At 43.0% G+C, this 72089-nt stretch overlaps 1 protein-coding gene and 1 pseudogene across 1 annotated transcript; one reads left to right on the top strand and one right to left on the bottom strand.

Annotated features, from left to right (window-relative positions):
- Positions 1–15262: 15262 nt before the first annotated feature.
- Positions 15263–16225, top strand: LOC141082519 (olfactory receptor 5V1-like; annotated as a pseudogene).
- A 2005-nt stretch (positions 16226–18230) lies between these two features.
- LOC141082600 (olfactory receptor 5V1-like) lies at positions 18231–49886 on the bottom strand. The gene is made up of 3 exons (XM_073566581.1): positions 48993–49886; positions 45049–45115; positions 18231–18289 (listed from the first exon to the last, which is right to left on the bottom strand). The coding sequence occupies exons 1-3, from the start codon at positions 49884–49886 to the stop codon at positions 18231–18233; spliced, it is 1020 nt and encodes a 339-aa protein (XP_073422682.1).
- Between the last annotated feature and the right edge of the window lie 22203 nt (positions 49887–72089).

Genomic DNA, 72089 nt, shown 5'->3' with positions numbered 1-72089 from the left:
TGAGCACACTGCTATTATTTTGAACACTATTGCATGTGGCATACATAAAATGGGTATATACATATTCAGGATATTAATATGAGGTAAGTGTATATGTGTGTATATACAGTTGAAACCACAAGTTTACGTACACTATATAAAACAATTATGCGTGTTTTTCTCAATATCTGACATGCAACCAGAATAAACCATTCCAGTTTTAGGTAAATTAGGATTGCCATAATTATTATTTGCCAAATGCCAGCATAATGAGAGAATGTTTTAAGGCATTTTTATTACTGAAAAATCAAAAGTTTACATATATTTCATTAGTATTTGGTACCTTTGCACTTAAACTGAATGACTTGGGTCAAACGTTTGGGATATCCTTCCACAAACTTCTCACAATAATTGGTTGGAATTTGAGCCCATTCCTCCTGACAAAACTGGTGTAACTGATCCAGGTTTGTATGTTGCCTTGCTCGCACCGGCCTTTTCAGCTTTGCCCATAAATTTTCAATACGATAGAGATCAGGGCTTTGTGATGGCCACTCCAAACCATTGACATTGTTATCCTTAAGCCATTTTGTTACCATTTTGGCAATATGCTGTGGGTCATTGTCCATTTGGAACACCCATTTCCGCCCAAGCTTTAACTTCCTGCCAGATGCCTTGAGAAAGGTCAGGAATCTGTTAATAACACACTACGCCATCATGGAATAAAATCCTGCAGGGCACGCAAGGTCCCCCTGCTCAAACCAGCACATGTCCAGGTCATTTTAAGTTCACCAGTAACCATCTGGATGATCCAGAGGAGGCATGGGAGAAGGTCGGATGAGACAGACAAAATATAACTTTTTGGTATCAACTCCACTTTCTGTGTTTGGAGGAAGAAGGATGACAACCCTAAAAACACCGTCCCAACCATGAAGTATGGTGGTTACAGCATCATACTTTGGGGATGCTTTTCTGCAAAGGGAACTGAACCACTGAACCGTATTAAAGGGAAGATGGATAAGGTCATGTATAGCTAGATTTTGACCTTCCCTCAGTAAGAGCATTAAATATGGGTCGTGGCTGGGTCTTCAAGCAATGACAGTCACCCTAAACACACAGGGCAACTAAGGTGTGGCTTCATAAGAAGCATTGCAAGGTCCTGCAGTAGCCTAACCAGTCTCCAGACCTGAACCCAGTAGAAAATCTTTGGAGGGAGATGAAACTCAATATTGCCCAGCGCAAGCCCCGAAACCTGAAAGATGTGGAGAAGATCTCTATGGAGGAGTGGGCCAAAATCCTTGTTGCAGTGTGTGCAAACTTGGTCAAGAACTGCAGGAAATGTCTGACCCTGTATTTCCAAACAAAGGTTTCTGTACCAAATATTAACTCTTAATGACCGGCAATATGCCTTTTAAAGGCGGCAGATAAGGGTACTTAAACCACAGCGCTGATAGCTGAGGAAAAAATGTATAGCGCCCCCCCAGAGAACATGATTTGAGTTGGTTTTTACCGACCCCGGTGTTGCGATCGCCGTTATAAACGGTATAACGGCGACCACAAAAATAGTCCGATTTTGCATTTAATTTCTCTGTCTTCTGATGTGATTGCACATCAGAGGAAAGAGAAATAAGGTTCCCTAATCCCCCCCGGTACCTCCTGATGTCCCTGGACCCTCCTGCTTCCCCCCCACGGCCGCCGACATTTTCTTCTGGGAAAAAAATGGCAGTGTGCCCACCGAGATCTGCTGGCCGGCACCCGCCAACAATAGTTTCCTATTGGTTTATTCTGGTCACTGTGATAGACCCTATCACAGTGATCAAAATAAAAAATAGTAAATCAACCCCCCTTTTATCACGCCCTTAGGAGAAAAAAAATTAAAGTATTTATTTCCATTTTCCCAGTAGGGTTAGAGTTGGGGTAAAGTTAGGGTTAGGTTTGTGGTTAGGGTTAAGGTTAGGGGTGTGTTAGGGTTAGGGTTGTGGTGAGGATTAGGGTTGGGATTAGGGTTAGGGGTGTTTTAGGGTTAGGGTTGAAGTTAGAATTGGGGAGTTTTCACTATTTAGGCACATCAGGGACTCTCCAAATGCGACATGGTGTCTGATATCAATTCCAGCCAATTCTGCATTGAAAAAGTCAAACAGGGCTCCATCCCTTCCAAGCTCTGTCATGCACCCAACCAGTGGTTTACCCCCACATATGGAGTATAGGTCTACTCAGGACAAATTGCACAGCAACTTTGAGGGTCTAATTTCTCCTGTTACCCTTGGTAAAATAAAAATTTGGGGGTGAAAAAATCATTTTTATGGAAAAAATGATTTTTTATTTTTATGGATCTACGTTATAAACTTCTGTGCAGCACTTGGGGGTTGAAAGTGCTCACCAGACCAAGGTAAATTCCTTGGGGGGTCTAGTTTCCAAAATGGTGTCACTTGTGGGGGTTTCCATCATTTAGGCACATCAGGGGCTCTCCAAACTCAACAATTCGTCCGATCTCAATTCCAACCAATCCTGCATTAAAAAGTCAAACGGCGCTCCTTCTCTTCCGAGCTTTGCTGTGCACCCAAACAGTAGTTTACCCACACATATGGGATATTGGCGTATTCAGGAGAAGCTGCACAACAAATTTTGTCATTCATTTTGTCTTAATCAAAATTTTATTGTTTTATATTACACAGCAAAAACAAACATATCAACAGATTCAAAAGAACACACCATATGGAATAGTAACTGCAGAAATTGAGAATTGTGTAGTAACATGAAAACAAACAACTATATGGTATCAACAGTAGTTTGCAAAAGACAATTGACAACCTGTTAAACTAAATAACAAGAAGGAGAAGATAAAAGAGAAGAAATGTTTATAGGGACCATGAGGACAAATCACTAAGGCAGACGGAGCATGAACTATGATACTGGCATATTAAATATCATAAAAGGATAATAAGCAATTATCTTAGCATATTTTTGTGCATCAATGAGGATAAGGATTCCCAATGAAACCATTTTGCAGCCACTTTGTTAGCTGCCTCTTGTGTATGGGCTATCAGGGATTCCATCCGGTGAACTCTAGCCACCTCCCCAAACCATTTCTCTAGCAAAGGTGGGTCTAAGGACTTCCAGTGTCATGGAATTACCACCTTAGCAGCCTAAAGAAGGTGCTTCAATAATGATTTCTTAAAAGCATTCTTAGGCATGGGAAACATAAATAGTAGAATTGAGGAAAAAATGCCCTAGTTGAATATATTCAAAAGAATATCTCGCTTTCTGTAGACGATCACCTAAAATAGCTGAAAGGGGAAGCAATACACCCTCAGGGGCCACATGATAAAGACGCAAGGGGTTTTTCTTGGAGCTACCCAGAAAAAGGCTTGAGGAGACATCGGATGGAAATTTTGGGTTATCTGTTATTGGGGATAACGGTCCTAATGGGTCAATCAGAATTCCCTTTATACTGGGAACGTGGACAGTTTTGAGTGTTTGCCTGAGACTAAATGGAATAGGGATGTTGTTTCGGGCCAAAATAGGCCAAGTCCATGGTAGAGTGGAAATTGATGTATGACAAGACTCATAGGCCATACGTACCCACAGTTTAGATTTTCTACAGTGCAGAATATCTAAATTCATTTTGTCTTTTTACACTTGTGAAAATGAAAAAAAAATTGGTTCTGAAGTAAAATGTGAAAAAAAAGTTAAATGTTCATTTTTTCCTTCCACATTGCTTCAGTTCCCGTGAAGCACGTAAAGGGTTTATAAACTTCTTGAATGTGGTTTTGAGCACCTTGAGGGGTGCAATTTTTAGAATGGTGTCACTTTTAGGTATTTTCTGTCATGTACACCCCTCAAAGTGACTTCAAATGTGATGTGGTCCCTAAATGGTTTTGTAAATTTTGTTGTAAAAATGAGAAAATGCTGGTCAACTTTTAACCCTTATAACTTCTTAAAAAAAAATTGTTTCCAAAATTGTGCTGATGTAAAGAAGACATGTAGGAAATGTTATTTATTAAGTATTTTTTGTCACATATCTCTCTGATTTAAGGGCATAAAAATTAAAATGTTTAAAATTGCTAAATTTTAAACATTTTTGCCATATTGCCATTTTTTTCATAAATAAACGCCATAGCGAAGAAATTTTACCACTAACATGAAGTACAATATGTCACGAAAAAACATTCATAGAATCAGCGGGATCCGTTAAAGCGTTCCAGACAGTGACAGTGATCAGAATTGTAAAAATTAAAATTGGCTTGGTCATTAAGAAGCAAATTGGCTCTGTCACTAAGGGGTTAAGCACTGTTTTTCTATTGTATCAAATACTTATTTCATGCAGTAAAAAGCACATTAGTTATGTAAATATCATGGAATATGATTTTCTGGATTTTTTAAGAGTGTCTCTCACAGTTGAAGTGCACCTACAATCAAAATTACAGACCTCTCCATTCGTTGTAGGTGGGAAAACTTCCAAAATCAGAAAGCATTCAGACCTGTTTACATTTTTCACTCTTCATTTCATTACTGCTATTTGGTAGATTCAAAGTTCATTTTTTTTCTCATTAATTTACACTCTGCACCCCATCTTCATTGAAAAAACAGAAATGTAGGATATTTTGCAAATGTATTAAAAAAGAAAAACTGAAAAATCACAGTCATAAGTATTCAGACCCTTTGCTCAGGCACTCATATTTAAGTCACAATGTTGCCCATTTCCTTGTGATCCTCCTTGAGATTATTCTACTTCATTGGAGTCCAGCTGTGTTTAATTAAACTGATAGGACTTGATTTGTAAAGGCACACACCTGTCTATATAACACCTCTCATCTCGCAGTGCATGTCAGACCAGATGAGAATCATGAGGTCAAAGGAACTGGCCAAGGAGCTCAGAGACAGAATTGTGGCAAGGCACAGATCTGGCCAAGGTTACAAGAGAATTTCTGCAGTACTCAATGTTCCTAAGAGCACAGTGGCCTCCATATTCCATAAATGAAAGAAGTTTGTGACCACCAGAAGTCTTCCTAGACCTTGCTGTCCAGCCCAAACTGAGCAATCGTGGGAGAAGAGCCTTGGTGAGAGAGGTAAAGAAGAACCCCAAGATCACTGTGGCTGAGCTCCACAGATACAGTAGGGAGATGGGAGAAAGTTCCACAAAGTCAACTATCACTGCAGCTGTCCACCAGTCAGGACTATATGGCAGAGTGGCCCTACGGAATCCTCTCCTCAGTGCAAGACATATGAAAGCTCGCTTAGTTTGCTAAAAACCACATGAAGGACTCCTAGACTATGAGAAATAAGATTCTCAGGTGTGATGAGACAAAGATAGAAGTGCTATGTGTGGAGAAAACCAGGCACTGCTCATCACCTGCCAAATACAATCCAAACAGTCAAACATGGTGGTGGCAGCATCATGCTATGGGGGTGTTTTTCAGCTGCAGGGACAGGACAACTGGTTGCAATTGAAGGAAACATGATTGCGGTCAAGTACAAAGATATCCTGGATGAAAACCTCTTCCAGAGTGCTCTGGACCTCAGACTTGTCTGAAGGTTCACCTTCCAACAAGATAATGACCCTAAGCACACAGCTAAAATAACAAAGGAGTGGCTTCAGAACAACTCTGTGAGTATATTGAGTTGAGACAGGATCCTACATCAGATTTCAATAAAAAAATGAATGTCTTGTTACATGAAGGGCTAGGAACAAGTGCCATTACAAACAAAATTATGAAGTATCTGTATGTAGAGATTCCCATTATTCCAGTTTATCAATCACTTCCTAAGGTTCATAAGGAAATTTTTCCTCCACGAATGAGACCTATAGTCTCTGGTATAGGTTCCTTTAGTGAAAGGCTTGGAGAATGGGTGGATCATTTTTTGAAACCTCTAGTCCCATTGACACCTAGTTTTCTTGGGGATTCCAGGGATGTTGTTGGAGTCTTGGAGAGAATACAGTGGCAGAATAATTGTTTGGTTGTTATGTGATGTGGTGGGACTTTATCCCTCTATTCCACATCATATAGCTCTGAGATGCATTAGGTACTATTTACATCGGTACAGTTCATATGATATAAACATCCAAAATTTTATTATTTCTGCAATAGAGTTTCTCCTTGAACACAACTATTTTTCATTTAATAGATTTTTCTTACAAACACAGGGCGTTAGCATGGGAGCACGTTTTTCCCGTCCCTTGCTAATATAGTCATGGCTACTTGGGAGGAAAATTTCATTTTTTGTGATGATAACCCTTATAAATATGGTATTGTTTGGCTAGGAAGATATATTGATGATTTGGTGTTTATTTTGGATAAAAATGTTTTGGGAGATACTTTTATTAGTGATTTTTTTAACTATCTAGATACCAATGACTACAACCTTAAATTTACCAGCTCAGTACATAATTTTTCGGCCAATTTTCTGGATTTGACTTTAACAGGTGATTTGATCACACATCAGATTAATATTTCACCATACAGAAAAAATGCGTATTGTAACAGTATTCTAACGGCTAAGTCCAATCATCCCAAACATACTATTAAAAACATTCCTCTTGGTGAACTGATTCGGCTAAAAAGAAAGAGGACACAAGAATCCATCTATAAAAAAGAAGCGGACTTAGCCTGCACCAGATTAAGGGAACGAGGTTATCCCAGTTATTTTCTGGAAAGAGCAAAAAAACTGGTAGATAATATGGATAGAGCCCATTGCTGTACTCTAAAAATAAAAAGACAAAATGCAATAATATTGGTAATGGTTCAAATAAAGTTACTTTTACTACATCTTTTAGTCCCCAGTATTATTATATTGTTGCGATCATTAAGAAATATCTGCCCATTCTGTGTCAAGATAAAATCTTAAAAACACTGGTAGCTAGTGAATCTATTTTGTTTGTTGCTAAACTTGCCCCCACTCTAAGTTCACTTTTATCTTCTAGCCTTTTCAGGGATCCCTTGTCTCTTAACTCACAGGATACCAACTGGTTAAAAACCAAAGGTTTCTATGGGTGTGGAGCTAATGTGTGCAAATGTTGCAAGCATGCCAAAAAATCTAAAACATTCATGTCTATGCACAATAATAAGACTTTTGATATTCTTTCATATATTAACCCCTTAACGACCAGGGGTATTTTTGGTTTTACATTTTCATTTTTCCCTCCCCTTCTTTCCAGAGCCATAACTTTTTTAATTTTCATTGGTTTTACCTTATCATGTACTCGAAAACGGGAAAAAAATTCCAAGTGCGGTGAAATTGCAAAAAAAAGTGCAATCCTACACTTGTTTTTTGCTTGGCTTTTTTGTTAGGTTCACTAGATGCTAAATCTGACCTACCTTTATGATTCTCCAGGTCATTACGAGTTCATAGACACCAAATATGTCTATGTCCTCTTTTATCTAAGTGGTGAAAAAAAATTCCAAAGTTTGCTAAAAAAAAAAAAAAAATTTGCGCAATTTTCCGAGACCCGTAGCGTCTCCATTTTTCATGATCTGGGGTCGGGTGAGGGCTTATTTTTTCCGTGCCGGACTGATGTTTTTAATGACACCACTTTTGTGCAGATACAGTGGGGAAAAAAAGTATTTAGTCAGTCAGCAATAGTGCAAGTTCCACCACTTAAAAAGATGAGAGGCGTCTGTAATTTACATCATAGGTAGACCTCAACTATGGGAGACAAACTGAGAAAAAAAAATCCAGAAAATCACATTGTCTGTTTTTTTTTCATTTAATTATACGTTCTTTTGATCGCCCATTATTGCATTTTAATGCAATGTCTTGGTGACCAAAAAAACGTAATTCTGGCGTTTTGAATTTTTTTCTCGCTACGCCGTTTAGCGATCGGGTTAATGCTTTTTTTTAATTGATAGATCGGGCGATTCTGAACGCGGCGATACCTAATGTGTATGTGGGATTTTTTTTTTACTGTTTTATTTTGATTGGGGCGAAAGGGGGGTGATTTGAACTTTTAGGTTTTTTTAATTTTTTTTTATTTTTAAACATTTTTTTTTTTTTACTTTTGGCATGCTTCAATAGCCTCCATAGGAGGCTAGAAGCATGCGCAACCCGATTGGCTCTGCTACATATGGGCGATGAGCAGATCGCCCATATGTAGCAGATTTACTGCTGTGCTTTCAGCGCCAACCACCGCTGAAAGCCTTATGCCTGGAACAACCATAGAGGTCTCATAGAGACCTCTGGTTGTCCAGGCAACGTGACGCCGACCCCCGATCACGTGACGGGGTCGGCGATGACGTCATTTCCGGCCCGGCGGCCGGAAATTCTATTTAAATGCCCGCTGTCAGCTTTGACAGCGGCATTTAACTAGTTAATAGGCGCGGGCGGACGGCGATTCCGCTCGCGCCTATTGCGGGCACATGTCAGCTGTTCATAACAGCTGACATGTCCCGGCTTTGATGCGGGCTCAGCGCCGGAGCCTTCATCAAAGCAGGGGAAATGTCTGATGACGGACTGTGTCCGTCATTGGACATTAAGGGGTTAATTGTAATACCGCCAATGTTATCTATTTAATTAATTGTGAAATTTGCACCAAATAGTATGTAGGTTGCACTATGAATACTTTAAAAAAAAGGATCAGAAAACATCTTTCTGATGCAGTTAATTTGCCACCAGCAGGAGCCTCTGTAGTTTCCCGACATTTTTCACAAATACATGGGGGTGATGTCAAGGGTTTTTCTTTTATAGGCATTGAACAGGTTAAAAAACCAGAAAGGGGGGGGAATTATCACAAAAAAATTCTTGCAAGAGAAAGCAAATGGATGTTTCTTTTAGATACAAGGTTACCGCATAGATTCAATAATAGAATGGATCTAGCAATACATTATAAATAATTTCTGATATTATGGTTTTCCAAGTAGTGCTATTATATCTCAGTCATAATGTTTTCATTATATAACACCGTTGTATTAATGTAATAATGTGTGTTTTTAATTATTTCTTTATCCTGGTCAGATAACTTTGTTAGCGCAGGTACTGTTCATACTGATGCTTTTTTTTTTTTCTCTACTTGTTTCCGGAAGCTATAGAGTTAACATTGAAGGATGTTATCCACACCTGTTACTACTTCTTGATTATGAGGTTAAGAAATATTTTTTCTACTTAAGAATGTTGGAGTATTCCAGAAGCAGTTTGAAGGCTCATTCCCACGTCAGTATTTTGCATCAGTGTTTGTATGCCAAAGCCAGGAATGGAACTTACCAAGAAAAAAATATAATGGAAAGACTGATGTCTGTTTTTTGTTTTGGAGACACTCCTAGTTTTGGCATACAAATACTGATGAAATACTGATCAAAAATACTGATGTGTGAAAGAGGCCTGAGACTGTGAAGAAGGCGGCAGTTGTTACCGCCGAAACGCGTAGTCTGTTCAGCATTACATCTGCATCTTGTTACTGAACTCTGGATTTTTTAAATTATCTGCAATAAAAATTCTTGGATTTTATTATACCACCTGAAGTTTCTGCTTGTTGGACTTTTCTGCCTTGATTTCTACATTGTTGGAGTTGTTCCCAGTCTTGGTCCGTGCAACACAGAGGAAACAGATATTTACCATCCAGAGCTCGGAGGTCAGCTGGTCTTTGTGTTGTTTTGATAGAGATATATATATATATATATATATATATATATATATATATATACACTCACTGGCCACTTTATTAGGTACACCATGCTAGTAAGGGGTTGGACCCCCTTTTGCCTTCAGAACTGCCTCAATTCTTCGTGGCAGAGATTCAACAAGGTGCTGGAAGCATTCCTCAGAGATTTTGGACCATATTGACATGATGGCATCACACAGTTGGCGCAGATTTGTCGGCTGCACATCCCTGATGCGAATCTCCCGTTCCACCACATCCCAAAGATGCTCTATTGGATTGAGATCTGGTGACTGAGGAGGCCATTTGAGTACAGTAAACTCATTGTCATGTTCAAGAAACCAATCTGAGATGATTCGAGCTTTATGACATGGCGCATTATCCTGCTGAAAGTAGCCATCAGATGCCTGTTCTTAGCTGAGAGGAGTGGTACCCAGTGTGGTCTTCTGCTGCTGTAGCCCATCTGCCTCAAAGTTCGACGCACTGTGCGTTCAGAGATGCTCTTCTGCCTACCTTGGTTGTAACGGGTGGCAATTTGAGTCACTGTTGCCTTTCTATCAGCTCGAACCAGTCTGCCCATTCTCCTCTGACCTCTGGCATCAACAAGGCATTTCCGGCCACAGAACTGCCGCTCACTGGATTTTTTTTCTTTTTCGGACCATTCTCTGTAAACCCTAGAGATGGTTGTGCGTGAAAATCCCAGTAGATCAGCAGTTTCTGAAATACTCAGACCAGCCCTTCTGGCACCAACAATCATGCCACGTTCAAAGGCACTCAAATCACCTTTCTTCCCCATACTGATGCTCGGTTTGAACTGCAGGAGATTGTCTTGACCATGTCTACATGCCTAAATGCACTGAGTTGCCGCCATGTGATTGGCTGATTAGAAATTAAGTCTTAACACACAGTTGGACAGGTGTACCTAATAAAGTGGCCAGTGAGTGTATATATATATATTAAAATCTTAGGTTCGGCTTATTATTCCTATTTAATGAAGAATTAGAATAAAGGGAAAAAAAGGAAATCACTCATCTGCCAAAGCTCAGTGGCAGAGTGGGACGGATGATGTGCTCCACACCTGCAATATTGCATACACCTTCAGGACCGTACCACAGGAGGAGCACGCAGCGCTTCTCAGCCATGTGGTATTTGGAGAAGCGCTGTGTGCTCCAGTTTTCTGTCAAGCCGCTTACTTTATTTGTGGGATAAGACTCTATATTGCGCTTTTGTCTCCCTCTTTCCTCACAATACTAGCGGTATGCCCAGGCATACCTGGATGACATTGCTATCTTCAGTCATACCTGGGAAGAGTATCTTCAACCTGTGTCACCAGTGCTGCAGAGGGTAGCAAAAGCCCAGTTCACCATTTGACCTGACAAGTGCCAAATGGGGATGGCCGAGGTACTATACCTTGGACATCAGATAGGAAATGGGTTCATTCATCCCAAACCTGCAAAAGTAGAAGCCATTACCCAGTGGCCTCACCCAGGCAACCAAAAACAGGTTTCCCAGAAACTGTTGGACCAGGAGAAAGCTTACGCCACATTGGAAAACAATGCTTGGCCATAATCTGGGCCTTAAAGAAATTGTAGCCCTACCTCTATGGCAAGGAATTCATGGTCATAACGGATCATAAAATTCATTGGAGGCCTAAAATGGCAGAATTTTGAGCACCCTGATATGTTATCCATGTGATGGAGATACCCCACTTTAAAATAGCTGGCCTGTATTATTTTTGTTTTGCAGCAAACTGGTGTCAATAACTTGACTAAGACACAGAAAAAAACATGCAATTGAGGCCTGAAATGGCACAATTTTGAGCACACTGATATGTGATCCGTGTGACGGAGATACCCCACTTTAAAATATGTGGCCTGTAGTTTTTTTTTGTTTTGCAGCAAACAGGTGTCAAAAACTAGGCTAAGATACAGCAAAAAAATCAATGGAGGCCTGAAATGGCACAATTTTGAGCACATTGATATGTGATCCATGTGACAGAGACACGCCACTTTAAAATATCTGCCCTGTATTTTATTTTGCAGCATATTGGTGTCAATAACTAGGCTAAGACACAGCAAAGAAATGCAGTGGAGGCCTGAAATGACACAATTTTGAGCACACTGATATGCGATCCGTGTGGCGGACAAAACCCAGTGTAAAATATCTGCCCTGTAGGTAACTATATTTTTCAGCAAACTGTTGTCAATAACTTGCCTAAGACACGGCAACAAAATTTAATTGAGGCCTGAAATGGCACAATTTTGACCGCACTGACATGCAATCCATGTGGCGGACAAACCCCAGTGTAAAATTTCAGGCCTGTAGGCAACAATTTTTTTTTCAGCAAACTGGTGTCTTATCTAAGACAATACAACAAAATTTAACACTAGGTCAGAAATTGAAGAGTTTTCAGTGCACTGAGATGTGATCCATGTGACAGCCAAACCCCTGTTTAAAATAGCTGGATTTTTACACTCTAATATAGAACGGATCTGGCTGTATTCTGCAGTGCCAACAAAAAAATACCCTCTTGCTATATGCAATGAAGTCTTCCACATACACTGCCTGCCTGCCTTGCACTCATATCTTTATGCACCTTGATTAGTCCTCAGAAGGACTGTTGGTTTAGATGGATTTGTGTATTACAGATGGCATACCTACACTAACTAATAAAATTGAAAATCTCTCCCTATCTCAACAGCAACTCTCCCTAGACTGCCTGAGTCCGGAGCAGACTGTGACAAGCAGGACGGCATCCAGTCTACTTTAGGCCTAATGATGCTGTGCAGCCAGCCAATCACTGTAATGCCACAAACAACATGGCTGCTGCATTACAGTGTGTGGCAGAAAATCCCTGCATGTTGATTGGCACTCTAAAAAGTGATAAACATGCAGGGTGGGTACCCAAACCCCCGCCGGAAATACTTGGCGAGCTCCGAGCATGTCGAGCGCTGCGATGCTCGGGCGAGCACCAAGTAGTGTTGAGTGTGCTCACTTATCACTAATTATCAGAAATCAGTGTGAACACACCCAAACTTACACTGAGTTTTTGGAGCAGTAATTCAACCAAATCCTCTTCATAATCTAAAAACTCAATTTTGAGGATTTTTTAGTTTTTACATGAAGCACGTTATTGGATTGTTACATGATCAGAGGTAGAGATGCGCGCATCATTGGCTCCTTACTTATCTGGCAAGCGGTTACTTAAAGAAGCTGCATCGGGAACCCAGATGCCTGGAGTGCTCCCGATAATCAGCTGTACGGCGCCGCAGCTATATGTGTCGCGACTGTGACAGTCACAACACATGCTTGAAAAGTCGGCTTCTCCTCACTGTAGTTGAAAGACATCACTACATGTCAAATGCAATTGACTTAGCTACCTAAATAGTCAAATTTTTGTAGACTAGGAGTGGAATTGATTCTCCAAATTATCATTCTCTGCAAACTTTGTTTTCCTCACCATGTGGAAATTTTCTCTTTTATGGAGAAATAGGAGAGGCCTAATCATGTTTTTGTCCCATCTATGAAGCCTATAGGTGCATATTGATTAGTAAAACATGCTTGGGAGAGGTAGTGATCACCTTATAAACAATTCTGAGCCATGGTTCAGCTTCCACATTCTTTCACATTGCACCCACAAACTTAAATGTATTTTATTGTGGTTTTATGTGCTATACCATCACAAAGTAGCACGTATTTGTGAAGTGTTTAAAGTAATATACATCATTTTCTGAATATTTTAAAAATATAAATCTGACAATTGTGATGTGTATTTGTATTCAGCCCACTATAGTCTAATACCCCTAAATAAAATCTTGTGTGAACAATTGCCTCCAGAAGTCACATAATTAGTAAATTGAGTCCACATGTATGTAATTTATTCTCAGTACAACTACAGCTGTTCCGTGAAGGCCTCAGAGGTTTGCTTGAGAATATTAGGGAACAAACAGCATCATGAAAACTGAGGAACACACCAGACAAGTCAGGGATAAAGTTGTGGACAAGAGTAAAGAAGGGTTAGATTATAAAAAATAGCCCAATCTCTGAACATATCACTGACCACTGTTCAATCGATCATCCAAAAATGAAAATAGTATGGCACAACTGCAAACCTACCAAGGTGGGAGAATCTGTCCACAGTACAACTATTTGTCATATACTCTACAAATCTGGACTTTATGGAAAAGTGGTAAGAAGAAAGCCATTTTTGAAAGCAAGCCATAAGTAGTCCCGTTTGCAGTTTGCAAAAAGCCATGTAATGGATACTGCTAGCATGTATGTGGCTCTCACTGAACTGAAACTAGTTTGCAAAGAAGAATGGGCAAAAATTTGAGCTTCTAGATTTGCAGAGCTGGTAGAGACATACCCTAAAGGATTTGGAGCAGTAATTGCAGCCAAAGGTGGTCCTACAAAGTATTGACTCAGGGGGGCTTAATACATATGCACATCACTATTTTCAGATTTATATTTTTAAAATATTTAGTAAACCATGTATCATTTCCTTTACACTTCACAAATACTGGCTTCTTTGTGTTGGCATATCACATAAAATTCCAAAAAATTATATTTGTGGCTATAACATGAAAAAATGTGGAAAGGTTCACAGGATATGAATACTTCTTCAAGGGACTGTATATTGCTGGTCAGGTACCTTCTGGTTGCAGAAACTCACAAAGTAAAGTAACCTAGAAAATTTCTCTACAATTTTCTATTTTTTATTTGAATTGTTATTTTTAAGAAAGTTGAACTCCATAAATTGCATTAATTTCCCATAAGAAAACCTGATGTTATTTGTGTTATCAATGGTCTCTCGGTGGCCTGTTAGAAAGACTATAAAACATTTATATCATAACAATTCTGAGTCAGAGAGAAGATAGTGTAAATGAGCAGATACTGGATGATGTGCTACATTTTTGCTTTCAATTTGGAACTTATTTTTTTAACCTTTTTCTGTAGATGGTTTTCACCTATGTGCTTTATTTGATATAATTTCTTCTCAAATCTGTTCCACAGTTGGGCACTAAATGAATGTTACTATCAGAGGTGGGTAGACAAGTTCAGAAGAAGATTTGTCTAAAGATTATGGTGGGTTCACAAGTTGCCGCCACAGTGCATTTTTTATGTAATTTGCTTAAGTCATGTCAAAATTACTGGGGTTTTAAGTGATGTTATGAAGTCTATGTTCACCCAGGGTGAGCATATTTTATTGATCTAGTAGTAATAATATATTTTCTCTTGGGATGAGATTACAATGTAATAAAAAACCTCTGTGTAAAATCAGTGGCACTTTAAGTTGCATATGTTCTTGAAGGGCTGATCCACAATTCAGAAATTTCATAGTATCAAAATCCAGAAATGTTAAAATGATGCAGTTCTACCGAATTTATCACCTACTCACCTACCCTCCATGCATTGTAAAGGATGAAATCTGTTCAGAAAACCTACAAAATAAGTATTTCTTAAAATTTCATCCACAGCAATGATATTGTAATATGCAATGGATTTTCATTTTCCGTCTTAAAAATCCAGATGAAAAATCTTCTTTGTCCGTCTGCAGGAATTGTAAGATACATTTTTCTCCAGTCTTAACATATATTATTTTATTATCACATTTAATTATTTATTTATATCCTTATTCAATGATATGAATTATATTTTAGTAATTTTACATTATCGTCTTCTTACTAGGTGAAGTAAATGATAGTTGGTAACAGTACAGTAACAGAATTCATTCTTCTTGGGTTTCCTGCTCTCATTTCTGTGCAAACTCTATTATTTTATGTATTTCTTGTGTTTTATATGTTAACTCTTCTGGAAATTTCCTTATCCTCATAACTTTGGCCAGTAAGGCTCTTCACACCCCAATTTATTTTTTCCTCTCGAATTTGTCTCTTCTTGAGATTTTCTACACATCCGTCACCATTCCAAAAATGCTTCTTAACTTCATTCTGAAGACCACCTCAATTACATTCAGTGCTTGTGTGGCTCAAGTGTATTTTTTCATTGCACTCGGCAGTATTGAGTGCACACTACTCGCTGTAATGGCTTACGACCGATATGTGGCAATATGTGATCCATTACAATATACCCTGGTCATGAATTCTACAACATGTATAGCATTAGTCTGTGGCTCCTGGATCAGTGGCTTCCTCAATTCCATGGTCCACACTGTCTCTACCTTTCACTTACCCTTCTGCTCTTCCAACAGGATAAACCAGTTCTTCTGTGACATCCCACCATTACTGAAAGTGGCTTGTGGTAATACGTTGCCCAGTGAGGTTGTTCTCTTTACAGTTGGAGGAGCTTATGGTTTTGGCTCATTCCTATCAACCGCGATATCTTATATCCATATTATTTCCACAATTTTAAAAATCAAATCTACAGAAGGTCGGAAGAAGGCATTCTCCACATGTACATCCCATCTTACTGTTGTAACCTTATTCTTCGGGACATCTTTTTCTGCGTATCTGAAGCCTACATCCAAGTATTCTTCGGAAGAAGGGAAGCTGGTTCCTGTGTTTTATGCTGTTATTACTCCCACACTCAATCCCATAATATATACATTAAGGAATAAGGAATTTAAAAAAGCATTTAGAAAAATAATGGGGTTGAAATTGTAGTAAATGTTGTGTGGCTTGGGTTCAAGAGCATTGACAATCTGATATATAAATCATGTTAAACCGTGACATGAATCACTTAATTGACAACACTTTCAATCTTAAAGAGATTGTCTTGTGATTAAAAATTATAAGTGTAAAATAGGTTGGGTTTATATATTTTTGCATCTAAAATATGGTAGTCATACATGTCTAATCTTTAACTCCAGGGGCAGACCACACAGTCGCTATGGGGCCCATGAGTCAGGGGGACATGGTCCTTTTTGGCACCATCCCATTTAACCCCACTTGGTTTCCCAATTTCAATGTTATTTGCATATTTTAGATGCAAGTACTATAAAATTTAATGATGTAACAAAACCGTTCGCTCGCTGCTCTACCATTCATCCTACAAGCCTCAGATTCAGTGCTGGAGGCTCAATTACATCACTACATTGTGCCTGCTGCATGGAGCCACAGTTCACAAAGAACACTGATCAGAGCTGTGCATCATGAGGAATGGGACGAAGTCAGTAGTTATATTTATTTTGTTCTTTATTAGTCAGTACTTGTAAGTCACAGTGGGCTTCCTAATATGTTCACAATATGATGCCCCTACAGTTGCTAAGACAAAGTACTGTGGGAACATCATACAGTGTGTGGAGGGACTGTAGGGACACAATACTGCAGAAAAGTTCACTGTTGGCCCTTCATAAAATGTTGAAGTTCACTAGGAGCCTCGTACTGTGTGTGGGGTAACATCATACTATATTCTGGGTAATGATGGGGCATTACTCTGTGCGGTCATAAAATTGTAGATTTAGGGGGTATGGTGAGGGAATTTACAGTGGGGGAATTATACTGTAGGGTGCATTTTTGAGAGCATTATACTTTATGTGGGCCATGAAATAGGTATAATGGGTAAGAACACTAAGAGGCTTCAAAAGGTGCAAAAATCACGGTGTATGTGTAACAATACATGTCCCTCTCCTACACCTATGCACTACACCCTACCTTTTCTGCCAAGTATTTTTAATTTTTGTTGTAGGAACGGGTGGAGCCTATTTGGAACTTTTACAATGAGGTCCCATAGTTTGTATGTACACTCCTGGGTTGCTTAGTTTTGAAAAGTTGGCAAGTATTTTATTGCCAAGTGACATTGATTAGATTAATAGGCTCCAAAAAATAGATGGGTATAAGCTACAGTCTTGGCCGAAAGTGTTGGCACACTTGAAATTGTTCCAGAAAATGAAGTATTTCTCCCAGAAAATTATTGCAATTACACATGTTTTGTTACACACATATTTATATCCTTTGTGTGTATTGGAACACCCCAAAAAAAAACGAAGAAAAAAATACAAATTGGATATAATTTCACACAAAACTCCAAAAATGGGCTGGACAAAATTGTTGGCACCTTTCAAAAATTGGGTAAACAACTTTGTTTCAAGCATGTGATGTTTGTTTAAACTCACCTGTGGCAAGTAACAGGTTTGGGCATTATGAAAATCACACCTGAAACCAGATAAAAAGCGGAGACATTGACTCAATCTTTGCATTGTGTGTCTGTGTGTGCCACACTAAGCATGAACAAAATAAAGAGGTGAAAAGAACTGTGTGATGACTTTAAAGCCAAAATTATTGAAAAATATCAACAATCTCAAGGTTACAAGTCCATATCCAGAGATTTTGAAGATGTTCCTTTGTCCATGGTGTGCAAAATAATCCAGAAGTTTACAACCCATGTCACTAAAGCTAAATTCCCTGGCTGTGAACAGCACTGAAAAATTGATAAAAGGTTGCAACGCTTGATAAGCAGCCCTAATTGAGTTTCAAATAAATTCAAGCTGTCCTAAAAGCTTAGTGTGCATCAGTGTGAAATATCCATCGAAATTTGAATGCGAGAGATGTGAACAATCTTAATTAAAATGCATGAAGTCCTCTTTATGCCCAGGTGACTGAACGAAGATGTGTATTGTGCATAGACAAAGAGTACAGATTGGACATTAGTTTAGACAGAAAAAGGCTCTTTAAGTTTTGAGAGGATTAAGAGGAATATCTCACACCCTTTAGAAATAGCCATAGTCACCCAACATACGCATAAACAGGACATTGGAAACCCTTTTGTCTACAAGAATATTAAGGATGTCAATAATTCACCCCCTTACCCCAAGGGTGGTTTGCACGTTAATGACCGGGCCAATTTTTACAATTTTGACCACTGTCCCTTTATGAGGTAATATAACTCTGGAACGCTTCCATGGATCCTGGTGATTCTGACATTGTTTTTCTTGTGACATATTGTACTTCATGTTAGTGGTAAAATTTAATTCATATAACTTGTGAAAAAAATGGAAATTTGGCGAAAATTTTGCAATTTTCCAACTTTGAATTTTTATGCCCTTAAATCACAGATATATGGCACACAAAAAACTTAATAAGTAACATTTCCCACATGTTTACTTTACATCAACACATTTATTCCATGGTGCTTTACATGTGAGGAGGGATATACATAATAAAAACAAGTACAGTAATCTTAAACAATACAAGTCGCAATTGGTACAGGAGAGAGGACCCTGCCCGCGAGGACTCACAATCTACAAGGGATGAGTGAGGATGCAGTAGGTGAGGCTAGAGCTGGTCATGCAATGGCTTGGTCAATCGGTGGTTACTGCAGGTTGTATTCTTAAATCACAAATATGCCCCAAATATTGATAACCCCATCAATCTTGAGGATGCTATATACCACAGAATAAACTGATCACTGTTATGATAACCATGTAGTGAAGAAACAAGGTACCACAGAATGGTATATAAAATAAAAATGTACTTTATTGACAATCATTAAAAACACTTGACAAGATAATGTGCTGAATAAATGAAGAAGGACAAACCAGCCATAGGAAATCCACTTAAACAATAAAAACAGACCACAATGGTAGCTGATTTTACATACCAAGCTGATCAACAATATAAATGCTAATGAGTAACAGGTGACCACAACATCCTATAACATAGTTTAATCATGAGCCAAAATGGCATGCAAATGTAAAGGACTAAGCAGCAACTTATCCCCAAATCCACAATGGCCCGTGCACATATAATACTGCAAAAATGGATAATGTGACGATGCCTATAAACATACCAGTGGTAGGTAAGTGTAGATCCCCAGAAATCCCTCTGCCCCGATGCACGTTTTGTTGTATTCTTGTTGGAAGAGATAGGTCTTCAGGTTCTTTTTGAAGGTTTCCATGGTAGGCGAGAGTCTGATATGTTGTGGTAGAGAGTTCCAGAATGCGATTGTGGGAAGAGGAGATAAGAGTGGAGTAAAAAAGGTGATATTGTGAGGATCGGAGGTTGCGTGCAGGTAAGTACCGGGAGGCGAAGTCATAGATGTATGGAGGGCAAAGGTTGTGGATGGCTTTGTATGCCATGGTTAGGGTTTTGAACAGGAGTCTTTGGGTAATGGGAGACAGTGCAGGGATTGACAGAGGGTAGAAGCCAGGGAATAGCGGGGGGGACAGGTGGATTAGTCAGGCAGCAAAGTTTAGACTAGATTGGAGGGGTGCGAGAGTGTTAGAGGGGAGGCCGCAGAGCAGGAGGTTGCAGTAGTAGTTAAGGCGGGAGATGATGAGGGCATGGACTAGGGTTTTTGCAGATTCTTGGTTGAGGAATGTACGGATCTGTAAAATATTTTTGAGTTTTAGTCGGCAGGAAGTGGAAATGGCTTGGATATGTGGATTGAAGGAGAGATGAGTGTCAAGGATTATCAGCGAGCTTGTAGGACTGGGGAGAGTGGGCAGCCATTTACTTTAATGGATAGGTCCATTGGAGGGGTCAAGTGAGATGGGGGAAAGATGATAAATTCTGTTTTGTCCTTATTAAGTTTTAGAAATCTAGTGAAGAAGGATGAAATAGCAGGCAGACATTGTAGGATTCTGGTTAGTAGGGAGGTGATATCTGGTCCAGAGTTGTAGATCTGTGTGAAATCAGCATAGAGGTGATACTGAAAGCCGTGAGATTCTATGAGCTGTCCGAGGACGAAGGTGTAAATGGAGAAGAGCAGGGGACCTAGGACTGAACCTTGCGGGACTCTGACAGATAGGGGGCGAGGTGAGGAGGTGGTGTGCGAGTGGGAGATGCTGAGTGTCGGGTCTGTCAGGAGGCTAAGAAAACCTCCTGCACTGCCTCTCAGATCACTGATCTGACAAAGTGCAGTGCAAAGTGTCATAATAGCGATCTGACACTATATAGTAATGTCCACACTGGGACAATGTAAAAAAGTAGAAAAAAAAAAATAACTTGTAAAAATAATTTTTTAAAAATTCCTAAATAAAGAAAAAAATATTCCCCAATAAATTCATTTATTTATGTAAATAAATAAAAAAAATAAAAGTACACATATTTAGTATCGTCGCATCCGTAATGACCCGCCCTATAAACCTGTCCCACTAGTTAACACCTTTAGTGAACCCCTTAAAAAAAAGCCAAAAAATAATGCTTTATCATCATACTGCCGAACAAACAGTGCAATAACACACAATCAAAAAGACGCATATAAATATCCATGGTACCGCTGAAAACGTCATCTTGTCCTGCAAAAAACGAGCTGACACACAGCATCAGCAAAAAAATAAAGTTATAGCTAGCAGAATAAAGCGATACAAAAATAAATATTTGTTATATAAAATTGTTTTTATTGTGTAAAAGCGACAAAACATAAAAAATATAAATAAGGTATTGCTGTAATCGTATTGACCGGAAGAATAAAACCGCTTTATCAATTTTACCACACGCGGAATGGTGTAAACGCCCCCTCCAAAAGAATTTCATGAATTGCTGTTTTTTGTTCATTCTGCATCCTAAAAATCGGAATAAAAAGCGATTAAAAAATGTCATGTGCCCGAAAATGGTACCAATAAAAACGTCAACTCGTCCTGCAAAAAATAAGGCCTAACATGACTCTGTGGCCCAAAATATGAAAAAATGATAGCTCTCAAAACGTGGTGATGCAAAAACTATTTTTTGCAATAAAAAGCATCTTTTAGCGTGTGACAGCTGCCAAACATAAAAACCCGCTATAAATAGTAAATCATACCCCCTTATCACCCCTTTAGTTAGTGAAAAATAATAAAATATAAAAAAAGTATTTATCTCCATTTTCCCGTTAGGGTTAGGGCTAGGATTAGGGTTAGGGTTGGGATTAGGGTTAGAGGTGTGTTGGAGTTAGGGTTGGAGTTAGAATTGGGGGGTTTCCACTGTTCAGACACATTAGGGGCTCTCCAAATGATACATGGCATCTGAGCTCAATTCCAGCCAATTCTGCGTTGAAAAAGTCAAACGGTGCTCCTTCCCTTCCAAGCTCTGCCATACACCAAAACAATGGTTTATCCCCACATATAGGGTATCAGCCTACTCAGGACAAATTGCACAACAAATTTTAGGGTCCAATTTCTCCTGTTACCCTTGGGAAAATGAAAAAACTGGGGACTAAAATATCATTTTTCTGGAAAAAATATGGTTTTTTTATTTTCATGCCCCGGCGCTATAAACTCCTGTGAAGCACTTGGGGGTTCAAAGAGCTCACCGCACATCTAGATAGATTCCTTGGGGGTCTAGTTTCCAAAATAGGGTCATTTGTGGGGGATTTCCACTGTTTAGGCACATCAGGGGCTCTCCAAACGCGACATGACACCCGCAGACCATTCCATCAAAGTCTGCATTCCAAAATGTCACTACTTCCCTTACAAGCCTTGACGTGTGCCCATACAGCAGTTTTCTCCAACATATGGGGTATCAGTACACTCAGGACAAATTGGACAACAACTTTTGGGGTCCAATTTCACCCGTTAGCCTTGGGAAAATAAAAAATTTGGGGACTAAAATATCATGTTTGTGGAAAAAATATGATTTTTTATTTTCACGCCCGGGCGTTATAAACTTCTGTGAAGCACTTGGGGGTTCAAAGTGCTCGCCACACATCTACATAAGTTCCTTGGGGGGTCTAGTTTCCAAAATGGGGTAACTTTTGGGGGGTTTCCACTGTTTAGGCACTTCAGGGGCTCTCCAAATGCATCATGGCGTCCAGTCTCAATTCCAGCCAATTTTGCGTTGAAAAAGTCAAACGGCGCTCCATCCCTTCCGTGCTCTGCCATGCGCCAAAACAGTGGTTCTCCCCCACATATGGGGTATCAGCGTACTCAGGGCAAATTGCACAATAACTTTTGTGGTCCTGTTTTTCCTGTTACCCTTGGTAAAATAAAAAAATTGTACCTGAATAATTTTTTTGTGAAAAACAATCCAAAAATTCCTGTGAAGCATCTGAAGGGTTAATAAACGTCTTGAATGTGGTTTTTAGCACCTTGAGGGGTGCCATTTTTAAAATGGTGTCACTTTGGGGTATTTTCTATCATATAGACCCCTCAAAGTAACTTCAAATGTGATGTGGTCCCTAAAAAAAAATGGTGTTGTAAGAATGAGAAATCGCTGGTCAACTCTTAACCTTTATAACTTCCTAAAAAAAAAGATTTGGTTCCAAAATTGTGCTGCTGTAAAGTAAACATATAGAAAATGTTACTTATCAAGTAGTTTGTGTGCCATATCTCTGTGATTTAAGGTCATGAAAATTCAAAGTTGGAAAATTGCAAAATTTTTGCCAAATTTCCATTTTTTTCACAATAAACGCAAGTTATATCAATTAAATTTTACCACTAACATGAAGTACAATATGTCACAAGAAAACAATGTCAGAATCACCAGGATCCATGGAAGCGTTCCAGAATTATTATCTCATAACGGGACAGTGGTCAGAATTGTAAAAATTGGCCCGGTCATTAACGTGCAAACCACCCTTGGGGGTAAAGGGGTTAAATTCTTGACAGGGGGCATTAGCAATACCATAAGGAGGCAAAGAGGGCATTATTACTATGAGTAAGTACAGTGGACACCTTATTACTGTGTAACAGAACAGAGGGGACACTGTTATTATGTGGGGCACAAAAGAAAGTATTATTACTGTACAGGGGACAGTAGGGGCATTATTACTGTTATTACTTAGATTTTGTTTCCTGTACCATCTCTATGCTGATGACACCCAATTATACACCTCCTCTCCTGAAATCACGCCTGTTTTTAGAAAACACCAGTGATTGTCTTACTGCTGTCTCCAACATCATATCCCTCCCTCTATCTGAAACTGAATCTGTCAAAAACTGAACTCCTTGTGTTTCCTCCCTCTACTAACCTACATATGCCTGACATTTCCATTTCCGTGTGTGGTTCTACCATTACTCCCCAGCAACACAATCACTGTTCCACTGTTCTGTGGTCATACTTGATTCAGAGCTTTCAGTCATCCCCTACATCCGATCACTGGCTCGCTCTTGTCACCTGAACCTCAAAAACATTTCTAGAATTTGACCCTTTCTTACTTTCGACTCTGCAAAAAATCTTACTGTTTCTCTTATTCAATCTCGTCTGGACCATTGTAACTCTCTACTAATCGGTCTCCCTCTTACCAAACTCTCCTCTCTCCAATCTGTCTTGAATGATGCAGCCAGGATCATATTCCTCGCAATCGTTTCATTGATCCCTCTACTTTGTGCCAGTCCTTACACTGGTTACCCATCCACTCCAGAATTCAGTATAAACTTATTACTCTCACCCACAAAGCACTCCACAGCTCAGCATCACACTACATATCCTCCCTCATTTCAGTCTACCACCCTACCCGTGCCATCCATTCCGCTAATGACCAGAGGTTAACATCCTCAATAATCAGAACCTCCCACTCCCGTCTCCAAGACTTTTCATGTGCTGCACCAATTTTTTGGAATGCACTGCCCAGGTTAATTCCATTAATCCTCAATGCCACAGTTTTAAGCGTGCACTAAAAACACATTTCTTCAGACTGGCCTACCGCCTCAACACATTAACTATCCCTGTGTTGCCCATTCAAAATTTTTACTGTAACCTGGTTCCTCGTATCATGTTCTCATACACTTTATGCATTTAATAAACCTCTGTGTCTGTACTATTACATGTTCTGGCTGATAGCCGGTTCATGCAGCATTATATAAGCACCCGATTTCTTACATAATGGCTGGTGCGAACAACAAAGCAATTGTTAACTTCCACCTTTCATGTCTCCCTTATTTCCTCATAGATTGTAAGCTTGCAAGCGGGCCCTCATTCCTCTTGGTATCTGTTGATGTATGTGCTTATTGTTATGCTTAATGTCTATTATGTTATTATTGTTATGCTTAATGTCTATTCCGGTTTCCGCCCCCTACATTCGACAGAAACTGCACTCATCAAAGTGACCAATGACCTTCTGACAGCAAAACGTAACGGTGACCACTCTCTGCTCATTCTTCTCGACCTTTCTGCAGCTTTCGACACTGTTGACCACCCTCTCCTACTCTCTAGGCTCCAGTCACTAGGCATTAAGGACACTGCTCTCTCCTGGTTCTCCTCCTATCTTTCTGACCGCTCCTTCAGTGTTCTGTTCTCTGGCTCCACTTCATCTCCTCTTCCTCTCACTGTCGGGGTACCTCAGGGCTCAGTCCTTGGCCCCCTTCTCTTCTCTCTCTACACAGCCCCAATTGGACAGACCATCAGCAGATTTGGCTTTCAGTACCATCTTTATGCTGATGACACACAACTATACACATCATCCCCTGACCTTACCCCCGCTGTACTACAGAACGCCACTGACTGACTGTCTGCAGTCTCCAACATCATGTCTGCTCTCTATCTGAAACTCAACCTCTCCAAAACTGAACTTCTTCTGCTCCCGCCATCTACTAACCTCCCTAAGGCTAGTTTCACACTTGCTTCTTTTTGCAGCGCGTTTTTCCCGCAAAAAAACGCATTAAAAAAACGCATACAAATGCATACAAACGCTGCGTTTTTTTCAAGCATTTTTATGCGCATGCAGGAAAAAAACGCAGCGTTTTTGTGCGTTTGTATGCGTTTTTTGTGCGTTTGCGTTTTTTTACAGATTTTGGAAAAACCCCACAAAAAAGAAAAAACAACCATTCAACAACACACAAGACCAATGGGACTGCATTGTGGGTGTGGTATGTTAATATATAGACCCTGTCTACAGTTTTCTTCACATTTGCTTGATTCTTCTCGTGACCATGGATCTGCGCTGGAAGAGTTTTCACTTCAACTTGGATTTGGACATCGCGATGGCTCAGGCGTATGCAGTTGCTTGCCATGAACAAAGGAAGAGAGAGAGGCAGCGAAGACGGCGGCGTATGTGGATACATCCGATTGTTGAACTCCGGGATAGCCGTGGGGCATACCACACCCTCTACAGCGAGCTCCAGTGAAACCCGGAGAAATTTACAGATTATATCCGGATGTCCCACGAAAGTTTCATGGATTTGCTTGCTCGTGTCCAACAATCCATCCTGAGACAGGACACACAGCTCCGTGGTGCGATTCCTCCTGAGGAACGGCTACTGGTGACATTACGGTATGTTTTAAAAACCAAGGGGTGCGGTCTGATGTTTTTTTTTTAAATTTAGTATTCAAAACCTTGGGTAATTAGTTTTCGTGAATGTACTAATATTTTATTTTATAGTTTTTTAAAATAATATACATAAATATTAATTTTACTTCTTTGTCTGTTCACAGATTCCTGGCGACTGGAGAAACCCTATCTTCACTACACTTCCAGTACCGTATTGGAATCTCTACCTTGTCTGGAATTGTTGCTGACACCTGCCGGGCTCTCTGGAATGTTCTTTGTCCAGAATTTATGCCCCTGCCCACCGCTGAAAAGTGGATGGAAATTGCTGACAAATTCTGGACAGTATGCAATTTTCCCAACTGTTTGGGAGCTGTTGATGGTAAACACATACGGATCATCAAACCCCAAAGAACGGGATCTGAGTACTATAATTACAAAAAGTACTTTTCAATAGTACTCATGGCGATTGCGGATGCCGGATGTATGTTTGTAGCAGTGGACATTGGAGCATTTGGCCGTGGTAATGACTCACAGGCTTTTAAAAACTCAGACATGGGCCGGAGGTTGTATGGCAACCAATTTAATTTCCCTATGCCACGGCCTCTTCCTCACACCGAAGCTCCGCCACTGCCCTTTGTAATGGTTGGCGATGAGGCTTTTCAAATGTGCGGAAACTTACTGAAACCCTACTCCAGCCGGGACTTGGACCACACCAAAAAAATATTTAATTACAGGCTGACCAGGGCCAGAAGAACTGTCGAGTGTGCTTTTGGGATTCTTGTCTCCAGATGGCGAATTCTGGGCACGGCCATTAATCTTAAACTGGAAACAGTCGATGAGGTGGTGAAGGCCTGTGTGGTTCTACATAACTTTGTGATGGCTAAAGAGCACCCGACCTTTGAACTGGACGATGATGCTCCTAACCCATTGCCTGAATTCACTCAGCACACTCTCAGGTCATCCGTTGAAGTTGGCCAAATGAGGGACCAATTTGCGGCCTACTTTATTTCTGATGTAGGACGGGTGCACTGGCAAGATAAAATGGTGTAATGTTTTTGTTTGTTTATGGTAATAAAAAACCTTATTTGATACCATTACTGAGTGCACTATATTTTTTAAACTCCAATTAAATAAAAAACTTCCCATGTATAACTGAATTTTTTGATGATCACACACCTGGGCAGGTAAGTACACATACGAGTTAAAATGCAGCATTGCTAGTCTGCGTGAAATATATTGGAACGAGCAAAGCTGCAGGCCATGAATCAGGAAACCAAATTTTTCCAAGAGAAAATTGTGCAACTAGTTGAAAAAAAAGTATGTGATTTTCTCAAAACACAACCCTCAAAACCCAACCCCAATGAAAGTCAATGGTGAATACAAGTCAGCATTGAGTGGATGAATGTAATCTGCTCCATTCCAACTTAGTTATTACACTAGGCCTTGGAATAACTATACTAGGCCGTGGTATTTCAAATATGAGTATAGTAGGCCTTGGGCCTACTAGTATAGTCATATGTGAAATACCACGGCCTAGTATAGTCATACCAAGGCCTACTCGATTTTTACCAACTAGGATCTTGTTTCACGAAAAACAAACTGTTGAAACTTGACAAGTTTCAACAGTTTGTTTTTCATGAAACCAGATTCTAGTTGGTAAAAATAGAGTTATTACACTAGGCCTTGGAATGACTACACTAGGCCGTGGTATTTCAAATATGAGTATAGTAGGCCTTGGGGCTAGTAGTATAGTAATATGTGAAATACCACGGCCTAGTATAGTCATACCAAGGCCTACTGTAATAACTCGATTTTTAACAACTAGCATCTTGTTTCACAAAAAACAAACTGGTGAAACTAGAAAGAAACTTATTTTTTAGACAAGTTTCAACAGTTTGTTTTTCATGAAACCAGATTCTAGTTGGTAAAAATAGAGTTATTACACTAGGCCTTGGAATGACTACACTAGGCCGTGGTATTTCAAATATGAGTATAGTAGGCCTTGGGGCTAGTAGTATAGTAATATGTGAAATACCACGGCCTAGTATAGTCATACCAAGGCCTACTGTAATAACTCGATTTTTAACAACTAGCATCTTGTTTCACAAAAAACAAACTGGTGAAACTAGAAAGAAACTTATTTTTTAGACAAGTTTCAACAGTTTGTTTTTCATGAAACCAGATTCTAGTTGGTAAAAATAGAGTTATTACACTAGGCCTTGGAATGACTACACTAGGCCGTGGTATTTCAAATATGAGTATAGTAGGCCTTGGGTTGGTTTTTAACATGTATTTACCCATCAGTGTGTGTGTGAGCGGCGCAAACAACATTAATGAAACTTTTTAATGGTGAACCACAAATGTAAATTTATTTTTAATCAAAAAAAGTAAACCAAAAAATTATTTTTTACGGCGTTTGGGGGCAGATGGTTTCAATTTGGGGGTGTGCAGGGAATATGCAACACTTGCAGTTGAAGACGGTGTTTGAGGGGAAGGGGCAACAAAACTTGTGGGGGAAGGTAGTCCAGTTAAGGGAATTAAACTAGGAACACTTGGAGGAGAGGAAATCTGTTCAGGTACATTAGTTGTAATGGCATGTCGCCGTAGGCTTGTGTGCCTGGACCGACTTTGGCCCAATGCCCGCCTTGATAGATTTCGCCTTGAACTAGGGGCAAATATTGAGTGTAGGTCCCCCGTCTGCAGGTGTGGCTGCTGCTGCTGCTGAGGTGGCTGCTGCTGCTGCTGAGGTGGCGGCTGCTGCTGAGGTGGCTGCTGCTGCTGCTGAGGTGGCTGCTGCTGCTGCTGCTGCTGAGGTGGTTGTTGCTGCTGCTGAGGTGGCTGCTGCTGCTGAGGTGGCTGCTGCTGCTGAGGTGGCTGCTGCTGCTGCTGAGGTGGCTGCTGCTGAGGTGGCTGCTGCTGCTGCTCTTCGTTGGCAGTGCTCGTCCTTGCAGGAGGACTGGTGGCGGCAGTGATGGTCCAGGTTTGCAGAGTGGTGGTGGCAGGGCTACTACATGTTGTTGTAGTGGCAGGGCTGTTCCATGTTTGCCTAGTGGTGGCTGAGCTCCACGCATGCATGGGAGTGGCGGTGGTGCTCCAGACAGGAGCAGCGCTTGCCATGGTGGTGTCGGTGAAGTGACCAGCTGCACTCAGACTTGTGGTGGTGTAACGGTGGGTGTCCTGGCTTTGAATAGAGGTGTCCGTGCAGTGGTATGCAGCACAAGTCGGTAGTGAGGTGAAGCGAGTCAATGGTGGCACAGGTGGAAATGACACCACTGACTGCTGACCGTACCGATTATGCTGCATAGCCTGCAAGAAAGCATTGTTGCAGGCCTGCAGCACATTCAGCTGTTGCTCAGGACTAAGGTGTTCCGCCATGCCCTTTTCAATCTTACTAAAAAAATGGTGTGCTGGTCTGTTGAGGTCGGCCTCCAGACGGTCAAGGCGCTGTTCTACAGAATTGAAGCGGTGTTCAAAGTGGTTAAAACCATGTTCCATGAGTGCAAAACCGCTTTCAACTCTGTCGGACAGTGACTTGAGGCTGGAATTAAAGGCCTCGCTCAAATGCATAAACTCGGGCAAGACATTCCTGTCCAAGGCCCTCTGCCGCTGGCGGGTAGTGCCCGCATAACCAGTGGCAGAGACCTGGGACAGGGGAACACCTGATGGCCCAGCTTCCTGGTCACCAGCTGTGTGTGTGGCTGACCTGCAAGGTGCTTCCTGGCTGTCGGATGGCTGGGACGGGTCAGAGGACGTCCGAGGAAGGACCGCTCCAGGGCCAGGTTGCAGGGTGCTGCTCCAGGTGCTGTGGAATAAAGGAAAATCATTACTACCATGCCTTTACAAGAAGCATCAGCTGTGGATTAGAAAAACACAGATTAATAAAAATAAAAACCCAAAATTTATAATACTTACGATCTCGTGGCAAGGACCGGTCTTAGGAACTGCAACGCGTGATAGTGACGGTATCTAGTTCTGGTCCTTGACGCAGATCCACTGCGAACCTGGCCCTCAGCACGAACATCACTGTTGAAGCGGTCCTTGATCGAACGCCAACGTGTTCGGACTTTGTCCACTGTTGTTAAAAAAAAAACAGTGCCGTCAAGGACAACAGTCACTGCGGCACAATATAGCAATGCAATACTCAAAGCAGTCACTGTAGACCCCGATGACACTGTTGGGTTTCCTGCTAGAATACACCTAGCACGAAACCCAACAGTGCCGTCAAGGACAACAGTCACTGCGGCACAATGTAGCAATACAATACTCAAAGCAGTCACTGTAGACCCCGATGACACTGTTGGGTTTCCTGCTAGAATACACCTAGCACGAAACCCAACAGTGCCGTCAAGGACAACAGTCACTGCGGCACAATGTAGCAATACAATACTCAAAGCAGTCACTGTAGACCCCGATGACACTGTTGGGTTTCCTATTGGAATAGACGTCTTCATCCCGTTGTGGAACCTAGACAAAACACATTCATTAGAATAATCAAATTTAAATTGAATAAAAAGTTACAAAAAAAGAAACATAAAAAAGAGTAAAAATAGAAGATAAAAAATAAAGAACATTACAAATCATTTGATACATACATTCCGTATCACCACCGGGACTTGGCTTCGCTGCTCCTGCTCTTCGCCCTCACTAGTCCCATCCGCAGAAGATGATGATGACGATGTCTTAAAAAAGTAGAAAAAAACGTAAGAGATTTGGAGAAGCAGCAGATATACTTACCAGATGCACGAAAATAATCACCTCACGGTCTGCTTGCGCCAATTCCTGCCGCGATGGGGAATACTCGGATTCTGAAGACATACTGCATGTAAAAATAATAAAAATCATTAGTACATACATAATTTAAAAGGACAGGCATATAATGTAATATACTCACATTCTTCGCTGATATAAGATGGGTTCCTTGTTGACTGTCTGCTCTCCAATCTGTCAGTGTAGTAGTGGCAGAGTTTTGGCAGGCACCTCCTTTATATAGACTTTTTTTTTTTTACTTTAGAAGATTATAACTAGTACAACAAATGGTCACTACCAAAAAAACGCAGCGCTAAAAAAACGCTTACATGCGCATGCCAGTGCGCACGTATGCGCATCCATAGGCTATAATGGCCATTTTTAGCGCAAAACGTGCGCATACGTGCGCATGCGCTTTTTTGCAGGGCCAAAAAATGCAACTTGCTGCGTCTGGAAAATACAATCGCACACCCCAAAAAAACGCAGCGCATGAAAATCGCATACATGCGCATGCCAGCGCGCAGGTATGCGCACCCATGTTAAATATAGGGGAAAAAACGCATGCGCACGTATGCGTTTTTTTACAGCGCAAAAAAACGCAAATGTGAAACCAGCCTTAATCTGACATTTCCCTCTCCGTGGGTGTCACCATAATAACACTCCGACAGCAGTCGTGCTGTCTGGGCGTTATGTTTGACCCCGATCTCTCCTTCACCTCCCATATACAATCTCTTGCCCGCTCATGCCGCTTACACCTAAAGAACATCTCTAGAATCTGCATTTTCTCACCATGAAAACAACAAAAACCCTCACTGTCGCCCTGATCCACTCCTGCCTGGACTACTGTAACGCTCTATTAATTGGCCTCCCCCTCACTCAACTCTCCCCTCTCCAGTCCATCCTTATTGCAGCAGCCAGGGTTGTCCATCTGGCTAATCGTTTCTCAGACGCGTCCACTCTTTGCCAGTCATTACACTGGCTGCCCATTCATTACAGGATACAATTCAAAGTACTTGTTCTCACCCACAAAGCTATCCACAGTGCGGCACCCCCTTACATCTCCTCCCTCATTTCTGTCTATCGGCCTAACCGACCACTGCGCTCTGCAAATGACTTTCGACAAACCTCTGCCCTAATCCGTACCTCCCACTCCCGACTCCAAGACTTCTCCCGTGCTGCACCAATCCTCTGGAATGCTCTACCCCAAGATATTAGGACCATCCACAATTTGCATAGTTTTAGGCGCGCGCTCAAAACACATTTGTTCAGAGCGGCCTATCACATTCAGTAATCAAAGTCATTTTATGCTTGTGTGTGTGTAGCCCATTCACTATCTCCATCTATCCCCCACCCCCTGAAGATAGCTGGACCATCATTGTAAATACATCATTGTAAATACAAACCTGTGCTTTGTATCGCCCCCACCTCATTGTAGATTGTAAGCTCCCACGAGCAGGGTCGTCTTATTTCGCTTTAATTATTGTATTGTTAACGTTATTACTTACAGTCATATGTAAAAGTTTGGGCACCCCTATTAATGTTAACCTTTTTTCTTTATAACAATTTTGGTTTTTGCAACAGCTATTTCTGTTTCATATATCTAATAACTGATGGACTCAGTTATATTTCTGGATTCAAATGAGGTTTATTGTACTAACAGAAAATGTGCAATCTGCATTTAAACAAAATTTGACCGGTGCAAAAGTATGGGCACCCTTATCATTTTCTTGATTTGAACACTCCTAACTACTTTTTACTGACTTCCTGAAGCACTAAATTGGTTTTGTAACCTCATTGAGCTTTGAACTTCATAGCCAGGTGTATCAAATCATGAGAAAAGGTATTTCAAGTGGCCACTTGCAAGTAGTTCTCCTATTTGATTCTCCTATGAAGAGTGGCATCATGGGCTCCTCAAAACAACTCTCAAATGATCTGAAAACAACATAGCTTTTCAGGGGAAGGATACAAAAAGTTGTCTCAGAGATTTAACCTGTCAGTTTCCACTGTGAGGAACATAGTAAGGAAATGGAAGAACACAGGTACAGTTCTTGTTAAGCCCAGAAGTGGCAGGCCAAGAAAAATATCAGAAAGACAGAGAAGAAGAATGGTGGGAACAGTCAAGGACAATCCACAGACCACCTCCAAAGACCTGCAGCATCATCTTGCTGCAGATGGTGTCACTGTGCATCGGTCAACAATACAGCGCACTTTGCACAAGGAGAAGCTGTATGGGAGAGTGATGCGAAAGAAGCCGTTTCTGCAAGCACGCCACAAACAGAGTCACCTGAGGTATGCAAAAGCACATTTGGACAAGCCAGTTACATTTTGGAAGAAGGTCCTGTGGACTGATGAAACAAAGATTGAGTTGTTTGGTCATACAAAAAGGCGTTATGCATGCGCTGTATTGTTGACCGATGCACAGTGACACCATCTGCGCTGCGGAATATGTTGGCGCTATATAAATAAAGATTATTATTATTATTGTCTGTACAAGTCTCCTCTAAAATGTAAAGTGCTGTGGAATATGTTGGCACTATAGAAATAAAATAATAAATAATTATTATTATTACTGTCTAGTACACTGGTTATAGCAGTATATGGTTTATGTAGAGGTCGGAAATGTGAAGAGGCTGATGGAAAGCAGTGAGCCAAAGATACAGTTAGGTCCATATATATTTGGACAGAGACAACATTTTTCTAATTTTGGTTCGAGACATTACCAGAATGAATTTTAAACAAAACAATTCAGATGCAGTTGAAGTTCAGACTTTCAGCTTTCATTTGAGGGTATCCACATTAAAATTGGATGAAGGGTTTAGGAGTTTCAGCTCCTTAACATGTGCCACCCTGTTTTTAAAGGGACCAAAAGTAATTGGACAGATTAAATAATTGTAAATAAAATGTTCATTTCTATTACTTGTGTGGTGTTTGCAGGATGCAGTGACGAGTCGCGAGACTGTTAGGTGCTTTCTATCTTAACGCTTATAAGACCAGAGGGAACTTTCCTCAGTCCCGGCCTGATCACCAAAAGGGGTAACATGGGTTGCCCTCGCAGGGGGTTCTATACAAGCACACACAAACGGGTAGAACATGACTACTTCCGGCAACAGCCGGTAACTATAATGCTGTGGTATGGCCGACTACAGGTCCTTAATTATAAAGTCAACTTAGCCGTCCAGACGTCCCTCGCCGTTCGGGTTGGTGGTCTTTCGGCGTAGTAGATGCTGGGCCCAGTTGCTGAGGCAATGACGAAGACTTCGCGCACTCCGGCGCGCTGATGACACTGGAGCCCCACAGGCTCCGGCGTAGTCCTTGGACGGTTGGGCCGCAGCCCCTGGCCTGGGGCAAGCGGCAGCGATGTGTGGTGGCAAATGACAGGCCACCTGCGCAGCTAATGGCTGCGACGGGGAGTCCGCGCTCAGCAGAGGCCCGGCCCCTGCTGCGGCCCGGAGTGGGACAGTGGTAGTCGCCGGCGGTACTGTACTTGCCGTGGCCACTAGTGAGAACAGGGCAACTGCAGGTGGCGGGGAAGAGGCTGCAGTCGCGAGGTGGAGCGAGACCGCAGCGGCCGCGGGTGACCGCAGGTAGGCCACAGCTGCGGGCTGAGGGGAGGCGGCAGCGGTCGCGGGTTGAGCTGGGGCCACAGTGGCCACGGGCTGGAGCGGGGCGGCAACGGCCGTGAATGATCGCAGGCAGGCCGCAGCCGCGGGCTGGAAGAAGGTGGCGGCCGCCGCTGGTCGACACGGGGCAGCGGTTCTCGGACGGTCGTCTCGGCGCTGTCCCACTGATGTCCAGGGGAAGTATCCCTCCTGTCTCTGGCCTCCTTCCTGGCTCTGGTGAGTCGCTCTGGCTCTCAGTCGCTCCCACAATCTCCTGCTCCTTCTGTCTCATTCTGCTGACTCATCGTCCCGGGAATTCGCCTCCTCCTTTGTACTGGTCCCTCCTCCAGCCAATCTGTCTGTCACAACGGTCCGTCCCCAAACTCTGTCCCCTGGAAACAGTTTCCCCGGAACCCAGGTGACGGTCCCCTTGGTTCCTACCTGGACACTCGACGGGGACCCTCTCTCCCACACTTGGTTGGAAACCCTTTGTTGGCAATGACTGCCTGAAGTCTTGAACTCATGGACATCACCAGACGCTGTGTTTCCTCCTTTTTGATGCTCTGCCAGGCCTTCACTGTGGTGGTTTTCAGTTGCTGTTTGTTTGTGGGCCTTTCTGTCTGAAGTTTAGTCTTTAATAAGTGAAATGCATGCTCAGTTGGGTTGAGATCAGGTGACTGACTTGGCCATTCAAGAATATTCCACTTCTTTGCTTTAATAAACTCCTGGGTTGCTTTGGCTTTATGTTTTGGGTCATTGTTCATCTGTAGTATGAAACGACGACCAATCAGTTTGGCTGCATTTGGCTGGATCTGAGCACACAGTATGGCTCTGAATACCTCAGAATTCATTCAGCTGCTTCTGTCCTGTGTCACATCATCAATAAACACTAGTGACCCAGTGCCACTGCCAGCCATGCATGCCCAAGCCATCACACTGCCTCCGCCGTGTTTTACAGATGATGTGGTATGCTTTGGATCATGAGCTGTACCACGCCTTCGTTATACTTTTCTCTTTCCATCATTCTGGTAGAGGTTGATCTTGGTTTCATCTGTCTAAAGAATGTTCTTCCAGAACTGTGCTGGCTTTTTTAGATGTTTTTTAGCAAAGTCCAGTCTAGCCTTTTTATTCTTGATGATTATGCAGTGAACCCTCTGTATTTACTTTCATGCAGTCTTCTCTTTATGGTAGATTTGGATATTGATATGCCTACCTCCTGGAGAGTGTTGTTCACTTGGTTGGCTGTTGTGAAGGGGTTTCTCTTCACCATGGAGACTATTCTGCGATCATCCACCACTGTTGTCTTCCATGGGCGCCCAGGTCTTTTTGCATTGATGAGTTCACCAGTGCTTTCTTTCTTTCTCAGGATGTACCAAACTGTAGATTTTGCCACTCCTCATGTTGTAGCAATTTCTCGGATGGGTGTTTTCTGTTTTTGCAGCTTAAGCATGGCTTGTTTCACCTGCATGAAGAGCTCTTTTGACAGCATGTTTCCTTCACAGCAAAACCTTCCACATGCAAGCACCACACCTCAAATCAACTCCAGGCCTTTTATCTGCTTAATTGAGAATGACATAACAAAGGGATTGCCCACACCTGTCCATGAAATAGCCTTGGAGTCAATTGTCCAATTACTTTTGGTCCCCTTAAAAACAGGGTGGCACATGTTAAGGAGCTGAAACTCCTAAACCCTTCATCCATTTTTAATGTGGATACCCTCAAATGAAAGCTGAAAGTCTGAACTTCAACTGCATCTGAATTGTTTTGTTTAAAATTCATTGTGGTAATGTCTCGAACCAAAATTAGAAAAATGTTGTCTCTGTCCAAATATATATGGACCTAACTGTATATGTGTTACATTCTGCAAGGACGAGTTATGGATGAAAGAAGATGTCATGGCAGTTGGGGCCTACTGGTAAAAAAAGGGAAATTTAATGACTACCATCGGCGAGAATGTCACCAATGAGTTATGGTACTATAGGATTTCCACATACAGTATATTATTATTAGAGTTGAGCGATACCGTCCGATACTTCAAAGTATCGGATCGGAATGGATCGGCCGATCTTAAAAAAAAGTATCGGTATCGCCGATTCCGATACCGGAAGTCCCATTCAAGTCTATGGGACTTCCGGTATCGGAATAAGAAAAATCCTGTTTTTCCCTTGTACAGCCTCTCTGGGGTCTGTACGGGCCTTTCGGGGGGCTGTGCCGGCCTGCCAGGGGGTCTGTGCAGGCTCCGGTGGTCTGTGCCGGCCTGCGGGGGGCTGTGCCGGCCTGCCAGGGGGGCTGTGCAGGCTCCGATGGGCTGTGCCGGCCTGCCGGGGGGCTGTGCCGGCCTGCCGGGGGGCTGTGCAGGCTCCGGGGGGCTGTGCCGGCCTGCCGGGGGGCTGTGCCGGCCTGCCGGGGGTCTGTGCAGGCATCGTACGATGGGACTACAAGTCCCATCGGGCGATGCCTGCTACCATGACAGTGATTGACACATTAGCCAATGATGGGACAGTAGTAGTCCCATCATCCGGCTAATGTGTTGAATGTAAAAAAAAAAAAAAAATTACATGCTACATACACTCACTGGCCACTTTATTAGGTACACCATGCTAGTAAGGGGTTGGACCCCCTTTTGCCTTCAGAACTGCCTCAATTCTTCGTGGCAGAGATTCAACAAGGTGCTGGAAGCATTCCTCAGAGATTTTGGACCATATTGACATGATGGCATCACACAGTTGGCGCAGATTTGTCGGCTGCACATCCCTGATGCGAATCTCCCGTTCCACCACATCCCAAAGATGCTCTATTGGATTGAGATCTGGTGACTGAGGAGGCCATTTGAGTACAGTAAACTCATTGTCATGTTCAAGAAACCAATCTGAGATGATTCGAGCTTTATGACATGGCGCATTATCCTGCTGAAAGTAGCCATCAGATGTTGGGTACATTGTGGTCATAAAGGGATGGACATGGTCAGCAACAATACTCAGGTAGGCTGTGGCGTTGCAACGATGCTCAATTGGTACCAAGGGGCCCAAAGAGTGCCCAGAAAAAATTCCCCACACCATGACACCACCACCACCAGCCTGAACCGTTGATACAAGGCAGGATGGATCCATGCTTTCATGTTGTTTACGCCAAATTCTGACCCTACCATCCGAATGTCGCAGCAGAAATCGAGACTCATCAGACCAGGCAACGTTTTTCCAATCTTCTACTGTCCAATTTCGATGAGCTTGTGCAAATTGTAGCCTCAGTTTCCTGTTCTTAGCTGAGAGGAGTGGTACCCAGTGTGGTCTTCTGCTGCTGTAGCCCATCTGCCTCAAAGTTCGACGCACTGTGCGTTCAGAGATGCTCTTCTGCCTACCTTGGTTGTAACGGGTGGCAATTTGAGTCACTGTTGCCTTTCTATCAGCTCGAACCAGTCTGCCCATTCTCCTCTGACCTCTGGCATCAACATGGCATTTCCGGCCACAGAACTGCCGCTCACTGGATTTTTTTTCTTTTTCGGACCATTCTCTGTAAACCCTAGAGATGGTTGTGCGTGAAAATCCCAGTAGATCAGCAGTTTCTGAAATTCTCAGACCAGCCCTTCTGGCACCAACAATCATGCCACGTTCAAAGGCACTCAAATCACCTTTCTTCCCCATACTGATGCTCGGTTTGAACTGCAGGAGATTGTCTTGACCATGTCTACATGCCTAAATGCACTGAGTTGCCGCCATGTGATTGGCTGATTAGAAATTAAGTCTTAACACACAGTTGGACAGGTGTACCTAATAAAGTGGCCAGTGAGTGTACATACAACATGCATACTACATACATGCTACATTCATACTACATACTACATACATGCTACATTCATACTACATATATACTACATGCAACATACATACTACATACATACTACATGCAACATACATACTACATATATACTACATGCATGCAACATGCATACTACATATATACTACATGCTACATACATACTACATATATGCTACATACATACTACATATATACTACATGCATGCTACATACATACTACATACATACTACATATATGCTACATACATACTACATGCTACATACATACTACATATATACTACATGCATGCTACATACATACTACATGCTACATACATACTACATATATACTACATACATACCACATACATACTACATACATACTACATACATGCTACATACATACTACATATATACTACATGCATGCTACATACATACTGCATGCTACATGCATGCTACATACATACTACATACATACTACATGCTACATACATACCACATATATACTACATACATACTACATACAATACATTCATACAATACATACATAGACATACAGTACATATAACATAGAGTAACATACTTACCAATACTTGTCACATTGTTCCCCGAAGCCATTGTCTTTTACGGAATAAATATTAACATAACAAACCACAGAAATACTCACCCACGATCCGAAGCAGTCCACGAGTGTGTCCCACGACGATCTTGGGTAGAGAACTGCAGCATCAGCTGTTGCTGCCGTTCTCTACGGGCTGTAGGAATCCAATGACGGAAGGTAGGTATCCTTCCGCACTGTATTCCTCCGCCACTTAAAAAAAAAAAAAGTCCCTAGTCTCACTTTATGCCATTGCTGTGTGGGAAATTCCCACGCAGCAATGGCATAAAGTGAGACTAGGGACTTTTTTTTTTTTTAAGTGGCGGAGGAATACAGTGTGGAAGGATACCTACCTTCCGTCATTGGATTCCTGCAGCCCGTAGAGAACGGCAGCAACAGCTGATGCTGCAGTTCTCTACCCAAGATCGTCGTGGGACACACTCGTGGACTGCTTCGGATCGTGGGTGAGTATTTCTGTGGTTTGTTATGTTAATATTTATTCCGTAAAAGACAATGGCTTCGGGGAACAATGTGACAAGTATTGGTAAGTATGTTACTCTATGTTATATGTACTGTATGTCTATGTATGTATTGTATGAATGTATTGTATGTAGTATGTATGTAGTATATATGTGGTATGTATGTAGCATGTAGTATGTATGTAGCATGCATGTAGCATGTAGTATATATGTAGTATGTATGTAGCATGTAGTATGTATGTAGCATGCATGTAGTATATATGTAGTATGTATGTAGCATGTAGTATGTATGTAGTATGTATGTAGTATATATGTAGTATGTATGGAGCATGTAGTATGTATGTAGCATGCATGTAGTATATATGTAGTATGTATGTAGCATGTAGTATGTATGTAGCATGCATGTAGTATGTATGTAGTATGTATGTAGTATATATGTAGTATGTATGTAGCATGTAGTATGTATGTAGCATGCATGTAGTATATATGTAGTATGTATGTAGCATGTAGTATGTAGCATGCATGTAGTATGTATGTAGTATATATGTAGTATGTATGTAGCATGTAGTATGTATGTAGCATGCATGTAGTATATATGTAGTATGTATGTAGCATGTAGTATGTATGTAGCATGCATGTAGTATGTATGTAGTATGTATGTAGTATATATGTAGTATGTATGTAGCATGTAGTATGTATGTAGCATGCATGTAGTATATATGTAGTATGTATGTAGCATGCATGTAGTATGTATGTAGTATGTATGTAGCATGTAGTATGTATGTAGCATGCATGTAGTATATATGTAGTATGTATGTAGCATGTAGTATGTATGTAGCATGCATGTAGTATATATGTAGTATGTATGTAGCATGTAGTATGTATGTAGCATGCATGTAGTATATATGTAGTATGTATGTAGCATGTAGTATGTATGTAGCATGCATGTAGTATATATGTAGTATGTATGTAGCATGTAGTATGTATGTAGCATGCATGTAGTATATATGTAGTATGTATGTAGCATGTAGTATGTATGTAGCATGCATGTAGTATATATGTAGTATGTATGTAGCATGTAGTATGTATGTAGCATGCATGTAGTATATATGTAGTATGTATGTAGTATGTATGTAGCATGTAGTATGTATGTAGCATGCATGTAGTATGTATGTAGTATTTTTTTTTTTTTAACATTTAACACATTAGCCGGATGATGGGACTACTACTGTCCCATCATTGGCTAATGTGTCAATCACTGTCATGGTAGCAGGCATCGCCAGATGGGACTTGTAGTCCCATCGGACGATGCTTGCACAGACCCCCGGACATCAGCACAGCCCCCCGGCAGGCCGGCACAGCCCCCCGGCAGGCCGGTACAGACCCCCACAGGGTGCACAGACCACCGGCAGGCCGGCACAGCCCCCCGGCAGGCCGGTACAGACCCCCACAGGGTGCACAGACCACCAGCAGGCCGGCACAGCCCCCCGGCAGGCCGGTACCGACCCCGGGCAGTCCACACAGCCCCCCAGCAGGCCGGCACAGCCCCCCGGCAGGCCGGCAGAGACCCCCGGAAGGCCCGAAATGACGGCGCATCATGATGCGCACACACCGCGCATCATGATGACGTCAGGCTGTCAATCAACTTTGAACTTCCGATTCCGATGCCGACTTCCGATATTGAAAAAATATCGGAAGTCGGTATCGGAATTCCGATACAGCAAGTATCGGCCGATACCCGATACTTGCGGTATCGGAATGCTCAACACTAATTATTATTAATAGTTATTATAGCACCATTTATTTCATGGCACTTTACATGTGAGGAGGGGTATACATAATAAAAGCAAGTACAGTAATCTTAAACAATAAAATTTGCAATTGGTACAGGAGGAGAGAGGACCCTGCCCGCAAAGACTCACAATCTACAAGGGATGAGTGGGGATAAAGTAGACGAAGGTAGAGCAGGTCATGCAGTGGCTTGGTCAATCCGTGGTTACTGCAGGTTGTATTCTTGTTGGAAGAGGTAGGTCTTTAGGTTCTTTTTGAAGGTTTCTATGGTAGGAGAGAGTCTGATATGTTGTGGTAGAGAGTCCCAGAGTAGGGGTGATGCGTGGGAGAAATCTTGTATGCGATTGTGGGAAGAGAAGATAAGAGGGGAGTAGAAAAGGTGATATTATGAGGATCGGAGTTTGCGTGCAGGTAAGTACCGGGAGATGAAGTCATAGATGTATGGAGGGCAAAGGTTGTGGATGGCTTTGTATGCCATGGTTAGGGTTTTGAACAGGAGTAATGGGTAATGGGGAGCCAGTGCAGGGATTGACAGAGGGTACAGGCCAGGGACAGGTGGTTTAGTCAGGCAGCAGAGTTTAGAATAGATTGGAATGGTGCGAGAGTATTAGAGGGGAGGCCGCAGAGCAGGAGGTTGCAGTAGTTAAGGCAGGAGATGATGACGGCATGGACTAGGGTTTTTGCAGATTCTTGGTTGAGGAATGTACGGATCTGTAAAATATTTTTGAGTTTTAGTCGGCAGGAAGTGGAAATGGCTTGGATATGTGGTTTGAAGGAGAGATGAGTGTTAAGGATTATCAGCGAGCTTGTAGGACTGGGGAGAGTGGGCAGCCATTTACTTTAATGGATAGGTCCGTTGGGGGGGTCAAGTGAGATGGGTGAAAGATGATAAATTCTGTTTTGTCCTTATCAAGTTTTAGAAATCTAGTGGAGAAGGATGAAATAGCAGGCAGACATTGTAGGATTCTGGTTAGTAGGGAGGTGATATCTGGTCCAGAGTTGTAGATCTGTGTGAAATCAGCATAGAGGTGATACTGAAAGCCATGAGATTCTATGAGCTGTCTGAGGACAAAGGTGTAAATGGAGAAGAGCAGGGGCCATAGGACTGAGCCTCGTGGGACTCCGACAGATAGGGGGTGAAGTGAGGAGGTGGTGTACGAGTGGGAGACGCTGAATGTCCGGTCTGTTAGGTATGACGAGATCCAAGATAGGGCCAAGTCTGTCATACCAAGGGATGAGAATGGTCCACTGTGTCAAAGGCATAGGACAGGTCCAGGAGGAGAAGAACAGAGTAGTGTCGCTTGGTGTCAGGAAAATATGAACATTTTCCATGGTTTTGATTACACATACAGAGATATTGGCTGCAGTTCCTTGGTTTTTGAGTGACACGCTGCTCCTCCCCAATTAGGTTTGTGCAGTGCACATACACAAAGCACCCTGTGCAGGCTTAGCTCACAGACATCCTCCTCCTCACATAGCTGCAGTTCCCTTTGTTTGTCTGTAATTCTATCCCACTCTTTCCCCCTCCCTCGGGAATGTGGCTTATGACCAGCTAACTCAGGCTTTGTTTAAAAGCACATGGTTCTTTGTATATTCAGGATCGAATATAACACAGAATATTCATAGAGACAGGAAACTTATATTTTTGGAATCTGCATGGTTAGAGCTATCCACAGGTGGGTTTTGAAGCTTCTACTCCCACCAGAAATCGAGTAAAGGGTTTATGGTTCCCAGTAACACATACATATTGGTATCAAAAGAAAGGTAATTTTGTAATAAGAAAAATGATACCCCTGTCATCTCATTTCAAGGTTTCCACCCAGAGTTATGAGTAGTAGTTTCTTAATAACTTTCTAAAGGGGGCATAACCAGCCACCCTGTGAGGTCATCCAGTGAGACGACTCTTAGTTTGGGCAAAGGTATAAAGCTCAGAGGCCCAGACAAAGGGGGGTCATTTGCCCAGGTGCCAGCTAGGAAGCTGTGCTGATAGACCATTTTCCCTTGGGGAAGGTGCCCCTCCCCCCCTCTACATGGTGTGCCATGGACTCATAAGAGTAAGTATCTGTACTAGAGATGAGCGACTTTGCCTTTTTTTCGGGTCGAGTCGGGTTTCATGAAACCCAACTTTCTCAAAAGTCGGGTCAAACGAAATCGGCCGATTATCGTGAAAAGTCAATGGGGAAGAAAAGTCGGCAGTAAGTGGAGGACAGGAAACACACCTACAGTGCCCATTTTAATGGCAAAAACATCAATTCTTAGTACTTAAGCTTGTCAACCTTAATTTACTTTATAATAATAGTTAGGCATTGAAAACTGGGGGTTATTTGGCTAAAGTTGTGGGGGGGTAGGGCTGGCTCCAGATTTTCGTGGGCCCAGGGCCAAAGAGTGTCAATGGGCTCCTTTAACACATGCCACAATTCGTGATCCTCTGATACGGCAGAGAAATAGCGGTATAGTACAATGAAAAAAACTTCACTTTTTACATCTCATGACTGATATCCATTTTAAATTCTCCAATAGCTCCAGAAACGGACAGTATATTACTCCATACAGTATTATGGCCACCGCATAGTGTGCTATACAGAGTAATGAGGCCCATATATTTCTCCATACAGAATCATTGGTCCCATATAATGTTTGAAACAGTGTATGATGAGCTACACATAATGCTACAGTATATGTTGGTCCCCATGGATGAAGCTCCACTGTGTTATGGGCCCAATTAATGCTCCATATATAATGGGCCCCATTTCTAATGCTCCAGTGCATAATGGGCCCTGTAAATGCTGCTCCAGTGTCTGATGTCCACCTTTGGAATACTCCAGTGTAAGGTGGGCCTCATATATCATTCTCCAGAGTATAGCGCTCCCCAAAAATTGCTGTCCCAACATTGAAAACAATTAAATAAGTCTCCTCGCTAGGGAATCCCTGTACTAGTCTAGACTCCTCGTCGTCCCCATCTTCCATCTCTCTGCACTTGGACTGTTTAGGCAGAGGGCGCACAGACGTGATGTCATCGCGCTCTCTGACCAGAATGTCACTGTCAGGAAACGCGGAAGACGTTACGGCAGTGGAGCAGGGAGAGGTAAGTATTTCAACTTTGCAAGTGCTGTGATTCTGAGCAAGCACGGGGGGGCCCACTCGTTGGCGACGGCACTGGCACAGGGCCCCTCATAGTACGCCGGTGTGTCTGACAGCGGGTGTGCACCCCTACCGTCAGAGACACTTGATTCTACTATGAGGGACCTTGTGCCAGTGCCAGTGCCTTTGCCAAACAGTGTGCCCACCCACCTGTCCAGGGCAGCGGCACTCGCACGGGTGCATGTGTCAGGTGGTGACCCCAGCCCTGTGGGGGGAGGCAGCCCAGTTAGGGAGGTGGAAAAATTGGCATATGTTGATGTTGGACATTCAGCAGCTGCAAATGGAGTAATTGGAGAAGTCCGAGGAAGAGGAGGACAAAAGCAAGCCATTTTTCTGGCAACCTACGTGTCAGCAGGGGAGGGTGGGACAAAATCCTTTGAAACCCATGCATGGTTCATTTTAATGAAGGTTAGATCATCAACATTTTGGGTCGACAGACGCGTCCTTTTTTCTGTCAGGATTGATCCAGCAGCACTGAAGACTCGTTCAGATAACACACTAGCAGCAGGGCAAGGGAGCTCCTGTAAGGCATATTGTGTCAATTCAGGCCAGGTGTCAAGTTTACTGGCCCAATAATCCTTAATGTGCGTCAAAGTTTGCATGAGCAGACGCATAAGTGGGATGCTCATGCTTATGATGGCATCATCTGCGCTTACCAGCCGTGTGCATTCCTCAAAACACTGAAGGACTTTACAGAGGTCTTTCAGCTTCGACCACTGCACACCAGACAATTCCATGTTTGCCTGCAAACTGCCTGCCCGTGTATCCTCCCACAAATTAATTACAGCCTGCCTCTGTTTGCACAGCCTCTGAACCATATGCAGGGTGGAGTTCCACCTTGTTGCAACGTCGATAATTAGGCGGTGCTTGGGAAGGTGGAGCAATCGCTGCAGCTTCTGCATACGACTGGAGTGTACGGGCGACCGATGGATGTGTGAACACAGTCTTCGCACCTTATGGAGCAGGGCTGTTAACTCCGGATAATTATTGAGGAAGCACTGCACCACCAGGTTCAAGGTGTGAGCCAGGCAAGGTATGTGTCTGAGTTTTGAAAGGGTTATGGCTGCCACAAAATCCCGGCCGTTATCACTAACTACCTTGCCTGCCTCAAGATGTAGACTGCCCAGCCATGACTCAGTTTGTCGCTGCAAGTAGTCGGCCAGTACCTCCGCGGTGTGTCTGTTGTATCGCAAACACATCATCTTCAACACAGCATGCTGAGGCTTACCACTAGCTGTTCGATAGTGGGACACCTCGTGTGCAACACTGGCGGCTGCAGATGGAGTGCTCGTGCGACTGTGCTCTGTGGACGAGCTTTCGCTTCTGGAGGAGGAGGAGGAGGAGGGTCGAACGCCTACAGCCAACTGTTTCCTATACCGTGGGCTAGGCAGCACTGTCCCACCGCCGCTGTCCCCTGTGGATCCTGCATCCACCACATTAACCCAGTGTGCAGTGATGGACATGTAACGGCCCTGGCCATGCCTACTGGACCATGCATCTGTTGTGAGGTGCACCTTTCCACTCACTGATTGCTTGAGTTCATTGGACAATGCGGTCTTTCACATGCACGTGGAGGGCTGGGATGGCTTTTCGCGAAAAGAAGTGCCGACTGGGTAGGTCATAGCATGGTACTGCGTAGGCCATGAGCTCGCGGAAAGCTTTGCTTTCAACCAACCGGTAGGGCATCATCTCTAATGAGATTTGTTTGGCAATATGGGCATTGAAAGCCAGTGTACACGGATGAGAGGATGAGTACTTTCTTGTTCTACTCAGTGTCTCTGGTAGGGTGAGCTGGACTTGAGAGCTGCATATGGTGGAACTAGCGGTGGACATGGCGGACTGAGAGAGGGTTGGTGATGGTGATGGTGTTGGTGGTGTTGCTGATGGCCTAGATTCAGTCTTTCGTAGCAATAACATTGTGATTCCATTACTGCTTTGCCCTTGCGACGACACCTCGACATTTGCTGCTGGTGGTGTGCTAGCCGGTGGGCTTACAGTGGGGGAAGCGATGTAGCATTGCTGACTACCTTCATTCGGAGCAGGTGCACATGTGGTACGTGAGGTTTGGTAATCCATCCACACTTGCAAGTGCATGGTGGTTAAATGTCTAAGCATGCAACTGGTATTCAAATTTCTCAGATATTTCCCTCGACTAAAGGTCTTTACGCACTTCTTACAGATAACTTTTGCCTGATCATTAGGAGTTTGTTTAAAAAAGTGCCACACTGCACTCTTCCTAAAGTACTGTGGAAGACATTTTGAGACCTTGCACACAGTGCTAATTTGACCGTCTGGCCAAGCTGTCCTGCAACTCTTTTGTTTTTTGTAACCTGTTTTTGGACTGCTACGGTCCTGCCAGATAACAGCTGTTGCGATGTTGTTGCCTGCTGCGGATCCTCCTCCTCCTCTTCTGAGCTATTGGCAGCGGCACCCTCTTCCCCCAATGGATGCCAATCTGGGTCAACAACTGGGTCATCCATCACCTCCTCTTCAATTTCATGTGTACCTTCCTCTGTGTCACCGTGTGAGGTGGTATAGTATCCGGGAAGGGGCACGAGAGTTTCATCAGGGTCTGATTCTGCCTCAGTACACTGCGAGGACAATGTAGTGCTCTGAGTGAATGTACCAGCAGAAAAATCTAGCAGTGGCTGTGCATCAGTGCACTCCATGTCAGATTCATCTTGGACTGGGGAATTCACGATTTGACTTGATAACCCAGGCATGGTATGTGAAAAGAGCTCCATGGAGTAATCGGTAGTGTGGCCTGCCACATCCTTCACTTTTGGTAGTGGTGAAGGACACAAGGAAAGGTGTTGTTCCTGACCAGGAGCCTCCAATGACGACTCAGTGCTTTTATTTTTTGAAACTTCAGAAGAGGAGGTGAGAGAGCTGGAGGCTGTGTCAGCAATGTAAGCCAAAACTTGTTCCTGAAGCTCCGGCTTTAAAAGTGGTTAACCTACTCCCAGAAAAGAGAGCCTTCGAGGCCTTGTGGAGCCAGACGATGATGCAGGCTCAACACCTCCTGCCTTAGGTGCTATTGTGCTTTTGCCACTACCAACAGATGCAACACCACCACCATCGGGACCAGCTGGCAACCCCCGCCCACTTCCATGGCGTCTTCCACCATACTTGCTCATTTTTGTGAAAATGTACCCAAAATACCACCAGCTATATGGTACTGTAAAACAAGGTAGAAGGTGTATCTACTATTGGTGAGAATTTGAATCTCACTATAGATTTGAGGACGCAGAACTATTGTCTCTGGCCCAGTAGAGATTACACCTCAATGTAACAGGCTGAAATTGGATGGTGAATGACAAGGTGTAGGGTGTCTATAGGATTGGTGAGAATTTGAATCTCACTATAGATTTGAGGTAGCAGAACTATTGTCTCTGGCCCAGTAGAGATTACACCTCAATATAACAGACTGAAATTGGATGGTGTATGACAAGGTGTAGGGTGTCTATAGGATTGGTGAGAATTTGAATCTCACTATAGATTTGAGGATGCAGAACTACGTATTGTCTGTGGCCCAGGAGAGATTACACCTCAATGTAACAGGCTGAAATTGGATGGTGTATGACAAGGTGGAGAGTGTCTATAGGATTGGTGAGATTTTTGATCTCACTAGAGATTTGAGGACGCTGACAATGATGCTCTTAGTCCAAGTATGGACGCAGGCAGCCTAATAAGCAGGACTGCTGCACAGTGCACACACAAAAGGGTGGAAAAATGAACCCTTGGTAACTGTGCAGAAAAGAGGATGAAAAGTATTTTTGCTTTTAAAAAAGCAGTTTGCACAGCAGTGTGCAAACAGCAATGCAGCTATCAGGGAGCCTTATAAGGCAGCCTAATTATCCAACAGAGCTGATGCACAAAAATAGAGCCTCCCCTGTCACTGCACACAAAGTGTTGTGTTGTAAGTGGAAATCACTAACAGCAGAAGCAGTTTTTTTGTTCTTCTTGCATGCCTAACGCTCTCCCTACAGAATCAGCAGCAGCAGCTCTCCCTATGCTAAGATCGGCAGAAGTAAGATGGCAGTCGGCGTTCACGCCCTTTTATAGCCCCTGTGACGCCACACAAAGCCAGCCAATCACTTGCATGCCCTTCTCAAAGATGATGGTGACCGATGCCTATGTCATCGCGTTGCCCACAGTGTGCGTCCTCCATCATTGGCTGAAAAAGGGCGCTGGAAGCATCTTTTGAAACACGACTTTGGCGCTCTGGTCACCGACCTCGTGGCCGACCTCGCACTATGGTCGGGTTTCATTTCATGAAACCCGACTTCAGCGAAAGTCGGCGACTTTTGAATATGACCGACCCGTTTCGCTCAACTCTAATCTGTACATTATGCACAAATATTGACTACAGAGAACGATTGTAAAAATGATATTACCATTATATGATTGATCCATGATGGTAATATCAATCTTGGAACAGTAGTTTTGGTTAATGATTAGTATGGGGGTATTATCACTGTGGGTATGGTCTGCTGGTATTACTTGTCTCTTACATTTCAGCATTGATGGAAATATTTGTACAGATGTAATAATTGGCATGACAACATTATTATGTCACTATCTGGTAGCATTATTTAATGATGTAACACTAGTATTGCAATAAATCTTTATTTTCTAAAATCTCAGACAGGGTCATATTTGTAATAAAGACCCCATCTGGAAAAGTTGTTATGGGAGGGGTTGTGCAGGGTTGAATGGGCCACTGTGCTTTCAAATAGCATGGCTGAATTTCAGTTCTATTCTAGCCATAATCATATGACTTTACCTCACAGTCATACTGTATGTGAGGTAAAGAGAAAAAAAAGAGCATGTGTTTACTGGGAGCGACATTGTGTAGCACATAAAATGACATGTTATAAGAGCAGAACAACAAGTGTATATTTGCCATTCAGGCCCCTATATAGAGGAGAACCTCAACTAATCCCACCATCTTTGTTACTGTATGGTAGGTGCAGGGCCCTCCTTTCAAGAGTATTTGCATTATTTGCAAATATACACATTAGCTAATGTCATGTAAGTAATGTTGATAGGTAATTACCTAACAGGCTTTTCTGTCCATGGTGGCAAACCCAAATGTTTGTTATTTTTTTCTATACCAAAAAAAAATAATTACATCATCTTATTGATTATTGCCCCAATTTTATTTCAAATAATCTTTCCAGCAGAAAGTCTTTACTATTGCCTTCCTGACCTCTTGGTTTCTCAGACAGTAAATAATCGGATTAAACAAAGGGGTTAAAACACTGTACAGAACAGAGGAGAGCTTCACAATGTCAAATGAATCTCCAGGTGCTGGTCCAATATAGTTGAAGTTTGCAGTCACATAGAACACTGTAACGACAATGAGGTGGGATGAGCAGGTAGAGAAAGCCTTCTTTCTTCCAATGGATGACTGTATCTTCAAGATAGTAGATATGATTTGTACATAGGAAGTGACAACAAACACAAATGGCGTCATCCCTAGAAAGACACTGACTATATACAATAGCAACTGACTAGTGTGTGTGTCAGTACAGGCCGCATTTAACATGCGGGGCACGTCACAAAAGAAATGATTGACATGCCTAGTTCCACAAAAGGTTAGTTTAGAGGTCATCAAGGTATGAAGGACGGAGTTTAAGAAACCACTAAACCAGGATGCTCCTACCAAGTATGAGCAGAACCTCTTATTCATAACGACCGAGTAATAGAGGGGGTTACATATGGCTACATAACGGTCATAAGCCATTGCGGCCAGAAGAAGACATTCTGACCCTCCAAGAGAGACAAAAAAGTAGAGTTGGGTGAAGCATCTATTAAAGGATATCCTTCTATTACCAGTGATGGCATTGACCAGCATAGATGGGAGGGTGACTGTAGAGTAACAGATGTCTAAAATGGATAAATAACTCAAGAAGAAATACATGGGAGTCTGGAGATGGTTGTCAATCCTTATAACACTAAATATTATCAGGTTTCCCAGTAGAATCATTGTATATATAGTTAGTATGAGAAATGACAGCAAAACCTGTCCACCTGAAAAGCCTAGTAGGATAAAATCACAAAAATAAGTCTGGTTTATAAGAGCCATCCAACGCTGAACCAGATTCTGGAAAAAAAAAGATTATTTATCACAATTGGAAAATTTATTTTATGATTTTTATATTTTGATTAATATGTGACTAACATTAGTGACATTAGTAGAAAAGCAGATAACACTGTAGTTATATTTTATTATTCTGCAAATCTTCCATCTGATGTTGAAGCTACATAGCAATACAATAATCATAATTTGTTACAGTGATTGGATTCCAGAGTAATTTTGTGACTTCTGATATTGCTACTATAATTTTTTACCTAACATTTTATAGCAGATTTATAACCACATTTCACAAAACAAATGGCAACTGTACTTTCGTAAACTTTACATAAATCAAAAGTACAAAGTTCTTCCCCTGCCCCGATTCCTAAACTCCCCATATACTCTGAAAAAAAGTTCTACTCTGTCTTGTTTATGACAAGATTGACTACCAGCACACTGAGATGTCAGTTTACACATCCTATTATACCCTATAGAGAAGGAGGTGTGAGGAGCAAAGTGAGAAATCAGGCAGAGGCTGAAACAGGAAGATCATGCTGTGCTTTCTATCAAGTTAATTTTAGCTCATCTCAAATCTGGATTCTACCTTCTCAGTAATGCTGCATAGGCTGACGATAACGCAATCCCAGGAAAGACAAAGGAGGTAGGATCAGGTGCTACTCCAAGACTGATCTCAGAAAGATGGCAGCTGACACCCTAGGTATGGGTAGCAGGGATGACCCGGAGGAAGTAATAGTAGATGCAGGCAGGCACTGTAGGAATATGAGAATCATGGATACAGACTATCAGCTGACGTTCAGATGAGTACTGGTAGGTGCGAACTGGAACGTCTGATGTACAGAGGAACACTGGCAGGTGCGGATAGACAGGCAGGCGGGTACAGCTGATAGGCAGGAAGGCACAGCTAATAGGCAGGCGGGCATGGCTGATAGACAGGTATACAGGAATATGAGCACTGGGGCCTGAGAACTAACAAGAATATTTAGCAAAAACTTGCAACATTGCACAGGCACCTCCTATCAGGTGGTGGTGCCTTATATAATGGGTGTATCCCAGCCATTGGCTAGGGACACTGTAGGATGGCACACTGTACCTTTAAGAGGATGGGACCATGTGCCTAAACACAGTGCCTGAGGATCTGCGCACTGTGCATGCACCCAGGGCATCAGCAGCCGGAGCAGGAAGAGCGGGAGGGAGACTGCAGTGATGTGTCAGCATCTCTGCTGGGGGAGAGAGGCCAAAGGCAGAGATGCCAGCGCTACATTACTCCCATCCTTTATGTCCCCTATTTTTCAAGCCCGCAAGAAATCCCTCCAGGAGGAGAGGATCATGGATATTCTCCCTGGGCTTTGAGGACCTCTCCTCAGGACCAAACCCCTTCCAATCTATTAGAAAAAAAAGGTTTTTCCTCTTACCCTCTTGGTGGCCAGAATGTTGTCTAACTTGAAAATGTCTTCAGTGCTGAGTGGAGCAGGATTGGCACCAGGATCTTAGAAAAAAGGACTGAGGACAACAGGCTTGAGGATAGACATGAAAAAAATGGGGATCCATATAGAGGCCGGGAGCTTGAGCTTGTAGGCTACTAGATTGATCTGCTTCAGAACCTTGAATGGACTGATTAAGCAAGGACTATTCTTCCCTCTTTTTGGAATTGTTAACGATTTCCTCCCTGTTTATAAGGATTAGATCCAAGGTAGCAGTTCCCCTTGTTTTCTCCCCTACCTTTTGGAAGATAAAGTTGTCAGCAAGAGAGGATAAGAATTTTCTTGACCTGTTAGTTTTGCCTGAGAGAGATTCCCAACAAATGTCTGGATAGTTGAAATCTCCCATGACAACTATGTCATATTTTTTGGAGAACGCGGCCATTTGATGCATAAAGAGTTCATCCATGTCTTCAGCTTGCACAGGCGGCCTGTAGTAAATGCCTACAATGGTCTCCTTTCCATTGTTCTGTCCTTGTATTCTTACCCAAACAGTTTCCACAGAACTCCCAGTCTCTGAAGCTTCAATCTCTGTGCAGATATACGTGTTTCTAACATACAATGCAACACCTCCTCCTCATTTATCAAGTCTGTTTCATGCAAATAAGTTGTATCCTTCTAGCCTTGTATTCCAGTCATGTGTATTGTCCCACCAAGTTTCGGTGATTCCAATGGCGTCATATTTCTTTTCCTGCGTTAGTAGTTCCAATTCTCCTTGTTTGTTGCCCATGCTTTGTGTATTAGTATAGAAACATTTTAGTTTGTGATTGGTTTCTCTTTCTCCAATATTTTTATTATTTAGATTCTTTTGTCTTTGTTCTTCCTTTCCACTTCTAATAGCAGACTTCTCAATAGCATTCGTCAGGTGTATGGCTTTTTCTGGCCTTTTGCTTCCCTTCCTGCATTGTTCTAGTTTAAAGCTCTCCTGATGAGTGTAGCAACCCACTTGATGAGGGTTTCAGCAGCAGCAATATCAGAGGTCATACAAACAGGGAACGGAATATTGGGTGTTGACAATAGACTACAAAAACTGGAGATTTGGCAGAGGATTCACTGACATGGCTATTGTAAGAAAATTCGCCCCAAGGCAGGAGTTTGGCCCAGTCACTCTGGTGGATATTAACGAAGTGCCATAAGAAGTTGATCAGAATCTAATTTACCTACTTCACCTGGCCGTTAGACTGTTGATGATAGGCTGAAGAGAAATCCAGAGTGACGTCTAGTAGTTTGCCGGCGGCTCTCCATAAGTAAACTGGACACCTCTATCCGACACAGTGTGGAGCACTAAGCCATGTAGGTGGAAGATATGTAAAACAAACTTCTCTGCAAGTACAGGAACAGATGGGAGACCGGTGGTGTGAAATGGGCCATCTTGGAGAAGCGATCCACAACCACCCAGATGACATGGCACCAGGCCAATACTGGAAGGTCAGTGATGAAACCCATTGTGATATGCAGTCAAGGAGCACATGGTTTGGGCAAAGGAAGTAGCCAACCGGAGTCTTGTTTCGGAGTCTTTTTCTGGGCACAAGAGGGCCAGGCAGAGATTAAATCAGCAATATCCTTACGCATATGTCAAGAAATGAGAAGAACTGTTTTCTTCCGTCCGACATGGCCAGCTAACTTAAAGGAGTGACCTAACAGAAGAAATCACTTTCTGTCAGATTCTTCAATGTAAGTCTTACCGGCAGGGAGCCGATAGAAATCCAGCGGAGCAATCGCAATAATCTTGGAGGGCTCGACAATGTGTTTAAGCTTTTCCTTCCTCCTGGTCAGAAGCCTGGAAAGATCTGGAGAGAGCGTCCACTAAGATGTTCTTAGCAGCTGGCTCAAAACGGAGAGTCAAGTTGAAGTGGGCAAAGAACAAAGATCATCTGGCTTGTTGAGGGTTAAGTCGCTGTGTTGATTGCAGATAGGTAAGGTTCTTGTGGTTAGTGTATATAACCACAGGATGCATTGCTCCATCAAGCAAGTACCGCTATAAATCCCTCTCTATGTGTTGCACTCTAAATGTGACATAAAATAGGAGCTAATCCATCAGATTCAATTGTAAATTAAGTGATCGTGCTTGAAGAAAGATAAAATGGATAAAATGCAAAGTGCAAGTCATATAAAGGCCTGAAATTGTGTTTTACTTTATGCATACACACATAATATCATATTCTAAAAAGTTACTTGAAATCTTGAAAGTATAATTCCCTGAAGGTGGCATTCTAGAAGCCACAATTTTTTTTTTCCTTCCATATAGCTGTATGAGGCTTATTTTTTGCTGTGTGAGTTTTATTGTTGAGTGGCATAATTTTGCAATAAAGAATAACTTATCACCAGTGGCCTACCACCAATGGCGGCAGGTCACGCTACTGCTATGGGGACCGTGAGCTGGGGGGGCAAGGGAGGACCATGGCGAGTGCATTATAATCTATGGGGACCATGAAGAGAACATTATATTCTATTTAGGATCATGGAAAGTGCATTATATTCTATGGAAGACCATGTGGAGAGCATTATATTCTATGGAGGACCATGGGGGAGTGTTATGAACTCATTTTCGGCTCCACCAGATGAGAGTTCCCCTCCCGTTTTCCCTCTGGTGGTGACAGGAGGTAGTGAGGTTGGTTTAAGTGGTAGTGATCTGTCACCTGATGAGGAAGATAACGATTGGATCTCTGGAGTATCAGACTGGATATAAGACAGCCAACGCCCTATCCTAGTGCTGGTGATTCAGTCTGCTTCTCAGATCCTGGACTTCAGCTCTCTTCCAGTCTTCTCAAGTTAAGTTTGTTTTTATCTATTGTTCACACTTGCGCTTGTTGGTCAGTTAAGTTTCTTGTGTGGTCAGCCTGCCCCTGCTGGGGCTATGCTGAATTTCCACTCCTATGTATCAGTATTTGCCAAGCTGCTTTTTGTCCCTTATTGGATTGGCCTCTTTTTGCTCTGTCTCAGAATATTTCAGAGTGCTGATATAGGTGTAGAAGTCTAGTGACTTCAGGGTTAATTTTGTTATCAGAAGTGTTGGACAATATTTTTGTAGGGTTTTTTTGGCAGATTGCAGACAGTGTCTTTCCTTTCCTGTCCTGTTTAGTTAGCTGGGCCCCATCGTTTGCTCAGCCTATTTTCCTTCCTTTGTTTGTAATTTCATCTTGTTTCACCATCAATACATGTGGGGGGCTGTCTTTCCTTTGGGGTCTGCTCTGGGGCAGTTAGTTTTCCTCTTTTCCTGCTTTAGGCTTATGTAGCTCTCCGGTTGTGACGAGGCGTCTAGGACCATCGTAGGAACGTTCCATGACTGCTGCTGGTTGTGCGGTTAAGTTCAGGGATCTGCAATCTGCATAGTTACCAACTTCTCTGGTTTTCTGAGACTTAGCTTGTTGTTTATTTTTTCCTCCTTGGTGACCCATTCATAACAGAATCACCAGCCATACCGCAGATTCTAGGGTACTCAAAAGCAGGAAGGAATTGTTAAAGAAAAAAGAAAAAAAAAAAAGTGTCAGAATTTTTTTTTTTCTATGTATTCTTTCCTCTTTTTCTCTGGGGCCGTAGGAGGATTTTTTTTCCTCATGGAGATTAAGCAACTGTCTGATCGTGTGGAGCAGCTTGCTGCTGAAGTACAGGGAATTTCCACCTACCTTATTCAGTCACATGCTGCTGAACCCAAGATTCCTACTCCTGATGTGTTTTCTGAGGATCGGTCTAAGTTTCTGAATTTTAAGAATAATTGTAAATTATTTCTTGCTTTGAGGCCTAACTCATCGGGGAGCTCTGTGCTGCAGGTTAAAATTGTCATGTCCTTGCTGCGCGGCGATCCCCAAGATTGGGCTTTTTCTCTGACACCTGAAAATCCTATTCTGACTAATGTGGATGCATTTTTTCAGGCCTTGGGGTTGTTGTATGATGAACCTAATGCCGTTGATCAAGCTGAGAGAACCCTGTTGGCATTAAACCAGGGTCAGGATCCTGCAGTGTTGTACTGTCAAAAATTCCAAAAGTGGGTGGTCCTTACTACATGGAATGATAGTGCATTGGCAGCTCTCTTTCGGAAAGGTTTGTCAGAGACCGTAAAAGATATGATGGTGCGATTTCCTGTTCCCTCTGGTCTGGATGGCTCTATGTCATTAGCCATTCAAGTTGATCGGCATTTTCGTGAACGTAAAACTGCACGCGAGGCGCTGCTACCTTTTGAACAAATGTCTGAACCTATGCAATGTGATGGGGTTTTGTCTAGGGCGCAAAGTCGGGAGTTTAAAAGGCATAATAAGCTGTGTTTTTTCTGTGGAGACGCCTCTCATACTATTTCTGTCTGCCCTAAACGAGAGTAACGTTTTGCACACACATTTGCTGTGGGCAGTATACAACCTAAGTTCCTTTTGGCAATTACTCTGATCTGCTCCTTGTCCACATTTTCCACTAAGGCTTTTGTGGATTCAGGAGCAGCTCTGAATCTGATGGATTTGGACTTTGCTAAACGTTGTGGTTTGTCCATGATGCCTCTGCAGATGCCTATTCCTTTGAGGGGTATTGATGCCACTCCTTTGGCGGAGAATAAACCTCAGTTTTGGACCCAGGTGATAATGCAAGTTGCCCCAGACCACCAAGAAAAGTGAAAATTTTTGGTGCTGCATAATTTGCATGAAACTATTGTTCTGGGGTTCCCCTGGTTGCAAACTCATAACCCAGTTTTGGATTGGAAATCTGTGTCTGTGGTGAGTTGGGGTTGTCAGTGTGTTCTTAGGGACGCTCCTGTTTTCTCCACCTCTCCTCAGTCTCATGATATTCCTGATTATCTGGCTGATTTCTCTGATGTTTTTAGTGAGAGTAAGTCTGCGTCTTTGCCTCCTCATAGGAGTTATGACTGTGCAATTGAGTTGATGCCTGGGTGTAAATTTCCCAAGGGTCGGCTTTTCAACTTATCTGTACCCGAACATGATGCTATGCGATCCTATATTAAGGAGTCGTTGGAGAAGGGTCATATTAGACCATCCTTGTCAACTTTAGGCGCTGTTTTTTTTGTGGCCAAGAAAGACGGTTCATTAAGACCATGCATTGATTATTGTTCCCTTAACAAGATGACGGTTAAATATCAGTACCCGTTACTGATTTCTGATGTCTGATTTATTCTCCAGAGTTAAGAGTGCCTGCTGGTTTACTAAGCTTAACCTCAGGGGGCGTATAATCTTATTCGCATCAAGCATGGGGATGAATGGAAGATGGCGTTTAATACTCCGGAGGGACATTTTGAGTACCTGGTGATGCCTTTTGGGCTCTCTAATGCCCCTTCTGTCTTCCAGTCCTTTATGAATAATATTTTCCGAGACTTTGTGGATAAGTTTTTGATCATCATCTGGATGATATTTTGGTCTTTTCTAGTGATTGGGATTCCCATGTGGAACATGTCCGGACTGTGTTCCGGATTTTGAGGGAGAATTCCCTGTTTGTTAAGGGATCGAAGTGCCTCTTTCTCGAAAGTTCTCCCCATCTGAACGCAACTATGACGTGGGGAATCGGGAATTGTTGGCCATGAAATGGGCATTTGAGGAGTGGAGACGTTGGTTGGAGGGAGCTAGACATCAATTTGTGGTCCTCACTGATCACAAGAATCTGATTTATCTGGAGTCGGCCAAACGCTTGAATCCTAGACAGGCTAGATGGGCCTTGTTTTTCACGCGTTTTAATTTTGTGGTCTCCTTTCCTTCCGGGCACTAAGAATGTTAAGGCAGACGCCCTTTCTAGGAGTTTCTTTGCTGATTCTCTTAATGTGACCGAACCTACTACTATCCTAGGCGAGGGGGTAGTTCTTTCTGCCATTTCGCCCGATTTGAGACGCGCCCTGGAGGAATTTCAGGAGGATAAACCTGAGCGTTGCCCTATGGGAAGATTGTATGTTCTGGACCAATGGAGAAAGAGAGTGATGTCTGAAGTCCATTGCTCCGCATTGGCTGGTCATCCGGGTATTTTTGGTACCAGAGATTTGGTGAATCGGTCGTTTTGGTGGCCTGCCTTATCTCGTGATGTCAGGAATTTTGTACAGTCCTGTGGGACTTGTTCTCAGTCTAAACCCTGTTCTCGTTTTAGTGGGTTGCTGATGTCCCTGCCAGTGCCCAAGAGGCCATGGACCCATATCTCAATGGTTTTTATTTCTGATCTTCCTGTCTCTCAGAGAATGACTGTTATCTGGGTGATTTGTGAAAGATTTTCGAAGATGGTCCATCTTGTATCACTCCCAAAGTTGTCATCTTCCGCTGAGTTGGTGCCCTTGTTTTTACAACAGGTGGTTCGGTTACACGGGATTCCTGAGAACATTGTGTTCGATAGAGGGGTCCAGTTTGTTTCCAGATTCTGGAAAGCCTTTTGTTCCTATCTGGGAATTCAGTTATCCTTCTCCGCGTTTCATCCCCAGACCAATGGGCAGACTGAGAGAACAAACCAGACCCTGGAGTCTTATTTAAGATGTTTTATATCTGCTGATCAAGATGATTGGGTCTCATTTTTGCCCTTGGCCGAATTTGCGCTGAACAATAGAGCTAGTTCTGCCACTCTGATGTCACCCTTTTTCTGTAATTTTGGGTTTCATCCTCAATTCTCTTCAGGGCAAGTGGTATCTTCGACCTGCCCAGGTGTGGACTCTGTGGTTGTGAGAATGCAGCAGACATGGGACCAATAAGTGGATAAGTCACTCTCTCAGGAAAAGGCCCAGCGTTTTTCCAACCGGCGTAGGACCATTGGTCCTCGGTTTAAAGTGGGTGGTATGGTTTGGTTGTTGTCTAAGAATATTCCTATGAAGGTTGCATCTCCAAAATTTAAGCCAAGATTTATTGGACCTTATAAGATTTTGGAGATTCTTAATCCTGTTTCCTTTCGATTCCCTCTTCCAGTTACGTTCAAAATCCATAACGTATTTCACAAGTCACTGTTGAAGAGGTTTGTTGAGCCAGTAGTTGCTGTGGCGGCACCTCCTGATCCTGTATTGGTTAAAGGCAATGTGGAATATGAGGTAGAGAAAATATTGGTTTCTCGTTTGGTTAGACGGAGCCTCCAGTATTTGGTCAAATGGAAGGGTTATGGCCAGGAGGATAATTCTTGGGTCTCTGCCTCTGATATTCATGCCAATAAATTGGTTCGTGCTTTTCACCGGGCCCATCCTGATCGGCCTGGTGGCATGGATGAGGGTTCGGTGACCCCTCCTCAAGAGGGAGGTACTGTTATGAACTCATTTTCGGCTCCACCAGTTGAGAGTTCCCCTCCCGTTCTCCCTCTGGTGGTAACAGGAGGTAGTGAGGTTGGTTTAAGTGGTAGTGATCTGCCACCTGATGAGGAAGATAACGATTGGATCTCTGGTGTATCAGACTGGATATAAGACAGCCGACGCCCTATCCTAGTGCTGGTGATTCAGTCTGCTTCTCAGATCCTGGACTTCAGCTCTCTTCCAGTCTTCTCAAGTTAAGTTTGTTTTTGCTATTGTTCACACTTGTGCTTGTTGGTCAGCTAAGTTTCTTGTGTGGTCAGCCTGCCCCTGCTGGGGCTATGCTGAATTTCCACTCCTATGTATCAGTATTTGCCAAGCTGCTTTTTGTCCCTTATTGGATTGGCCTCTTTTTGCTATGTCTCAGAATATTTCAGAGTGCTGATATAGGTGTAGAAGTCTAGTGACTTCAGGGTTAATTTTGTTATCAGAAGTGTTGGACAATATTTTTGTAGGTTTTTTTTGGCAGATTGCAGACAGTGTCTTTCCTTTCCTGTCCTGTTTAGTTAGCTGGGCCCCATCGTTTGCTCAGCCTATTTTCCTGCCTTTGTTTGTAATTTCATCTTGTTTCACCGTCAATACATGTGGGGGGCTGTCTTTCCTTTGGGGTCTGCTCTGGGGCAGTTAGTTTTCCTCTGTTCCTGCTTTAGGCTTATGTAGCTCTCCGGTTGTGACGAGGCATCTAGGACCATCGTAGGAATGCTCCACGACTGCTGCTAGTTTTGTGGTTAAGTTCAGGGATCTGCAATCTGCATAGTTACCAACTTCTCTGGTTTTCTGAGACTTAGCTTATTGTTTATTTTTTCCTCGTCGGTGACCCATTCATAACAGGGGAGTGCATTATATTCTATAGAGGACTATGGGGAGTGCATTATATTATATGGAAGACCATGGGGAATGCATTATATTATATGGAGGACAATGGGGTGTGCATTATACTATATGGAAGACTATGAGGGGCCATAATAATCTTTAGAGGGCTAGGTGGGGGGCCATTATAATATTTGGAGGGCTATGTGGGAGCCATTATACTGTATGCAAACAATTATACAGTGTGAAGGTTTGTGTGTGGTCCATCATACTTTGTGGAGGGCTGTGTTGGGGAAATTATATTGTATGCAGCGCTAGTGTGGGCCTTTATACAGTGTGGAGAGGTGTGGGGCCATTATACTGCATGGAGGACTGTGTGAGGTCACATTTGGGGGATCATACTGTGTTGGGGTTGTAAGGGAGGTCCAGGACTGTAGTCATGGCCAAGCACTCCAGTGTATCTGAGCCATGGCCTCCTCTCACATGAAAACAACATTCTTTCACCAGCATACCTGTGCCTTCTCTCACTGCGCCATCAGGGATAACACTGTGGTGCTGAAGCCTTTCTACAATTGGTTTCACAAGAATTGAGACACAGTCTGGTTCAAATGCAACAAATGAAACTTTACTTGAATAACTTGGCAGCACATTCTTGTCAGTAACAACATCAACACCAAGTTCCATGCAGTTCTCATCCTGTTCTTTCTCTGTACTTAGTTCCACAACCTCAAGTTCATTACAGGGTAATAGCGCCTTAGGTGGTACCACAGCATTGTGCTTGGGGATTCTCTGGTCCGTTTCACCCTGGTCCTGAGAGCGTCGGCCCATGCAATAATCTGCCACATGTTGAACAATCTGTGCCTATACTATTCCGTACCGCTTCCTTTCTCCAGCTATGAACTGCTGCAATCCTGCTGCTTGACACCATACTTTTGTCCTATAGACTCTGAATGGCTAAGCTTCCCTTCTCCTTAAATGTTGCATGACTGCTGTGGTGTCCTGGGCCTAGAGCCCATGTGGACTATGTGGGCGCCCAGGCCCTTCTGACTACCTAAGGGAACGTTACTAACTTACCACACAGCAGTCCCTCCTATGGTTAACCCTTACCTATACTATTCACTAGCTGAAAGCTCTGTACACTATAATGCCCCATCTAGTGGCCAATCTAATAACTGCTCTTACCCTATACATATATACATTTAGCAAGACACGGTAATACACATAACAGTGTAGCAGTATTATTGTATAGGAGTGGTAATACATTAAAATCGTGTAGCAGTACCATTATGTATTAACAAATATACATTCACTGATAATATACGGCACTGGGACGAAAGAGAAAGGCAAAGGTATAAACGTAATATAGCATACCCCTACAGGGTCACCATACTTTGCCTTGGAAGTTGAGGTGGGGTACAGTAGGGTCATTATACTATGCATATGGAGGCTAATGTGGAGAAATTCACCATAGGGGTATCATACTGTGGTTGGGGGGCACTTTTGTTGACATCATACTTTATGGGGGCAATGAAAGAGGAATCTAGGACTTCAGCAGGATGAAAACTACTCTGTAAAGGCTGCAAAATTGTAAGATATACTCTTCTGTGATCGAGACAAATATTTGTTTTTTGAGTAGATAGAGGAAGGTACCACGCTCCAAATAGCAGAGGAAGATTCAGTAATGATAAAAGTGAAAGTAAACGTCCTGCCTTTCACACATAAACCTGATACTCAGAGTGTGCAGGAGATACAGATCTACCACGCCAGCAAGATTCACTAATGAGCCGTGACAGAATGACAGAACTTATGCAGACTTACCCTAACTCTGCTGAATGAAGGTGCTGTGCCGATCACAGTGAATGATCCACAGAGATGCTGGATATGTATGTGACAGGCTGGGAGGATGAGGTGAATGAGCTCAGCTGCCTGGAGTGCAAGTAGTGAATCTAGGCTCCATAGCCTCAGCCTGTGACGTCACACGTTGTCAGTGCAGGACAATGTCGACCTCCATTCAGCCGTGCATCCAGGATGCTACCGGACGGAGCAGTCCTGGCTCTGCCCGGCTCTATTCACTACTTGTACTCCAGTCAGCTGAGCTTATTCACTTCATCCTCCCAGCCTATCACATACCTATCCAGCGTCTCTGTGAATCATTCACTGTGATCGGCACAGCACCTTCATTCAGCAGAGTTAAGGCCCCTTTACATTTAGCGATGCACCAGTGATCCCGACAACGATACGACCCGGTCAGGATCGCTGGTGCATCGCTAAATGGTCGCTAGTGAGCTGCCAAACAGGCAGATCTCACAGCGATGCAGCAGCGATACAGCGGTCGTTACCGTTCAGACGCGGCGACCCTGACGTCCTCCCGTCCGCGTCCACACGTCGCTCGTTGGCACCAGCGGGAAGCCCAGCAGGAAGTGGCTGACGAGAAATGGAGCTGCGCGATCAACGACAGACAGGGGGGGAGTTGGTCGGAGGTAAGTATCACACATAGCCAAATCGGTGATGCTTTAGCGATATTGCTAGCGATATCGCTATGTGTAAAACCCCCTTTAGGGTAAGTCTGCATAAGTTCTGTCATGGCTCATTAGTGAATCTTGCTGGCGTGGTAGATCTGTATCCAGCACACTCTGAGTATCAGGTTTATGTGTGAAAGGCAGGACGTTTACTTTCACTTTTATCATTACTGAATCTTCCTCTGCTATTTGGAGTGGGGTACCTTCCTCTGTCTACTCATTTAACCCTTTCTTGACAGAAAAAGCATAGCTTCTGTCTAGGTACCAGCAGCCCGTTCTTTCTATTGGTAGCGCCAGTGTATATCTGTATATTAAATATTTGTTTTTTATTTTTTTGAGGGGGACCCAATTAAAACTCCTGCTATGGAGCCCCATGATTTCTATGTATGCCCCTGCTTAACACCTAACTTTTAATAACTATTCATAGTAAGAAATAGAAGACAGCAACAAATCTGCCATTGTTTTTTTTTTACATTTTTAATTTTATGCCTATCATAATCCTGCACAATAAAAGTGTTGACTTTATTCTGTGGTTTCGTATGATTAAGGCTGTACCGAAGTAATATTGTTTTATTTATACATTAGCAATTACTAGCTTGGCCAGAGCAAAATTTTCACACATTGGTCGTCAGGGGCGCAGGCAATTTCAGAAAAAGCAAGCTGGTCAAATGTAAATGTATTTCATGAGATGATGAACACAGACAGGTACTTATATATGTAGACTGGTCAATACAATAAATTGGTTTGTTAAATAGAGGCCAAAAAATGTCTTCCGGTTGAGGTGCCACCTGCAGGTAATTGTGTCTTTCTGCAGGTTTATAAAAATGAATGTTTAAACTGTATTTGTGAATGTTTGGATTGTTTGGCTTTTTTCTTGCTGAAGGGAGCAAGTTTACCTTTCAAATGGTGCATCATTTGTGTGTGTGTGGTGCGAAGTAATCAGCGAAAAATCAGTGCATGTTTACAAATGTGTTTGCATATGTGATTTTATTTGTGTGTGTGGGGCTACGCAATCACCGAAAAAGCAGTGCATGTATACAAATATGTTTGTATATGTGACTCACCTGCAGTGAAGTGTGCATTCCTCCAATGTGTCTGAAATAGGCTGGGCATGCGCTTGAGCAAGCTGGAAAGACCCCAAGGCAAATGTATGGATTTGTTTGTGATATCTGTAAGCAGCTTTGTGGTAGTGTGCTTTGGGGTAGTGTGCTGCCACCTGCAGGTAATTTATCCTTTCAAATGGTGTATCATTTGTATGTACGGGGCGAAGTAATCAGCAAAAAAGCAGTGTATGTTTACAAATGTGTTTGCATATGTGCCACACCTGCAGTGAAGTGTGCAATCCTCCAATTTGGCTAAAATAGGCTGGGCAAGCTGGAAATTGCAAAAAAAGTGCAATCCCACACTTATTTTTTTGTTTGGCTTTTTTGCTAGGTTCTCTAGATGCTAAATCTAACCTACCATTATGATTCTAAGGTCATTACGAGTTCATAGACACCAAACATGTCTATGTTCTCTTTTATCTAAGTGGTGAAAAAAAATTCCAAAGTTTGCTTAAAAAAAAAAAAATTGCGCAATTTTCTGATACCCGTAGCGTCTCCATTTTTCACGATCTGGGTTCGGGTGAGGGCTTATTTTTTGCGTGCGGGGCTGACGTTTTCAATGATACCACTTTTGTGCAAATACTTTCTTTTGATCGCCCGTCATTGCATTTTAATGCAATGTCATGGCGACCAAAAAAACGTAATTCTGGCGTTTTGAATTTTTTCCTCGCTATGCCGCTTAGCGATCAGGTTAATGCTTTTTTTTATTGATAGATCAGGTGATTCTGAATGCGGCGATACCTAATACATGTATGTGGTATTTTTTTAATTGTTTTATTTTGATTGGGGCGAAAGGGGGGCGATTTGAACTTTTTTTGAAACATTTTTTTTTACTTTTGGCATGCTTCAATAGCCTCCATAGGAGGCTAGAAGCATGCACAACCCGATCGACTCTGCTACATATGGGCGATGAGCAGATCGCCCATATGTAGCAGATTTACTGCTGTGCTTTGAGCACCGACCACTGGGCGGCGCTCAAAGCCATCTGCCTGGAACAATCATAGAGATCTCTATGAGACCTGTGGTTGTCCAGGCAACGTGACGCCGACCCCCGATCACGTGACAGGGGTCGGCAATGAGCTCATTTCCGGCCCGGCAGCCGGAAGTGCTATTTAAATACCCGCTGTCAGCTTTGACAGCGGGATTTATCTAGTTAATAGGCACGGGCGGACAGCGATTCTGCTCGTGCCTATTGCAGGCATATGTCAGCTGTTCATAACAGCTGACATGTCCCGGCTTTGAGGTGGGCCCGTACTATTCCGTCATCGGTAAGGAAGGGGTTAAACTGTATTTTGTGATCAAACCGTGGATGTGTGGTTTGTTTGGCTATTTTCTTGCTGAAGGGGGTAAGTTTACCTTTCAAATTTTGTATCATTTGTGTGTGTGGGTGCAGTGTGAATGGGGATACAAAGGAATCACCGAAAAACAGTGTTTAGAAATTATAGAATAGATTATTACATTTTCATCTAGTTTTGTGTTGCCCCATACTGAAAGCCATAAGTTTTACATTTTTCATCAACAGAGCAGTCTTCACTAGTGGAATAAACAAAAAGAAAACAGCAATTCTGCGCTGTATTTTTTATGCCGTGTACCATGCATCGTAATTGACATGCTTCCTTTACTCTGTGGGTTCATACAAGTACTAAGAGACACAATTTATATAGGGTTTCATGTTTTACTACTTTTGCACGAGAATATAATTTTTTTTGGTTGCCATATTCTGAGATAAGTAACTTTTTTCCAGAGCTTTCTGAGGGTTTGTCTGTTTTTTGTAGTAAAAGCACATACATTTTTTTATCACATTTTAAACATTCAAATTTGATTTGACACTCTAACTTTATTCAAGGCGTCGATATGAATAAATATGGTGATACACAAATTATATAGTTTTTCATGTTTTATTATTCTTATCAAGGACAACATCTGCAAGGAGTTTGTATGTTCTCCCCGTGTTTGCGTGAGTTTTCTCCAGGTACTCCGGTTTCCTCCCACATTCCAAAGACATACTGACAAGGAATCTAGATTGTGAGCCCCATCAGGGACAGCAATGATAATTTGTGCAAACTGTAAAGCGCTGCGGAATGTTAGCACTATATAAAATAAAGATTATTATTATTATTATCATTAAAAAACTCACTTTAAAAAATATATTTTGTAATATACTGAAATCCATCACTATTTAATTTTTAAGTCTACACAGCTTTGCATACTAGCTGAAGAGCCCGGCATTGCCCGGGCACAGTAACTAACTGCCGTCCCGCTCTTTCCATCCGCAGCCCTGCTCTCCACTCGCCGTCCTGCTCTCTTCCTCCGAAGCCCAGCTATCCACCCGCCGTCCCACATTCTCCCTCAGTAGCCCTGCTCTCCATCCACCGTCTAGCTCTTTCCCTCCGCAGCACCTGTCTCCACTGACCGTCCCACGCTCCCCCTCAGCCGCCCCGCTTTCGCTCTGCAGCCCCGCTGTCTCCCTCCGCAGCCCAGCTCTCCATCCACCGTCACGCTCTCTCCTTCCGCAACTCAATTATCCAATCACCGTCCCGCATTCTCCATTCACATCCCTGCTCTCTCCCTCAGCAGCCCCTATCTCCACTGGCTGTCCCATGCTCTCCCTCCGCAGCCCCGCTCTTCACTGGCCATCCCGGTCTCTCCCTCTGTAGCCCCGCTCTTCACTTGCCGTCCCACTCCACTCGCCATGCCCCTCTCTCCCTCCGCAGCCCCTGCCTCCACTGGCTATCCCGCTCTATCCATCAGCAGCCCAGCTCTCCACCCATGTCCCACTCTCTCCTTTAACAGCACCACTCCCACCCAACATCATGCTCTCTCCTTCAACAGCCCCGTTCTCCACCCGCTATCTTGCTCCCTCCCTCTGCAGCCCTGCTCTCCATGCGACATCCCGTTCTATCCCTCCACGGCCCCACTCTCCATCCGTGTCCTGCTCTCCCTCCACAGCCCTGCTCTCTCCCTCCACAGCCCCACTCTTTCTCTCCACAGCCCTGCTCTCCACGCGCTGTCCCACGCTATCCCTCTGCAATCCCACTCTCCATCCATGTCCCGCTCTCCGTCGCAGCTCCACTCTCCACCTGCATCCCGCACTTTCCCTTGCCATTTTGGCTTACCGTACATATCACTTTTGTACTCTATTGTTTGTTTTTTTTTAATCTTGGCATTCACATGGATGATAAATAATTAAATATTATAATATTATGGTTTGTGCAATATAATGTCTTTTTGGGGGTGCATTTATATTTTTTAAATAGGAACTTGAATAAGTGATCATTTGATTGCATACATAATACTTTGCCCTGCCCATGTAGTGCAGTGTATTATACAAGTCTGTCATAGTTATAATGAGAGGAGGCCTAATAGATCACACCAGCAGCAATATTTTATTGACCTTTGAACAAGGTAGATTTCGGGGCTATTGTAAGGCCTTTAGTTGCCATAACAACCCATACGCATTTTGGGATCACCCCAAGAAAATTAAAACATTTTTTTCTCCTGTGAAATAAAACAGAACTGATTGATGAATCGGTGTACTTACTTTCAAAATCCATGTCAGAATAGCTGTATAATTCTGATATGTAACCAATATTTGAGTACAGCTAGAGCTTCTATAATTGTTCAACGTAAGTACACTAGCCTCATCAGGTCCACAAAATACAGGTGCTTCTCACAAAATTAGAATATCATCAAAAAGTTAATTTATTGTGGTTCTTCTATATGAAAAGTGAAACTCATATACTATATAGAGTCATTACAAAAATGAGCGGTTTTTCTGTTAATGTTGATGATTATGGCTTACAGCCAATGAAAACCCGAAAGTCATTATCTCAGTAAATCAGAATACTTTATAACACCAGCTTGAAAAATTATTTTAAAATCCGAAATGTTGGCCTACTGAAATGTATGATCAGTAAATGCTCTCATTACTTGGTCGGGGCTCCTTTTGCATCAATGTGGTGTGGCATGGAGGTGATCAGCCTGTGGCACTGCTGAGGTGTTATGGAAGCCCAGGTTGCCTTGATAGCAGCCTTTAGCTTGTCTACATTGTTGGGTCTGGTGTCTCTCATCTTCCTCTTGACAATACCCCATAGATTCTCTATAGGGTTAAAGTCAGGTGAGTTTTCTGGCCAATCAAGCACAGTGATACTGTTGTTTGTAAACCAGGTATTGGTACTTTTGGCAGTGTGGACAGGTGACAGGTGCCAAGTCCTGCTGGAGAATTAAATTTCCAAAAAAAGCTTGTCGGCAAAGGGAAGCATGAAATGCTCTACAGTTTCCTGGTAGATGACTGTGCTGATGTTGGTCTTGATAAAACACAGTGGACCTACACCAGCAGATGACATGGCTCCCCAAACCATCACTGATTGTGGAAACTTCACACTAGACCTCAAGCAGCTTGGATTGTGGCCTCTCCACTCTTCCTCCAGACCCTGGGACCTTGATTTCCAAATGAAATGCAAAATTTACTTTCATCTGATAACAACACCTTGGACCACTGAGAAACAGTCCAGTTCTTTTTCTCCATGGCCCAGGTAAGTAGCTTTTGGTGTTGTCTATTGGTCATTAGTGGCCTGACCCAAGGAATGCGACACTTGTAGCTCATGTCCTGGATACGTCTGTGTGTGTTAGCTCTTGAAGCAATGACTCCAGCAGCAGTCCATTTCTTGCGAATCTCCCCCAAAATTTTTGAATGGCCTTTTCTTAACACTCCTTTCAAGACTGAGGTTATCCCCGTTGCTTGTGCACCTGTTTCTATCACACATTTTCCTTCCGCTCAACTTTCTATTAATATGCTTCGATACAGCATTCTGTGAACAGCCGGCTTCTTTAGCAATGACCTTTAGTGGCTTACCCTCCTTGTGGAGTGTGTCAATGACAGCCTTCGGGACATCTGTCAAGTCAGCAGTCTTCCCCATGATTGTGGAGCCTACTGAAACAGACTAAAGGACCTTTTTAAACGCTTAGGAAGCCTTTGCAGGTGTTTTATATTAATTATTCTACTTTACTGAGATAATGACTTGAGTTTTCATTGGCTGTAAGCCATAATCATCAACATTAACAGAAATAAACACTTGAACTAGATCACTCTGTTTGTAATGACTCTATATAATGTATGAGTTTCACTTTATGTATTGAAGAACTGAAATAAATTGACTTCTTATGATATTCTAATTTTGTGAGACACACCAGTTTATTTAAAGGGGATGTCTGGTCTGAAATGAAAAGTCTGAAGTCACTCTATGTGACCGGAGGCTGACAAATTGTAATGGGGTGCAATGTGCACCCCATCACAATTCCTAGTGACGCACTTCTATGTCCGTGCTGCTCCAGAACCTTATTATACACACTTCTGCAAAATTGCATGATTCAATCCTCAGCTGGTGCAGAACCCCATAATCAACAACTCCATCTCTGCAAAATCCTCCTACACTACTGTAGAGCCACATAATACACACTGCAGCAGATGCAGAATCTAAGGCCAGGTTCATACATGCGAGAAACTTGGACAAGTCTCGCATGTTAATACCCGGCACTGCCACCGGCACTCGGGAGCGGAGCGTGTGGCTGCATGTATTGCTATGCAGCCACACGCTCCGCTCCCGAGTGCCGGCGGCAGTGCCGGGTATTAAGATGCGAGACTCGTCCGAGTTTCTTGCATGTGTGATCCCCACCTTATGCAGAGGCTAGCTTCTGCAGATCCTCAATGCATGCACAAAATTCTGCCAGACTCCATAATCCACAGCTCAGATGCTACAGAACCTTATAATATAATACACAGTTCATATAGTAAATAGCATGACTTTGCACAATTCAGCTACTATAAAACCTAATAATAGACTTCATTTGCTGCAGGGCAGCAGTATCTGCACTTCAGCTGCTGCAGAACCTCAAACTTACTCTGAACCCCTTAGGCTAGTTTCACACTAGCATATGGAGGAGCTGCAGAGGGATGCAGACTTCCTCCGTGAAGCTCCGCCCCCTGCCACGCCTCCTCCATTCTGACCAATGTCACTTTATGTGGTGATAACTCTGGAACACTTCAACAAATCCCATTGGTTTTGAGATTGTTTTTTCGTGGCACATTATAATTTCTGATAATGGTACATTTAAGTTGATATTTTTTATAAATAAACACAAAACATATCAGAAACCTGACAAAAATGTAAAAAAAAATTAAATTTTCAAACTTTGAATGATTATCCCTTTAATCCAGATAGCCATACCATAGCAAAACATCAATAAATAACATTTCCCTCATGTCTGTTTTACATCAGCACCATTTTTAAAATGCTAATTTAGTTTGTTAGCCTTTTAGGAGGTTTAAAAATGTAGCAGTAACTTATTTTTTTCAAGGAAATTTATTTTTTGAGAGACCTCTCCAGGTTTGAAGTGACTTTGGGGGTCCTATATATTGGAAAACCCCAAACATGATACCATTTTAAAAACAGCACCTCCTGACATGTTGAAAACTTCTTTCAGATAGTATATTAACCCTTCAGGTGATTTTCAGGAATTAATGCAAAGTGGTATAGCAGGAATGAAAAAGTGTTTGTTTACCTTCTAAATGTTGCTAACTTCTGAACCGCTGGGGTTCTGACCGCTATAGCTGGGAGACTGTAAGGCCAGGTTCATATTGCGTTAGAGCGGACTCAGTAGACCCTCGAATGCTGCAGACTGCGTCTGAGGGTCTGTCACAGAATGACGGCACATCGCTAATGCATGCCAATTATGACGTGCATTAGCGATTCACTATGTCATGGCAGTCTATGGGTGCGTTAATGCCGCTATGTAACGGATGCATTAAATCAGTGGTCCCCAACCTTTTTTGCACCAGGGACCGGTTTCAAGCAAGACCATTCTTCCATGGCCCGGCAGGGCGGGGATGGAGGTGTGGCAGGGGCGGGGCTTTGGTCATAAGGGGGCGGGGCTATGGACACGGTTGTAGTGTAGCAGTGCATACTTATAATTAAATAACATTTATAATGTGACTCAACTCACCATAGGTTTTGAATGAGTGCTCCATCACCCCCTTCTCCCCATCATTGCCTTCACCCCATCACTCCCTTCTCCCCATCATTGCCTTCACCCTATCACTCCCTTCTCCCCATCACTGCCTTCACCCCATCACTGCTGTCTCTCCATCATTGCCTTCACCCCATCACTGCCGTCTCTCCATCATTGCCTTCACCCCATCACTCCCCTCTCCCCATCATTGCCTTCACCCCATCACTGCTGTCTCCCCATCACTGCCTTCACCCCATCACTGCCATCTCTCCATCATTGCCTTCACCCCATCACTGCCATCTCTTCATCATTGCCTTCACCCCATCACTCCCCTCTCCCCATCATTGCCTTCACCCCATCACTGCTGTCTCCCCATCATTGCCTTCACCCCATCACTCCCCTCTCCCCATCATTGCCTTCACCCCATCACTCCCTTCTCCCCATCATTGCCTTCACCCCATCACTCCCCTCTCCCCATCACTGCCATCTCTCCATCATTGCCTTCACCCCATCACTGCTGTCTCCCCATCATTGCCTTCACCCCATCACTCCCCTCTCCCCATCACTGCCATCTCTCCATCATTACCTTCACCCCATCACTGCCGTCTCCCCATCATTGCCTTCACCCCATCACTCCCATCTCCCCATCATTGCCTTCACCCCATCACTGCCGTCTCTTCATCAATGCCTTCACCCCATCACTCCCTTCACCCCATCACTCCCTTCTCCCCATCATTGCCTTCACCCCATCACTCCCCTCTCCCCATCATTGCCTTCACCCCATCACTGCCGTCTCTCCATCACTCCCCCCATGGCCTTCTCCTCATGTCCCCATCTCCTCCAGGGCCAGGCTACACAAACACAGACCAACACACACACACACACATTATACATACACACACACACAGACAGACATACATGTACACACACATTATATATACACACACCATCTCTCTCCTCTCACCTGTCCGCCGCCCGCGCTTCCTCGCTCTGACACAGCAGCGGCCGCGCTCCTCTCTGTGTCAGTCAGAGACAGGAAGCGCGGGCGGCGGGCAGGAAGCTGGACGGGTCCTTGCAGCTCCGCTCCTGCTATTCCCTCTTGCAGGCAGCGGAGCTGCTTGGATCGCTCCCTGGCCGCCGCTAAGAACTGCTGCGCGCCGCCCCAGCCCCCGCTACGCCACTGACCGCCCCTGGCTCCCCTTGTGCCCGCGGACCGGCAAGGGCACTGCAGCGGCCCAGTGCTGGGCCGCGGACCGGCGGTTGGGGACCCCTGCATTAAATGCAGCGCCCTAACACAATATGAACCTGGCCTAAGGCCGCTATTTGGCCATGAACTGCTATGGCAAACATCAGGACCACACATTCATGATCTCGGTGTGTCAATTAGATTAAAGTGGAAGCCCCCGCAATCTATTAACCATTTATTTGATGTAGTCACTTTTGACAGCAGCAACTAAGGGGTTAAACAGATATGGACGGTGCCAACACTGATCTTTTGTGATACAGCAGGTTGTCAGCTATAGTGTACAGCCGACCGCTGCTGGATTGTCACCTGTATGGGGATGATGTTCTCTTATATCTCAGGTCAGTAAAAACATGTATTGGCTGTCATTAAGGGGTTAAAATGCCACGTTATATTAGGTTACTTACCCCAGCATCTACAGAACCGGACAATACAGACAGATGCTGCAAAACATAATGGTATACTTCACCTCTTGCATACCTTAGATGCCAGATGACATTATTGTACTCACTGCATCTGCTAGAGAACCTGATAATACAGGCATTAGATGCTGCAGAGCATTATTATACACCTTCTCTGCTGAAGAACCTCATAATGCACAACTTAGATGCCATATTTCACTATTGTACCCATTTCAGCTGCTAGAGAACATGATAATGCAGACTTCTGATGTGCGGAGCATCATTATACACTTCAGCTGCTGCAGAACCTCATAAAATACACATCGCTTTGCCATATAAGATTATTTCTAACACCTCAGATATGAGTTCCTGCAGAGTGTTAGTATCCACAC

The sequence above is a fragment of the Dendrobates tinctorius genome, unplaced genomic scaffold (genome assembly GCF_039654945.1).
Source record: "Dendrobates tinctorius isolate UK_male_01 unplaced genomic scaffold, ASM3965494v1 ptg000018l, whole genome shotgun sequence".
In the NCBI taxonomy this organism is placed as follows: domain Eukaryota; kingdom Metazoa; phylum Chordata; class Amphibia; order Anura; family Dendrobatidae; genus Dendrobates; species Dendrobates tinctorius.
Note: the sequence above shows the minus strand (reverse complement) of the source record. Positions and strands in the feature narration are given on the sequence as shown.

Excerpts from the sequence above, each read along its gene's own strand:
- LOC141082600 (XM_073566581.1), bottom strand. The coding sequence starts at position 49,886 with ATGGCTCTTATAAACCAGACTTATTTTTGTGATTTTATCCTACTAGGC. Across the intron at positions 45,116-48,992 it reads AAGAGGTCAGGAAGGCAATA|CGAAAGCTCGTCCACAGAGC; the intron begins GTAAAGACTTTC and ends CTCCTCCAGAAG. Across the intron at positions 18,290-45,048 it reads CCGCCAGTGTTGCACACGAG|ACAAAAGGGTTTCCAATGTC; the intron begins GTGTCCCACTAT and ends ATATTCTTGTAG.